Source organism: Ictidomys tridecemlineatus, chromosome 6 (genome assembly GCF_052094955.1).
Source record: "Ictidomys tridecemlineatus isolate mIctTri1 chromosome 6, mIctTri1.hap1, whole genome shotgun sequence".
Taxonomy (NCBI): Eukaryota; Metazoa; Chordata; class Mammalia; order Rodentia; family Sciuridae; genus Ictidomys; species Ictidomys tridecemlineatus.
Window position 1 is genome coordinate 194,601,014 of NC_135482.1, and position 72,089 is coordinate 194,673,102.

Genomic DNA, 72,089 nt, shown 5'->3' on the forward strand with positions numbered 1-72,089 from the left:
GAGTTTTGCCATATACCATCTTCTTACTAGTGTAAAAGGAGGTTTACAGAAATTGGACCCCTGAGAGAAATGATTTCTTACCAACCGTAAAGCCAGGTGCATAGCAGCGTTCATTAACAATAAGCATTAAACTGGTATTTTCCAGATGAGTCTGCAAGTTATCTGAATTTCCTCCAATAGGAAAAAGAAATAAACACCAATCATCTGAGTTACCCAACTCTGGTAAATTCAATGAAGAATAATAATGAAGGTCAAAAACTTTGTTGTTGGAATATAGATATAGATGTATATTCTGATATGCATCCATATACGGTAAAGATGGATAGGGGCAGTCAGTCTGTAATAATAAAATGCCATAATAACCAAAAAGCTGTGAGTCCTAGGTAAAGTCCTCTGCATGGACCAACACAGTGCCCTTGAAATCCACGTGCAAGCTTACATTAGTGAGGGCGTCACCCTCTAAGAGTTTATTTTTGTCTTCTGTTACCCATAACTCCTCACTGCCAAATCCACTTGTATTTTAGGAAAATCTAAGAAGACAGAAACAATAAAGAAATTGGTTTTTGGTTTTCACCTAATTCAGACCTCAGGGAATCATAAACTGACCTCGTTGAGAAAAGATAGCAGTCTTCAAGTTACGCATGTATTCGCTGTCACAGAATGCAAGGGCAGGGGTTTTAAATAATTGCATCCACTGTTTTCCCTCAACTAAAAGGAAATATCACTGTTTTTGAAACCAGACGACCATGTGCTCTTCTCTGTGGTCTTCAGGTCAGGGAAGATGGCACACTTCCCGCTGTTGGAATGTCTGCCCTTGCAACTGAAAAGTCCTCTTGAATCCTCCTCAAACCCATTTATCTCATGAGGCTCGTCCCTGTGTCCTATCAGTAATGCCTCACCCTTCGCAGGATGTTGTTGGAAGGAAGGTCAGGTGAAGGCAGAGGAGGGCTGACCGTGTCCCTCTGAGGTCTGCTAACACCGGTGAGGGTGATTCTTTCCACTTAGCTTCTCTGCGTGTTTTTATTTGCGCCATATTCCACCAGCCGACAACTCTGTTCATTGAAGGAGACAAAACCAGACAGTTGTCCTCTGGTCACATATGATTAAATCTAAGCCTTCAAAATTGCTTCTTAACATAGCACATCATTTCCCTCAAAGAATAAGTAGACCCTGTATTTCACAGCATCAGGGGTAATATGTCTATAATTTAGGAAACACTTTTTTCCCCTTTTAGAGGATAAAACTTACACACTTAGGAAAATAAAAGCCCATGTCCATTTGTCCTTTACAGAGTATATTAATTCTTTCTGTTCTCTCAATATTAGTAAAGCCAGTGGCTTTAGCCAGCTTTCCAGAATTGATCACTTTGGGATGAAAGCTATTAGAAAGAGAACAAAGTCACAAGCATGCTTAGGGTCTTCAAGGTGAGCCAGTCTGCAGCAGACTGTGAGAAATCAAATCTTCTGCAGGAAGATCGTGCCTGTCAGCTCAGGCGGCCAACAGCAGATTTACAAAGAAACCACCAAGCAAGACTGCAGAAACCAGGGACATTTTCCCCTCTGTTTGTGATTCACCAGGAAATGAACCTTGAAAGGCCCCACCCAGAGAGAACAGAGGATCCTGAGTTCTGATTGGAATTCTAAGTAGGCCCACCCCCAAATGATTGCTAGTGATTTCAGTCTAATTACTCTAGTAATCATAGAAGAGGGGCTTCGTAGATTGCATCGAGGACACTTTCTCACTTCAGTGGCTGCTGACTGTCGAGGTCACCAGGGGCGGAAGTTCCACCCCTCTGCCCAGCAATTCATTTAAGGTCTCATGGCTCCTGCTGCTATGATAAGAGAGGCCAGGAAAGAGCGCGGATTTCTATATCAAAAGGGATTACAATGTAGATCGCTACTGACAGCTAAAAATCACTTGCTCTGTCCTTTGAGGAAAGACGGAGCCATAAAATATTTTCAAATGGCAAGACAATTTGAAAACATGTGATACTCACTTTTCAAACTCAAGACGTCATGCACACACCAAGCAAGGTAGAATACGAGCTCTCTATTTAACCTAGACGGGAAAATGACCACAGAATTCCCCCTCACTTAAAATAAGGGAAAAAATAGGGAGGGAGGAGAGAAAGAAGGAGGGAAGGAAGAAGAAAGAGGGAAGGGGGAGGGAGGATGGAAGGGGGTTTGTGAAATATCATACCAAAAATTCACCTTGGAAACCTGGTGTCTGGCCAGCTCATGCACTTCACCCCATCCTGGTGCGTTAAGACTCCAATGCACACCGTCAGCAGCAGGAGCAGCAGACCTTCTCCTTTCTGGACTCCTAATGGAAGGCATCGGCAGCAGGAGCAGAGCCGTGCTGTCCACCAATTCCACAGTCTCAGACATCAAGCACACTGCCAAACGACTCCCACGTCACTGGGTCAGACAATTAGAACAGCCAATACAGTTATCGAGTTTCCGTACTTCCATACTCATACTCCAGCAAGGAGAAGAATTTAAGATACTTGTATTTTTCTCCCTCAGAATAACAATAATTTCTACTAACTTTAAGGGACTGAAAATCCTGTTTCCTTCCTAAGTGGCTGCTCAGCTACTCTTACCAACAATTACTGTCATTCGCAACTTAAAAAAAATCTTGAACCAAACTTCTTCCCTGTCTGTGTTTATGCTTTCAGCTTAAATTACACTCATTTGCACACATAAATATGCAATAGGATCATGTTGTTGAGTCATTTGATGTTTTAATAATCATATCCTAAAAATATAGACTCTACCAGGTCAGGATTTCCTCATATCAGATTTCTACACTGCTATGCATTCAATTGAAGGTTAATAAGCAATTGGAATTGTGTTTATTTACTTATTTGTATTTGGTAATGGAAATTTAACCCAGGGCATTTAACAACTGCACCACTTCCCCAGTCCTCTCTATGTTTTAGTTTGAGACAAGGGCTCACTAAATTGCCAGGGGCCTCGATAAGTTGCTGAGGCTGGCTTTGAATTTGCAATCCTCCTTTCTCAGCCTCCTCAGTCACTGAGATTACAGGTGTATACCACCACACCCAGTTTTGGAATTTTTTAATTGAATGGTTATTTGTTGACACCAGAAAAAAAAATAATAAAACACATCAAATAAATGGGAGAGACCAGGCTGGAAGCCAAGAAAGGTCTGAGGTCACTAACAAGAACAAGAAGAGATGAGGGCCTCTCAGAAGAGCAAGCAGAAGAGTTGGCGCTCTCACTCACCCCTGCCTTCCTCCATCCTTGACATCCAGAGGAAATGCAAGCCTGGCCACTCACCAAAATTGCATCCTTAGGAATTGCTGGAACATTGGGTAACCATTTTATTTTATTTTTTTACATTTTATGTAGATGTTTCCATTAACATAGAAGCAAGTGACATGTGAGTGGATGGAGTGATATTGGAATAAACAGTCGGTGCCTAGCTATTGGGGAAGCCATATTTTGTGCAGAGAATGCAGAAGGAAAGGAGCCCGGCTTCAAGTCATGGAGAGAAGGGGCGGAAGTTCATTATCTCACAGGTTGTCCCAGATCAAGCAGACGAAGGATTGGCTCTGGGCATATAGACGACATCTTTCTTAAACAACAGCATATTTTAAAAGGAAAAAAGATAATTTTAGCAGCACACATAGCCTCACAGCTTCCTGATCAACAGCAGCCGCAGCAGCTGGCGTGACACTGGCCAAGTTTCCCAGCCTCGCATCTCACATAGTAAACTGAGCATTCGGGTTTGCTGTGAAATACTCTCGCCTACTAAAAATGGAGAATTTGACAGATTTTTAGAAATGTTCCACAGATCCTAATTTATGAGCAACAGTTGGTAAGTGAGCATGCCAATTAAACCAAATAGTGAGCATTAATTCATTGACATGGTATTTCCACATGGAGAAGAGACCGGTTTGCAATGAAGTGATGGGAAAGTACTCGGGGGTGAATGCTGTGTCCTCTGGGCATCTACACTTCTTGACCATGCACCAGTAACTGCTCACTGACAATGCTCTATGCGGTCGCTGACACCCCAGTTGGGGTCTGCTCATCATTTGCTTTGACACTTATTTCATTTAGAATAACGATCAATGAAACAGAGGCATTTCCCAAGGGAGCCCCTTCATGCAAGAAGCATGCAAAATTGTCAAATAAATGAAAATAGCCATCAGGAATTGTTGAGCTCCGCAGTGTCATTTTAAATTAATCTCCGTAAGCCGTTTTAAACCTCTCAACAATGGCTATCGTACTCAGCTTTCTTCCCTTCTGCTCACTGTAGGAACTGAAGACGTTGGCATGGCAAGAACCTGAATGCCTTCAGAGACTACAGAAACAAGCTGTGGCAGAGAGAGAATGTGGTCCCCATGGTTGCTGCAAGAATTGGGGTAGGGACACGGTGCCGCCTAACGTGCAGGCCCACAACTCTGTGTGGTAAGAAGACCCTGTCCGGCAGGTAAGGAAAGCAAGACTGCCCGGTGCCCAGCAGTTAAGAAGCTGAGATTGCAGTCTGCACATTTGCTGAGCTTGTGTGGGGCACTGTGCGTCTCTGACATTGTATAAATAACAGCAATCTTTGTATCTACTGAAAAATAACCCTCTTTGTCTTTTGCTTTAATTAGCACAGAGACTAGAGTGGTTTTTTTTTTAATGGAAAACTCATACTGGAAAGTTTCTCCTCAGTGATTTATGTGTCATGTTATTAACAGAGAGTTCTGCTCCAGAAAGGATGCACAGAAGGTGACAGGCAAACTCTGCAAGCACGGGAAAGCCGGTTCTCAGGTTTATTGCTTCTTAAATAAATTCCTTAGTTGTGAATCGTCAACAAGTACGTAGACCCGGCAGCAGAATTATAGAAGTAACACTTGCAAAACTGAGCCCTCTCTAGGAGAATAAACTTTCGCTGGTACTTGGCCCACATCTACTGGGCGGGTCACTGAGTCTGCCTAAACGAGCAGAAAGTGACTAGAGTTTCAAGGTTTAATAATGATTCCAGGAGGGGAAAGTAGCCTGCAGTGTTAAAGGAGGAATAATCATATTTTTATAAAAGCAACAATCGATACTGAAGGATGAATAAAACTCAAAAAGCATGCATGGTTTGCTTGATCCTTGGTTAAGTACGTAAATGCTGTGACATTCAGGAGAAAAGTCTTGAGACTATACTAAAAACTTAATTCTAAAAACACTTTCTAAAATCCCAAGAAAGTCCAGTTCTCACTTTCCTCCCTCAGCCCCACCCCTGCCCAATCCTGTTAACCATCCACTTGTGCAAGGAGCTAGAATATCCTGGGCCTGGAAATTGACCGACAATCACATCACCTTCAGCCACCAAATAAGTCAAAGCAACCCAGTACTGATCCTACGGAGGCCAAACAGCAAAGGAGGTTTAGGAAAAGCCACGTGCACTTCCCTTGGACTGCAAAGAATTCCATGCACACTCACTGTCACCATTTCTACCTACTGTGTGGGAACACGTTTTCAGGAAAGAAAATTAAATCTGGGTTAGAGTTGCTGAATGAGATATCTCTGGTTTTTTGTTTTTTTTTTAAGACAGTCTTCTGGGGAATGGTATAGAATTTTGAAAGTTGGGAAATAGATGAACAAGTAGAAGGCATGCAGACATATGCCAGGCATATGGGAGTGTTCTGTCCACAATCTCTGGATTTTTGTATTTTGTATCTGTAGGCAAATGATGATATGACACTCTAAATTGGCCTTGTCCAAACTTTTCACCTAATCCTCCCCAGACAAAAATTTACAGACAAGGAGAAATCCCTTTTAAGATGCCCTTTCCCCCTTTCAAATCATTACAGCAACCTACAAGTCCAGGCCCTGCCTCCACAGTTCTGAATGCATTCAGGTGCAACCTAGACTTGTGGTCGTGATTCCAAAATTCAAACCCACACGGCCTATGCTATGTGACAAAGAAATGTTATGTCTTTGAAAGGAGAAATAGCTCCCGACAATGAAAATTGAATCCCGGAAATAACCAGGTGATTTAAAGCTTTCTAGATAATCACCAGCAACTAGAATGATAATACTTTAATGACATATTATATTTAAATAGCACCTTTCAAACTCCATCATGCTAATCTACACAACATGTTCACAAAGTAAGAAGGAATGGGTATTACTCCCACTTCAGATGAGAAAATTGAGGGGTAATAGAGGCTGGCTTAGCGAGGTCTCTCGCGGCCCTGCTGGTGGATCCAGGCTTAGACCCTCAGGTGTGCTTCCCATGTCCCTGCAGGGCCTCCTGCCTCAGCGCTGGCGAGCTGGCCTCCGGTCTGTGTTTCAACACCCCTCTGGAGATGCGAGAATGTCTCCGCTTTGACCAAAGCTGGGGCTTTGTCCACTTCCTGCGTCCTCGTGGGAACAGCGTGATGGTGTGCTGGGACCACTTCTTAGTCCTCAGGCTTTGCACATGCAGAATGCAGAAGATCACGCAGGCCCCGGGCTGTGGTTGGCAGGATACACATCCTCTGCTTCCAAAGCTCTGGCTGTACCTACAAGTCACTTGAACCTGGCCTCTGCTCGGCTTTGTCACTTAAGGGACTTCTAGCTTTCCTCTACTGTATTTCTGCCCTCAGTCTGAGCCTATCTCCTTGTGGGGACCTGGTCCCCATGTGTACAAAGCTCGGACCCCTTTCTCTGGAATAGAAGAATGCCAGCTTCTCTTTCCCATTCTGTGGGCCTCGTGGCTAAACTAGCGTGGATTCCCGTCTTTTCTAACTTGACATCAGTTTTGCAGGAACACAAACAAGAGGGACACAAGTGCCCACTCACGCGTCAGACCCAGGCAGTCTGCAGGCACAGACAGCTCCACCAGCTGCCGCCTCCACACCTGGCAGAGTCCAGCACCAAGGTGCACCATGAGGGAAGCTTCCAGGAAGCAGCTCACAGGGTCGCTGTCGAAGCAGGAAGAGGGCTGAGAGCCCACGGCGCCACATGGCATGGTCCTCCCAAGTCTCCACGCACCTCCTCCTCAGTCAGGCCTGGTTCTGTGCTCAGAACAGCAAGGTCTGACCTCGTTTTCCACTTGTCACTCAGCAGGATCTGAATGTCCTTTAGACACGAGAGTCCTTCCTTCTGCTCATTGCAAAGAACTCTGTGGAGTGTACTGTGGACATCGAACCGCCCGCAGGTGACATGCTGTCTACCGCAACAGCACATTTTAGTATGAATAAGCAGTGGTTTTAGGGAGATGCTCATACCTTTGCCCAGGGCTTTGCCATCCATAAAACACTTTCCCACATATCATTGCACTTATAGGTAAATTATTTAGCCTCTCGGAGATTCATTCTCCTACATGTATAAATATCATCAATGTTACACAACACGTTAACATATTCAGCAGTTTATAATTCAGTTCTAGAACTGGTCTGAGAATTTAAACACCAGTTAGCATAGTATTAATTCCTTTGGGGATGTGTTTTCAAAAATGTGAACGTGTGAGTTCTATTTTTAATCATCTGCCACTCCTTGTGGATGGTAAGGAGTCAAAGTAAGAGTCACTGTGAACATTAGCCACTTTCAGGATATTCATAAACATTTAGCAAACCATTTAATGTTCTCTAAGATCCTTACATATTTACAATGAGAATCACAAATTTTGAAGTTAGTGACTATGATATTTCCTTAAGAAGAGGTATTGTTTTAAACCAAAGGACTTAACACTAAGTGACTTGTCCAACCTGGCTCACAGGCTCTTTTTTCCCAGTGCTGAAGGTCAAACTCAAGGCCTCACACATCTGAGGCGGGCACTCTGAGCACCACTGAGCTACACAGCCCTCTTGTTAGTCCTCACGCACTGATTTTATAGACGACCCTGTCTGTTCTCTGATCCATTCGCATACTCAGAACCATTCAAATATTGCTACGGGTTGGATCTGGAGTGTCTCCCAAAGCCTCATGTGTAGAAGCTTGGTCCCCAGTGCAGCGAGGTTCAGATATGGAACTTTTGGGAAGTGATTGGAATGTGAGGACTTTGAAAGCATCAATGGACTCATTCATGGAGGGGTTCACAGCTCAATGGACTATTGGGAGGTAGTGGAAACTGTAGGAGGCAGCCCCTTTGGAGGAAGGAGGTAACTGTGGCATGAAAGAGGATCCCTGCACCCCCCCCCACACACATCTATCTCTTTGCTTCCTACTTACCAGTAGATTAGCAGCTTTACTCTGCCACATCTCTCCAGCCACAATGTTCTGCCTCACCACAGGCCCATAGCAATGGGGCCAAGGGACTATGGACTGAAACCTCTGAAACCCTGAGCCCAAATAAACCTTCCTCCTTTAAGCTGATTTTCTCAGGTGTTTTGTTACAGTGATGAAAAGCTGACTAACACGAATACCAATGACAACAAACGTCATATTTCTACACAACTTCTCTGAATTTCTGGTTCATGTATCCAACAACATTTTCGACAAGCATTTATCAGAGTCATTTCAAAATTGACTTATAGGAAATGGATCTCCTGATTTGTTATCATGCAAATAAAATCAAGCTAATATTATCTTCTGGTGTTTTAATTTAGAGGATTTTATCATAGTCAAAGATTATTTCTATTGTAAGTTGCATTATGAGATCTTTTTTCTCAGTGGCCTTTATGTGACATACATGAGACACATGCACTTAAACATATAAATATGTATTCCCAGGGAGAATTTAACTAAAGAGAAATTTTGTTGATTTAATGATTAGAAGCCGGATTTTTAAGAATTTTAGAAAGTAAGGCTTCTTTTTATCAGTACAAGGCTATTTTGAATCTTGGAGGCAAAGATATTCATTGTGACATTCCAGACATCAGTATGAGGTTTTGTAGGTCAATGAGACAGAGCAGGACCCTCCATCAGGGGAGATCAGAGTCCTTGCATGTGTTAGTTTACAGCCTTGAATTTAAGCAGGTGCATTTTTATTAGTGAAACACGAGAGAGTGTCCATTATACTGTCTAACAGTACCTCTTAACCGCATAGTCACCTTCATATAGCTGTTCATATATCCGGCCATGGCCCTGTCAATCACACCCTACTACGCTGTACACCGTAAATTCCCTGAGATTACCAAAGTCGGAGTGAGGGACCATTTTTCACAGAGCGGAGTTGGCTTTGAAAGTCCAGTTGACAGCATCCCCCTTGGTGGACCTCTTCTGTCTCCGGTCAGGGCTCCATCGCTCCTCATCCTCTACCTGCCTGGCCACCACTCTCTTCTGCGGACCCTCAGAACAGCTTCCCCTCGAGTTCCCAAAAGTCACTTATTTCTTCCTACGGAGACTAAGCCAACCAGGGTAAAGAAAGTGTGATCAAATATGTTTACAAATATAAGTTCTAAATGTTTAGTCTAGAATCTCAACCTTGCCCCCAAATGACCTCTTTTTGGTCTCAGTTACCACTGTGTGCACCATGATTCGTACTGAGCCTTATGCTTTGCCCCGGTACAGCGTTTGCCTCTAATTCCAAGATCTGTGGCTTTGCTCACCTGATTGTCTAGGCCTGGAGTCTGTTCCTGCCAACACTGGCTCTTGTCAAAATTCAACCCATCTCTTATAGCTCATTCCAAAGAGCACTCTGTGCACCAGAGGCTTCCACCCACAATGCTCCCTCCCACCTGCGACTCCTTCAGTGACCTGTGTGGGTGTTCTGACTATTCATGACTCTCCCTCAGTGAAGTTCAGTTGCTGATGCATTTATCAATTTCCCTCATTTCTTACTCATTTTCTTACCTATCATGTATGTCCTCAAAGACTATGTTGAATGGACGCAGCATGAAGTTATGATCACAAAACCCATATTGTGTAGCCAGAGCAACTAGATTCAGACCTTTGCTCCTCCACCCACTAGATGTGTGAACTTGGGCAAGTTGTTAATGCCTTCATGCCTCAATGTCTTTGTCTATGAAACAGTCAAAATTATACTACCTACTTCATAGGCTTATTCTAAATATCAAATGAGCTCACAGTTGTAAACTTTTTAGTAAATACTTGAGTGAATTGGAAGTTTAGCAGATTATTAGTTGAGTGCTAGAATACACATTTTCACAGAGGTACACCTAAATTCCCAGGAATTCAAGTTTCCAGGACGTAAAAGCTAAGAAGGCTAAATTTGGCAGTGAAGCCTATGGGCCCCTGGGCACCCTGGGAAGGGGCAGGTGAGGTACTCGCAGGGCAGCCTCTGAGAGGTGTGCTGTGCTGCTTGGCTCACACACCACTCTCTCTATCATCACCTGAAATGGGGTTCCCGAGTCCAGATAATCTCCCCTGCTCCTGATGTCTTACCAAGTGATGAAGTATAAGGAATCAGGGTGGAAGTTAGAGACTGGAACAGAGTTGACAGAGGGTAGATGGCATCAACAGCACTGTCATCACAGTGACCACAGACCACCTGGCCTACAAAATGACAGACATAAAAGAAAGTCCATTTTATATGCATATATATCCAAAATCTAATGTCATGACAATCACGAGTCTCTCAAAAATCCTTTTCAAGTTATTTGGAGTCCATGTTTTTAAAGGTAACACACACGTGCGCGCACACACACACACACACACAGCACACATACAAATGGCTTTGTTTGAGCTATCTCAACTAACGCAGCGTTATTATAGAACATGTCATCTCATTCTAAAATCTCATGTCATTTGCATATGACATCTTATATTTTTCAGATTTGCATTTAATTGCTACTGGGAAGATGTACTTATTAAGCATATCAATGGCTCAGAGTTTCCAAGTAGTAATAGAGGAAGAAAGATAAACTCTGTAATTAAAAACTAATGTCATAAGCATAAAAGGTGATGGATTCCTGTGGGAATATAAGATAAAAATCTAAAATATAAAAAATAATATAAAATATAGTTTATAATATAAAAAAGTGAATATCTGGGTGAGGTATTATAAATGTGGCCAAAACCAAAGTTGGACTCTTGGAATGGATATTTAGGTGAAATTATCTATTTGACCCACTACTTGGTATGTTGTCTATAGACATTTCAGACAAAGACACAAAATCATTCAAATATTACTTGTTATTTTCTTTTTTAATTTTTTTTAAAAGAGAGAGTGAGAGAGGAGAGAGAGAGAATTTTTTTAATATTTATTTTTTAGTTCTCGGCGGACACAACATCTTTGTTGGTATGTGGTGCTGAGGATCGAACCTGGGCCGTACGCATGCCAGGCGAGCGCGCTACCGCTTGAGCCACATCCCCAGCCCATTACTTGTTATTTTCAAAAGGGGAAAAAAATCAGAGTGACAACTTGAGAAAGCCAACCAAAGAATTACAGAATCAATATAAACTGATGTTCTTCTGAATAAAACTAATTTGCTAAAAGCAGAAAAGAGACCAAAATTACCAACATCTTCAAATATGCACTTTTATCAAAAATCAGGGGGAAAAAAATCATGCAACTAAGAAGAAACATGAAGAGTCAGTAACAAAATTAAAGAATAACTGCTTGGAGAGGAAGTAGAGGGAAACGGTGCCTATTTCCTCAGTTAGCGAACATTACTGAAAGTCACAGGATGCCCACAGCATTTAAAGCAAAGAGAAGGTGCTTTGCCGTGACAGCCAGAGGACATTACGCCTCACAACTGGTGACTACAATGAGGTGTGGGATAAAATCACCTGGACCCGCGTGTAGCAATATGTGAGGGATTATACCTCACACTTTTACTTTTTATGACATGCTAATGAAGAAATATTTCATTTAGCTAATAACGACTGTGGTCCATGTAATACGCTGAGAAAAACATGCTGTGATTACTACAAATGAGCCCCAAAATGCCAATCTAAAGTGTGTTTACTATTCACAAAGAACTGACGATGGTCCCAAAGTCAGCCTTGGTACTGGAGAAAACAATAAAAATCCAAACACAATCTAACCACTCAATGCAGAGCTCTTCTTTAACTTCCACTAGAGGAATAAATACTGTGATGTAAATGGTACCACATCACCCATAAATATGTAAACTCTGCTTTTAAGACAGTTTTCTATCCACATTCAAGGGTTCGTGTCTATCTTTTTAGGGAAGGATGAAGCCAAATCATTCTTTGGTGATCTTCTCTATGATATCACATATTGACTCCTGCAGCACATTACTGTAATGTATTCAGGATCCTAAGTGGCCTGAACCCATTCTCCAAAGTTAAAACAACCAATATCAATGTCAAGTCTTAATGTGAAGACTCCTGAAGAATGCTAAACAGTGCTACCGACATCTCAATAGCCAGTCAAGCTCTTTTATAAGACTCACTGAATTTCATGATTTGTTAAAGAAATAAATGTATTCCATATCTTTACAATTATTTTTTAAATTATGAGAACAAACATTAAGCAGCATTTTAAATGGTCAGATTCAGAGCTGATTCACACACTATGAGCCATCATGATCTGCAGCAAAACACTGACCATCTTGTGTGTGTTGTGTGTGTGTGTGTGTGTGTGTGTGTGTGACCTGCTCCCCTGCTTAACTTCTTCAAGTGTGAAAAGTGGCATCAGTGAAAAAAATAGCTCCATTATTTCAAGGTTTACTTTCAATCCAAATATCCAGAACCGTATGGAAAAATCAATAAATACTTGTTCCCATTCCTGAATAGCTTCTATATGAGTCAGAAAGAAGTAGTTCCAGAGACAGAAAGAGGGCAACTCAAAGAGAAGCAGAACTTCTTTAGAAATCATGTTGTTTGCAAGATAAACACAGTATCCAAGTGAAAGAGCTCCTACAATATGACCAATATTATAATATTGTGAAGAGTTCCTACAGTAAGACCAATATTATAATAACAATATTGTTTATGATTTTAAAATATGCAACACTTAATATGCAAACATTTTCCTAAACATTTATTGCACCCCAATAATTAGCCTGTGAGATGTGGGAGATTTTACCAACTTAGAGGGAAAATAAAGAATTCTGCATTTTTTATACTAAGAGACCAATTTTTAAAGCATATAATCTCTTTAAGGCACTAAGACATGAATGTTTATTTCTAACAAAATTGTGATTTAGGTAGCTGAAAAGGAACAAACACCCATGGTTTTTGAAGGTCAAGAGCATAGGAAGTGCTATAAGCAATCTATCACCTTTGTCAGCACCAAATCACCCTGCGAAGGAGGCCTCCTATAATAGTCAGCATGATCCTCTCCAGATTATCCTTTGCACATAAAGTTAGCCTTCCTCGTGATTTGCTTTTTCCATTTACTATATTATGGGAAAACGTATACAGTCCACATGCACTTTCTTTTGTTCTTGGGAAACACCTCAAAGCATAGCTGTGTATAAACATATTAACCAACACCTTCCTCATCATTTTCAAGAAATTTAGAGTATTTTGTACAAACAACCTGGCAACTAGAGCACTTTACACATACCTTTGCATATTTGTACAGGAGCACTTTAAGAATAATTTCCTAGAGTGTGAACTGTGGGTCCAAAAGTAATATTTATAAATGGTACCACATCATCCATCAATGGCACTTTTCCAGCCATGAGCTCTTCTATCCTCAACTCCACCTGAAATTTTAAACCCACGAGTGGAATATCACCTAGCTTCTTGGTTTAATTTGATTATTTGTGGGGTTGAATGTATTTTCAAATGACTATCATTTTATTTTTTTTTTCTGAATCACTCTTAACTCTCGCTCAGTAGATTGTTTGTAATTTTTTCATTGTTGCTAATTTATGAAACAGAAAATGCTAATGACAACAGTAAGAGAAAGAAGAACTGATTATTGTGCTGTATGCTCTCAGAGGAGGAACACATTCATCTTCAAACCAAACAAGAAGTAGGAGGTGTTACTGTTGGGCTCCGTGTTGTGCCATTTTGGCAAGAAAGGAAGACACAGACCTATAAAATCAAGTTTGATCTAGTCTAGGTCCTTAATCACTGCTCTTCTGCCTTCCTATTTGTATGAATCAATTACCTTTTAGATTTTTAAATCATATTCTGGTTAAGAATTCTATCACATATTACTGAAATGTTTAAAAGTTTCATTACCTAACGTGATAAGCTTCCATTGTCTGGAAAAACACTGATGGGAAGCACCTCATTTTTCAACACTCCTGGACAAATGTTGCTGCATATCTTTGACACCATTTGATCTGTCAATTCAAGGTATCTGGAGTGATATAGAAAATTAGAAGATAAAGAAAGGTAACTCCTCAGCCACCGAAAGAATTGCCACCAAGCCCATGTGGAAGGCTCATTTATCTTCATCTGTGGGAGAAAGCAAGGGCCTCACACACTTCAGCACCCTGGCCCTCTGCCACGCCAAGGATGGAGACCACCAGGCCAGATGGAGGGTGTCCCTCCTAGGGATGGTGCAAGCTGGCTGACAGCACAGGGCCCAGTGAAACCTCCTGGAACAGAAGCAGGTGAGTCCCCAGAGTAGAGGCGGATATTGAAGGAAATGTGGCTCACTGAAGTCCCCGCGATGAGGCTGGGAGTGTTTAGTCACCTGCATTCCAGGGGTCCAGAAAAACTGTCAGTTCACAGGAAATAAACTCCCTTCCAGAAGCTGCACAGATGAGTCACAGTGCACTGGCGTGTGGAGTCTCACAGACGTGGAAGGAGACTGGGGAGGGATGAAAGTCAGGAGCTCTGCAGAGTGCCAGGAAACCACCCCTGGGCCTCCCCACCTTCAAGAAAGGATACTTGTAAAGTGCTCCGCCCACCGTGTGTGTGCAGGAGGTAAACATGCGGGGCAAGATGGCAAGCCCAGATAGGAGAATAGAAGTGTTGAGCACGTTAAGGAGACACTATGGAGTGGGGGGTTAATAGAAATTATAGGAAAAGCCCAAGTTTACAACAATATGAAAGAGTGAAACCAAATCCCCAAGAATCAGGGAGATTGCAATGGCATTCCAATTGTTAAAACTCCAACATGGGCTGCTAGGAGCCACTGCAAAGTATTACATTCATATGGAAATTGGGCTCCTACTGTTCACTTAGGCCCATTTGGGGACTCAAGTTACAAGACTCCTGGAGAGTTCCCATTGGTTGGGGAAGGATGGTAGGAGGGTGTTCCGGGGGAAGTGGAGCCCCCCGGGTCCGGTAGGGACACACGTGTGTGGGTGTGTGGACCGGCTTGTTAGGGGGACGCACACGGCCTCTCACAAAATAAAACTTTGTTTCAGTTCCATCTGGCTTGTGTTTTTGTGCTCAGCCGGATTGCAGCATCGCAAGCCGGCGTGCACTGACAGCGACCCGCGAAAGCGCCCAGCAGGAAGGCAGCAGGGGAAAAACAGCAGCGGGCAGAAGCGGAGCCAAGGCTCACGCGGGCCCCGCCGTCCAGCCTGCAGCATTTTGGTGGCCCTTGTACGGGGAACGCCCAAAATTTATAGGTGAGTGATATCGCTCGCCCCTAAGGAAAGGCGACAGAATGGGTATTTTTGTTTTGATTTATTCTGCTTTTATTTCAGGCTCTCTAGCCTTACAATTTTTTCAGGCGAATTGGGAAAAATGGTTGGCTCAAGGTTTTAAGTTATTCGGCCCTGAGAAAGAAAAAATTGATATAATCATTTTTCTCCTCTCCGTTTCTGTTTCATTCTGTTTTGGCTTTCTTCTATCCTACCTTATTGGGTTACGTTACCTTTATAGTAGATTAGAATCTAGTAAAAAACAAACCGAAAGACTGTTAAGTAAATTGTTAGAGGTCCAGGCTATGGCAGAAAACTTATTAGGTCAAGCAAAACAAAAGGTCCCTCAAGCTAGTCAGACAGAAGAAAAATTGAAGAAGGCAAGCTTAGGGAAAAAACGACCCTCAGATAGGGAGGCTAGTACTAACTCCGTTCCATCACCAGAGGGCGTAATTCAACCAACAGCTTCACCTGTAGCTGAGCAGCCCTCAGTTTCCATAGGTGATGAACAGAATCCTGAGGCAGGACCCCAAAAGTTAGCATGCCCTGTAGTTGAGCGGGGAGAAGAAAGGGAACGAGTTTACCGTGCCTTAGATTTCAAAATAGTAAAGCAATTAAAGGAAGCTGTACAAACCTACGGGCCTGCGGCTCCCTTTACTGTCAGAATGGTCGAATCTATTACCAGCTGGGACTTAACACCAGAAGATTGGGCTAGCGTGTGTCACTCTGTGCTAAATGGAGGACAATATTTATTATGGAAAATTGCCAATGAGGAATTTTGCAGGGAGACAGCTAGGCGAAATGCAGCAGCAGGTTATCCTGAAAGAGATTCTCAAATGCTATTGGGGAAAGGACCTTATGAGGGTCAGAGGCAACAGATTAGATATGATCCTGGCGTATACGCTCAGATCACTATGAATGCAATTAAGGCATGGAAAACTTTGAAGGGACAAGGGGATTTACAAGGTCAACTATCTAAGATAACACAAGGAGTTAATGAGCCCTACGCTGACTTTGTAGCTAGACTTATTGAAACAGCCTCTAAGACATTTGAAAATACAGAACAGGCAATGCCATTTATAAAACAACTGGCTTATGACCAAGCAAATCGTTGCTGCAAAGAGGTCATTAGACCGTGGAAACATGGAGATTTAAACACATATATTAAATTATGTAGCGACATTGATGAACAAGGACAAGTCATGGCAGCTGAAGTAAAACAGGCTTTAGATACCAAACCAAAAACATGCTATAATTGCAATCAGAAAGGACATTTTAAAAGAAATTGCCCCATAGGAGGAGGGTTTAACAAAGCTAGGTATCAAAGGAGTAGAATCCCGGGTATTTGCCCACGATGCCATAGAGGGAGACATTGGGCTAATGAATGCCGTTCTCAAACCACCATAGAGGGTATTCCGTTATCAAAAAATGGACAAAGACCAAGTGTCTACCCACAATATCGTGGAGAAAGGTATCAGGCCCCGTTGTCAAAAAACGAATTGGAGGGCCCAATGCCCCGGGGCCCAAAGCCACAAATATACGGGGCAATGGAGGAACCCAGCAGCACCATCAAGGTAGTGCCCAGGACGCACTATCCATCAGATCCCTCATCAGACAAACTAGAGGGAGCGCAGGGTTGGACATCTGTGCCTCTGCCAGAGCAGTATTAACTCCAGAGATGGGAGTTCAAATCATTCCCACAGGAATAAAAGGACCTCTTCCCCAAGGAACAGTAGGCTTATTATTAGGACGCAGTTCTTCTACACTAAAAGGACTTATGATAAGTCCTGGGGTAATTGATCCCGATTATGAGGGTGAAATAAAAATTATAGCCAGTTCTCCAAGAGGTATATCCGTAACTTCATCAGGAGATAGAATAGCACAGTTATTAATAATACCCAGCCTACATGATGAATTTTCCAGTTGTAATGTAGAAAGAGGTTCCAAGGGATTAGGCTCCACAGGTGTAGATTGGGCTATGCTTTCTTTAAATTTAGATTCTCGCCCAATGCTAAAATTAAATATTCAAGGACATGATTTTAATGGGCTGCTGGACACAGGTGCTGACCTCAGCATCATATCTCGTCAGGAATGGCCAAAGCACTGGCCATTGCAACAAGCCACTCAAACGCTTCGAGGCCTAGGAGTGGCAACTAACCCCCATAGAAGTGCTATGGTATTAGATTGGAGGGATCCTGAAGGATGTGAAGGAACTATACAGCCTTATGTATTGGACCATCTTCCCATAAATTTATGGGGACGGGATGTCCTAGATCAATTAGGATTGACATTAACAAATAACGTCAATTCTAACGCGCCCACTAGTAGGGCTAAACAAGGCTTTAGAAAAGAAAAAGGATTAAGGAAACAAGATCAAGATATGATAGCACCAATTCAAATAGATCAAGAAATAAATAAACATGGATTGGGTTTTCAAAAAGGGCCACTGAGACAATCAAAATTACATGGAAATCAGAAAGACCAGTGTGGGTTCCTCAGTGGCCCCTGACTAAAGAAAAGATACAAGTAGCCCACGATCTGGTCAAACAACAATTAGCGGAAGGACATTTACAACCTTCCGTATCTCCCCATAATACTCCCATTTTTGTCATTAAAAAGAAATCTGGTAAATGGAGATTATTACAAGATTTAAGAGCCATTAATAATGAGATGGTTATTATGGGACCTGCTCAATCAGGGATTCCCCAATTGTCTGCTTTACCAAAAACCTGGCATGTGTTAACTATAGATATTAAGGATTGTTTCTTTTCAATTCCAATTCATCCCGAGGATAGTCCACATTTTGCATTTACTATCCCTGCACTAAATCATGAAGGTCCTGATCAGAGATATGAGTGGAAAGTTTTACCCCAGGGGATGGCGAACAGCCCGACTATGTGTCAAATTTATGTTAATAAAGCAATCCAGCCACTTAGAAATCAAAATCCTGAACTACAAATATTTCACTATATGGATGATGTGTTATTAGCACATAAAGATAAGAACACATTGCTAGAATGTTATGCCACACTTACAAACTTACTAAAAAATTATAATCTAGACATAGCAATAGATAAAGTACAATTAAATTTTCCAATTAATTATTTAGGAGTTTTATTATCCTCAACCATGGTCCGTCCACCAAAAATTCAAATACGAGTAGATCAACTCAAATCACTTAATGACTTTCAAAAATTATTGGGAGACATAAACTGGATAAGGCCTTACCTAGGCATACCAACAGGAGAATTAGGACCCTTATTTGATATCCTAAAAGGTCCATCAGATCCAAATTCACCCCGCATGTTAACGCCTGAAGCAAGAAAGGCATTAAAAATCATTGAAACATATATGGAAAATATGCATTTGGATAGAATTGATATAAGTTTGCCTTTATTATTTATTGTACTACCAACAAAAAATATTCCTACAGGAGTATTTTGGCAAGAAGGTCCATTATTGTGGATACATTTATCGTATTCCCCTAATACTATTCTTACTAGATATCCTGAGGCTGTAGGACAATTAATACTCAAAGGGATAAAAGCAGCGAAGGGAGTGTTTGGGATTTCTCCCAATAAAATTATTACTCCATATACTATGGATCAAATTGATGAGTTAGCTAATGAGTTAAATACTTGGGCAATAATCATGTGTAAATCTAGTGTCTCATTTGATAATCACTTGCCATCTAATCCCTTGTTGTCCTTTTGGTCTAAGCATCCTGTAGTTTTTCCTAAAATGACAAAAAAAAACCCTATCATGAATGCTCCAAATATATTCACTGATGGGTCAAACAATGGTACAGCAGCGGTAGTTACCCCTGATCAAACTTTTACATTTTTAGTACCCAAACAATCAGCTCAAAAGGTAGAGCTCAATGCAGTATTACAAGCTTTTATGATGTTCAAAGATTCTGTATTTAATTTATTCTCTGATAGCCAGTATGTAGTTAATGCTATAGCATCCCTTGAAGATGCTGGTAGGATTTCTCCTTCCTCTACTGTTTTCTCTTTGTTTTCTGCTATACAAACTCTAATCTGGGACAGAAAAGATCCATTCTTTATTGGACATATCAGGGCACATACAGGGTTGCCTGGAGCCCTTAGTTTGGGTAATGAACTAGCAGATAAATCTACACATGACATACATATTTTCTCCACAATAGAAGAAGCTATAAATTTTCATAAAAGGTTCCATGTCAATGCTAATACCTTACAAAAACGTTTTAAAATAACAAAGGAACAAGCCAGACATATAATAAAACAATGTCAAAATTGTGTGACATTTTTACCACAAGTTAATCTTGGAGTCAATCCTAGAGGACTGATACCTAACCATATTTGGCAGATGGACGTTACACACTTGCCAGAATTTGGAAAATTAAAATATTTACATGTTACAGTTGATACTTCTTCTGGATTTTTAATGGGCTCCCTTCATGCCGGAGAAAAAACTAAAGATGTTATAGCTCATTGCTTACAAAATTTTGCCACTGTGGGTGTTCCTAAACAGTTAAAAACTGATAACGCTCCTGGTTATACGTCTAACTCTTTTAAACAATTTTGCTCATCATTTGGCATTACTCATATAACAGGAATCCCATACAATCCACAGGGTCAAGGCATAGTTGAAAGAGCTCATCAAACTATTAAAATGTACTTATTAAAACAAAAGGAAGGAATTGGAAAAGGGTATATATCCCCCAAAGATAAACTTAAAATAACCCTTTTTACTCTAAACTTTCTAAATTTGGATTCATCAGGACTTAGTGCTGCGGAAAGACATATGTATCCGAAAAATGTACATAAGCCTAAGGTACTTTGGAAAGATATTCTAACAGGACAATGGAAAGGTCCGGACCCAGTAATAGTCTGGAGTCGGGGCTCCGTCTGTGTTTTTCCACAGGAGGAACAGCAACCAATTTGGATTCCAGAGAGATTAACTAAAACAATTTCTACAGAAAAAGAAGATGATTTGACTCAAATCCATAACAGCTGATATCCAGAGCTCCAGCTTGGCTATTCTTACATCTACAACAGTGATTTACCACGGTGCCTTTTTCAATATCTATTTTATTATTACATTTTTCCCACATCATAAGGTTCTATTTTATTTATTTATTTATTTTCTCTTTCTTTTTGAGCTCATACAAACCTAGGTTAATGTTTTTCTGATCAGTTTTATTTTTTGACTGTGTTTTATTTTTTTTTTAACTGTAAAGTTTTTAAACATTGCAATGGAGATTTCACCTAGGTATAGCTACAAGGCCTTTATTTACTATTGTCCTATATGTTCTATGTTATGTATGCACTGTTTTGTGTTGTATGTCTGTATGTGTGTATGTCCATATTTCATTTATAAGGAGCGCTCATGTATAAATAGATATAAATGGATCCAAAAAAAAAAAAAAAAAAAAAATCACGTGACTTATATGGTTTAATTTAAATTAGGTAAACAGCTGTTATAAATTTTGCTTTTAAAGGTGGTTAACAGATCTGTTTGTTTACTTTCACCTTTCCTTTTCATTATATTTAACAATTCTGTTCAAGATAATGTCTCTTTAGCACCATGGCCAGAATTCCCATCTCCATCCCAATGCCGGTGAAGACTAAGATAAAACCAAACTACAACTTCTATGATAGCTATCACAGTAAACTATATAAACTGATACATCAATCAATATAACTCAATAAGTATCCTCAATCAAGGACTTAATTTACTTTGGGAGAAAATGGACATATTGACAGACTCCTCCACTTTGAACTGCTCAATCAAGGACTTAATTTACTTTGGGAGGAAATGGACATATTGATAGACTCCTCCACTTTGAACTGCTTACACAACTTGCCTGGACTATGTATCACCTGTATGCATTGTGCTCTATTTGTTGATACAGTGAATTATGGTAGTGCTGAAATATCTTAGCTGCTGTGTCACCAGTGTTACTGTTCTTCCTAAGGAGCCGTCAATTGGCTTGGTGTCGTGGCATTTCTGTATCTTCCTCCCTTCTACTAGTGATGGTCTAAAACTTGGGGGCCAACAGAGGTGAGGCAAGAACCTCACCCCCCCACTGGCACCAAAGTTAAATTTGGGGGCCAACAGAGGTGAGGCAAGAACCTCACCCCCCCACTGGTGCTTAGGCCTATCCACAAGCATGGCTATGCTAGACCGGTAGTCAGTGACGGGTTGATCTGATTACAGTGGATTCAACCTAAGACAGGAAACTGACGTGTAAAAGTCAGTTCTCCCATGACGGGTAAGAACCACATGTTAAATTGGACAACCTACCAGGCACGGTCCCTAGCCACATTGCCATTGCTTAATTAAACAGAAGGGGGCAGATGCTAGGAGCCACTGCAAAGTATTACATTCATATGGAAATTGGGCTCCTACTGTTCACTTAGGCCCATTTGGGGACTCAAGTTACAAGACTCCTGGAGAGTTCCCATTGGTTGGGGAAGGATGGTAGGAGGGTGTTCCGGGGGAAGTGGAGCCCCCCGGGTCCGGTAGGGACACACGTGTGTGGGTGTGTGGACCGGCTTGTTAGGGGGACGCACACGGCCTCTCACAAAATAAAACTTTGTTTCAGTTCCATCTGGCTTGTGTTTTTGTGCTCAGCCGGATTGCAGCATCGCAAGCCGGCGTGCACTGACAGCGACCCGCGAAAGCGCCCAGCAGGAAGGCAGCAGGGGAAAAACAGCAGCGGGCAGAAGCGGAGCCAAGGCTCACGCGGGCCCCGCCGTCCAGCCTGCAGCAATGGGCCATGGTTCCACTTGCTACATGTCAGACCCGGCTGAGCATCCCACGTGTACCATGTAATTCCCACAACTTCCCCAGGAGACAAGTATTATTACCCACATATTGCAGGCAAGAATACTGAGCTCAGAAGGGATAGATATTGTGCCTTCCATCAGGAAGCCAGTGACTGGTACAGCTACAACTTGAACCCAGCTCTACCTCCAGATACAGTTCCATTAACATCTACATGGGGTTCTAATAACAATCCCCAAGTTATCAAAAAGCAGATGAAGGCTGGGCACAGTGGCACCACCTGTAATCCCAGTGGCTCAGGAGACTGAGGCAGGAGGATCTGGAGTTCAAAGCCAACCTCAGCAAAAGCGAGACGCTAAGCAATTCAGTGAGACCCTGTCTCTAAATAAAAACAAAAGAGGGCTGGGGATATGGTTCAGTGGTCAAACGCCCCTGACTTCAACCCCAGGTACCCTCTCTCCAAAAAAATATAAGCAGACAAAGTGTTGTTACTTGATGATCCTAGAAAGAAGGCAGATGATAATGCTTCAAATGTATTTTCACCAATTTTGACAATTTAAAACTACAGCCTATTAGTTTAAATTCAGAAAAATAGTACATACATTGATGGGTGGTCAAGAGAAAAGGGTTTCCTGTGCAAATACCCAAGCAGGTCCTTGTCCTTTGAAGAAGGGGTGAGTGGGTGGTGCCAGGCCCCTTCTTGCTCCAGCTGTCTGTGATGAGCCAGGAAGCACGTTCCATTCCTGAGGTGGGGAAGGTGTCACGTGACCACACCCTCCTCTTTGTGGGCACAGGACAGGTATTCACACTTAGGAGGGAGCCCTGGGAACACACAGATTCTGGGGCTGTGCGGACTGTCTTAGCTTCACCAGGTGATGCCTTCCTTCCAGTTGTTTGGAGAGACGAGGGAGCAATGACAGCTGAAAGGATCCCTACAATTTCTTAAATTCTTCGTTGCACAGAAGAGAACATTGAGACCTGGCCAGCCAGGGCTGTAGCTCAGGGCTGCACAGCAGAGGAACATCCCTCAGCTGAGGGTCTGCTTCCCTAAGAGTCACTGCAAGGGATCAGGAGAAGAGGGAGGATCAGGACGCACCCAACCGCTCCCTGTGAGGCCAACAGGTGACAGGCAGCTGATCTACTGGGCAAGAGCTTTGGCTGTTTCCATCAAGGAGAAGTCTGGTTCCATGTGGTTTCCCTGAGCTGGGAAGATGGCATCTTGTGATGATTGTGGCCACACTGGGAGGTGGTCTTCTACACATGAAAAGATTATGACTCACAAAATGGCCTTATAATGGGAAGAAATAACTTCTGCATGAAGTCAGGAAGTCAGGAAAGATCCCGGTTCTACCTCTCCTCCCAGCTCCTAGAGCAGCACCCACCACAGAACAGGCCAACACAAACTTGTACTGAGGGAAACAGGTCACAGACGTGTCCAACAGGCAGTGTCCCAATGCATGCAGTGTGAAAACCAGGCCTCTGGGCACGTTTGTTTTAAGAACAACTCATAAACTGAGAACATAGCTCAAAAGTAGGGTGCTTGACTAGCATGTACTAGGCCCAGAGCTCAATTCCCACTACTGGGGAGAAAAAAATAGATTCCTCATGGACATATTCCTATTCTTTCATAGACTCTGAATTCCTAATATACATACATATGTATAAACTCTGTAATCAAGCTAGCTCATGTTTGCTTACAGATTGCTTGGGATTATTGTCCCCTCATTTTAGTTTTAAACTTTTTATTTTGTCCTACCAAAAATAAAGCATTCTTAATTTTAAAAGAAAAATGAATTTTGCAATTTTTTGATGTGTCCTCAACATGAAACTGTATTACTAGCAGGGTTGACTATAATGAGATTGTATTAATTCATGCATTTTATTTTGTTTCTTTAGGGATACATTGTTTAAAATTTAATAGACCAATTCATTCCTTGTACTTCAAAGAGTGCCTGCCAGTCGCTTAGTAGGCATTCAAAAAATGAATGTATGTATGATTACCCAAAAGTATTTGCAAGTTGGCACCACTCTTCATGGAAAACTTTCTAGTAAACTTTCTGTCTTCACATGAAGGTCACTTTCTGCAGGAACAGTATAGTGAAAGTCATAACCATGTTATGGCAAACTTGCAGCAACTGTGCATTGAATCACTCTCCTTTACACATTCATAAAATTTATATTTCAAAATGCTTATGAATAACTCACTGGGGTCATTTCCTGAGAAGGAGAAGATTGGGGGAGGGCAGGTTTCAGGGGCAATCAGGCATTCTATTTTAGACATTTTAAATTTGTAGTGCAAGAACTGTTAGGAGGCATTTGGGTATATAGACTTTATGCAGCAATTGGCGTACAATTTTTAAAATAGTTTGCTGAAGAAAACTCTATATGCAGTGTAGTCCAATTGGAGACAGGCTTTTTAAATTAGTTATAAGAATGCAAAATTTTCATATAAAAGCTATTATTAAAATTGTTCTGGTAAATGGTGTCAGAAGGAATCATCTTTTCTTTCTCTTGCACACTCACATGCACACACACAGAAACATGAGTGCACACAAACCCACAGGCACACATTTAAGCACACACAAAAATATGCATACGCACAAAACAACCATCCAGAGGCTGAAGCAATTGGTGCACGCTATGTATACACTACCCAAAGCACTTCATTCATAATTCCAGCAGCCCAGCTTTATGACTCTTTCCCTTTCAAGTGAAAGTGGGTTTAAGCATCATTAGAGAAAGAGAAAATATGAATTTGCTTATTGCAGAAAACCTTAGCAGCATCTAATAATAGCACATGGGACTACTGCCACCAGAAACAGCAAAAGCAGGGACTTAGAAAGACAAGACCGGGTACCTTTCACAAAGTTAGACCACATCCAAGAACCTCTCTCTACATTTTATAGCATATTTTTTTTTCAGAGTACTAACATGCACTATGAGGAATATAATTTGTGTATATTATGTGTAAAGCACAGAGCTACACACATACTCAATGCACAAAAAAACTCCCAAGTCTTCATATTGGATCAGAACACTGGTCCTTCTTTCATGCACCTTCTTTTTTGATTGTCAAGGACGGACTCCTTTTTTGACTATAATAAAGATTTTTATTTATTCAATAATCACCTGAGGAAACAGGAAACACATAGGACCGATGTGATAAATACATATATTCTTATGGAGTTGAAATATTTTACAAGTCAACTACAATTAAGTTTTGCTCTAATTTCTGAATTTGTATCTCTACTTTGACCAAAGTGCTGATATAAAAGCAAGCCAAATACTTCAAGAGAGTACATCCAGGATACTCAGCTCTCTACTGTTCTCCCATGACAGACATCCCTGGGGTGACACTGACAGTATTTCATGAGTGCATATTTGAATATCCTGGGTCATCTGCTGGAGGTTTTCTCCTCGGTGCTGAAATACCCTCTTCCCAATGGTAGCTCTCTCCCTGAGACTTCAGTCTCGAGTTCCAGGCCCTTCACCTCCATGCCAACAGCGCTGCCATGAAAACATTTCCTCCAGCGTGGAGACAAGAATTGGCTTCTCCACTTGGCAACAGATCCCGTGTTGATGATTTTTAAAAGAATAACTATTCAGTTCGAGGGCCCTAGAGAGGCTGACGACTATAGCTCCGGTCATTTGAGGGAAAAAGGAAAGAGATTATTAAAAGCCAAGGGCAGGACATGGAATATAAAACATTTATTTTAATTAAAATAAATCAAGTAAAAACAAGTTTTGAGCAATAACATATGGAGCTCCTTACAATTAGATTAAAAACCCATAGATACATAGATTCGTGTCTTTGATGTGTCTGGACTTCAGATCAATTATACACATGCTAATGTCCAATTTCCATAAGAATACAGTAAATGACAATTATATGTTGGCTTAATTTTGTTTGACAAAGGCACTCTCCAGACTTCTTAGCAAGAAACTTGGTTCTGTTCCATGTAGGTTCACTCCTGGAATCTACAAATTTGGGGGAAGAAGAAACAGACTAATTTGTATAATAAACAGACCCAATATTCATCCCCTCACCGCTGTGGAGTAAAAAGAGGCTGAAGAATGCTTGGAGGTTCTTAATCTCCCTTCTGAATGAAGGCCTCTGGGGCGGAGGCTGCGCGGAGGACTGGGAAGATGGAGGCGCTTGTGTCTGGGGTCCCCTGGAAAGAGTTTCAGGAAGGACGGGCGAGCCCACCTCTCTTGGGCACCTTTACCCTTGGCCCCTTTTGTCTCTTCTAAGTATAGGAATGCACGGTTATTTTTCAGAAGAGAAAATATTACTCAATATGACATTACCACTTAAAAATAATTTTAGTCACCTGACTGGAAAAGATTAATTGAAATGAGAAAGGGCAGGGTCCCAGAAAGAAAAATTAAATAGTAATAAAACTTGATGTCGTCATGAGAAAAATCTGGCTTCTCCTTCCATTTCTACCATGAACTAGCTACGTGGCTTGGATTAGCTCACCAAGTCTCTGATGGTGGAGTTTCTTTCTTTGGTGAAGGGCTTCGACCAAACTCTCGAGCTTCTCCCTCCCCACGACTCCACATTACTGTGCATAAGGATGGTTGGCCGCCATGGCCCAGCAGGACGGTGGGTGGCCTCTCCTCCAACACACATGGAAGGCGAAGAGCAGTCAGTCTCCACTTCTGATCTCTGCATGGAGGTGAGGGGCACCCTAGGCCCCAGATGGGGAGATGGCATCCCCATCCCCAATCCTCCCTGTCATCATCCCCAACAGATAGAATCACAACAAGTGGAAGGGACAAAGGGGGCTGCGGGGTCAGTGTGCATCTGCACTGTGTGGTGTCCAGTCGCCATGCAAATTAGCACAGAGACCGAAACATTTCCCTTGCTAAAAGTCCAGTTCTAAAAAGATCTTTGGAAGTAATTAAAGCCTAAGATGAAATGGTTGGAGAGAAAAGGACAGGAGATTTCAAGAGTGCACATGTTGCTCAGAAACCCGCCCATAATCCCCACTCAAGGTCCCTTCCAAAACTGAAAGGCCTTCATTAATGTAAAGCCACACATTTCATCTTCATGTTACCAAATGCAAATGCACGTGTCCATGCTCAGAACGCAAGGCAGCTGACATAAAGGCCTCCTTCCTCCTTCCCAATGCTGCGCTAAGTGCCACAGATCTCCTGAAGGTGGTATTAATTTCCTCTCCTAATAATGTCTGGGTCGTGAGGTTCGTTGCATTCTACTTTGCACCCTCCTTATCAGGCCTGTGGAGCCCTGTGCCGTGTCCCCCACGAGTCCAGCTGCCACGTCAGAAAGGCTCACACTTTCAAAGGATTAATCACACCTCTCCGGTGCTTTGAAAGACCTCGTGCTAATCTGCACCCTTTCTGTGAGGTTGACCCTGCTCGCCTTCTTGGTAGTGACAGAGAGGACAGTGGCGTGCTGGGGACGGGGAGCATTCCAGATCACACCAACAGGAGCGATCCTGCCAGTGCAAAATGCATCTAGCCCACTGGTATTTCTCTTTTCTTCTTCCTTTAGAGGGAAGAGTGAAAGTAAAGGTCACCTCAATATGCATAAATTGGCCTTTTGATGAAAGACACTTGAAGGAATTGGGCTCCTTGTAATAGGAATCCTAATTCAATTGAATGACGCGACCTAATCTGACCCCATTCACAGGGGGTCTTCAGCCTAGGAACTGGCCCAATGTGTAAACGCAGAATTTGTCACTCTTTCAGATGTCCTTCTGATGCTACACTGAACGATTACTTACACTAAGTTGTAATCAGGAGTGCCATTCGCATACCAGAGCTGAGGGCCCGGGCACTGATACTCTTTGTTGCTATTAAAACTCTCTCAAACACATATTCTTCCCTCACACACTGGTTATTTAATTATTTCCTCATCTCATGTGTTAGAGTGTTTTAAGAAGACATTGGAAATCAATGCGTTTTCTTTTCTTTTTCTTGGGAATTATGGCTGGTGCATCTTAACTGAACTAATGGAAATTTGTCACCTTATGAGTCATGGGGAGTACAGGGTAGTGAAGAGAAGAACTGGAAAGAACAGAGAGGTCAGGGATGTGGCCCACGGTTGCTGAGGGCTCCTGCAGACAGGGCGGGGTTGGAAAGCTGCACACACAGCGGTACCACGTCAGGACTGCTCTGGCGCTACATCTTACCTGATATTTTAACACATGTATTAATTTCTAGAAATGCAGAAAATGCAGACGTAAAAATAATCACATACAGTCGACGCATCATTATTCCCCATGAATTCAGCACAGCTAAGTCATGTGCGAATCACGTTTTCTTCAGAAACCATAGAAAAGTAACGAGCCTCCAAACTCTGCTCTTTGATCCTTCTACAAAACCTGCAAAATGAACCCACAATTCTCTGGATTAACTTACAGGATTAATGTATTTTCAAGGTTTAAAACAAAGTCCTTCACCGGACTTTCTAATTTCAGAAGAGGACACATATGAGGTGATGCCAGTGTATTTCATTTACACAAATGTGCAAAGAAGATGGGGTTTGTGATGGTCTGTGGTTGGCCTCGTCTTCTTGGCTTCTTTGCTTCCATTTTCCTTCATCCCTCGATGCACTGGGGAGCAGGAGGAAAAAAATGGACCTATTAACCACGTCTCCCTGTTTCTGTTCCATGCAGTAGTTTACAACAGTCTCTTTTACAGAGAAGGTCGATTTCTTACAGTGTCATCTCTCCGCTGATCTCAACAATGGCAGCACCTGCTGTGGCACCGTGGAAGGTGTGCTCACCGCCTTCCCTGGGTCCTCACTTGTCTTTCCAGCAAAAATGTCCCCAGTGTCCCAGCCATGGCTCCACCTGCTGCACGCACTGGTGACGTTAGCAGTTTGTGGCTTCTGGATTATCCTTTATGGACAAGATCAGAACCAAGTGGAGCACTCACTGGCTCAGCCCACAGAGACTCTGTCTATTGCATGGTCCCAGGGCTGTCTGAGAACCCCACTCCATCCCTGCCTGGCCAGCCTGTGGCCCTCATCCTCTTGTCTGTCCTTCCTGCCTCCCATTGGTCTCTCTGATGGAACCCTATTTCCCATTCCAGACCCAGCCAGCAGATACCTGAGAGTGTGGTTCCAGACCCAGCGAGCAGATACCTGAGAGTGTGGTTCCTCATGTCCTCTGTGTCTCAGGCTCTTCTCGCCTTCTTTCTGCTCAGAGGAACCTGCCTACTCACCCGGCCACGCCTAGCCTGGATTCTGAGTTCCCAGCTCGTGTCCACAGCACGGATCCAAGGAGCTTGTGAAAGACAGGGCGCTGTGGCAGCCACAGTGAGGTGACCTGGAGAAAGGACAGGCTGCAGATGAGTCAAGAAAGAACGAGAAGCAAACTCCAGCCAGATGCTTATTTTTTTCCTTAAAGCCAAGCTCTTCCCATCTTTAAATGGACTTATTTATGCTTTTCAGAAATGATTCGAAGTGTCAAAACTTAAGTGAAATTCAGGCTTTATTTCTCACACTTCATTGATAAATGAGACACTTTTTTGTTTCCTGGACTCTGGAACGTAAAAGGCCCCTTTCACCTGGGTAACTGGGTGATAAAATAGCTGACGGAATAAAAGTCTGTACCATTTACTCAAATGCCGGCACCTTTTCAGAAGTTAAGTATTTCCCCAGATAAGAACGTTTCTGGGTGATGCTCCTTCCTTCTCAAAGATATTATACAATATCTTTGTATACAATATACAATTGTATAGAATTAGGGAAAATGATAACTGATCATAGTTCATCAATTAACATTTACAGAGTACCTTCTCTAGATCATCAAATGCTAGATCTTTTAAAAACAAAAAGACAAAGGAGAGTAACACAGATGATGATCTTTTTTTTTTTTGCACAAGGCTTACATCTATCAGTCCTCTATTCGAAAATAAATTTGGAATAATAGGATCTGATCTGCTACCAACTCAGATAGCACCTGTGAGATCCTTGTGGATCACTGTGTTTCTCTAAGGCTTGACTGATTCATTAATACAACGGGGTAATAGCACCTGTCCATGGGTCTTAAGAAGTTTTTAGCAAGCCCGTGAAACCACAATGTGAAGTCACTTGAGGAACTGTAGAGTTCTCTGCCAAGACAAGGGAATGAAAGGAAGGGAGATGGGTTGAAGAAATCTCACTTTGCTTCTCCATAATTATTATGTGCACGGCTCTAGAAAGAGATTTCTTGTTTGGACAAATAATTTTCTTACTGTAGTACATTTGAGCTTTCCAAATAACCCTGCATACACATCAAAGAAGATTCATTTTGCTTTCAGCTAAAGGGTATCTCTTCAAAAGAGATATAAAAACCAAAATTGCAAATCAAATAATAATTAAACAAGAAACTTCTGTGTAGTGTTTAAAAGTTCATAAATCGCTTTTACTTCCCCTTCACCTCATTTATCTGGTTTTGACCTTGAATGTGTTTATCTGGCTTAGGCCATTTTGTTATTATGTAATATCCTTGCAAGACACATTTAAAAAGTAAAATGCAAAAAAAGCTTCCCCAACACCTTTAGATCCAGTCTCCAAGGTAAGAATTGTGGTGAGGTTGTCAGGAAGCGCCACTTCTAGATGCACCTCTGAAAAGCAGTACGTCCCTAGCCCGGCAGTCATTGCTTCCTGGGACTTGCCAGCCCTCCCTGGGCTGAACTGCACCGCTGAGGACCACATCAATGTGCCCCCAGGTACAACACACATGATGCCCTGGGGGGTCCTCTGGAAGTCAGGCTTTCTGCAGCTCTCACTCACTGACACTGCCAGGTGACTGGGGCCCAGGTGCAGGCTCTTGTTTGAAACATGAGCTGCAGCAGAGGCTCACTATTTACTCCAAACCAAAGGGGGAGAAATCAACTCTCAGGAAGTATTGACCTCTATACCTATAGAGACCTGGTATAAAAAGAGTAAAAACAACAAAAATTATTTTGTATTATACTTTGAGATTTTTACTTAAAATAACAATTTAAATGCATAATTTTTGTTCCGACATGTATCTGTAGCAGTTTGTTTTGCTTCTACAAGCTGTGTGATTTAACTATGCATTGAAAGTGTTTTTGGTAAGAAACGGATGTGTGTGTGTGTGTGTGTGTGTGTGTGTGTGTGTGTGTGTGTGGAGAGAGAGAGAGAGAGAGAGAGAGAATTTATTTCAGAATTGCAATGTTTTATTATCCCAGGTAACCAAGAACTCTGAAAACATTTTCTTAGTTTCTGTATGATAAACCAAGACACTTCAGAGGAGAAGGTGGGTTGGTGGTACAGCTCAGTAGTACAGGACTCAGTTAGCATGGACCAGGCCCTGAGTTCAATCCCTAGGGTCACAAAAGAAAAGAAAAGAAAGAGTAGAAACTAACGGCTTACTTTTACAAACCTACAACACGTATTGTGGTTCCTCCGCAAAAGGAATATTCAATAATTACTTGTTAAGCAGAATACCAATTGTCAAAAACAACTTTAAATGCTTTCCAAAAATGTTAGCTTAATTTTGGTTTGCTTTTATAAAAAAAATCAACATGAGGATAATTGTTTTGAGGATGACAAAATCTTTTGAAAGTCCTTTAGGTTATTTGAGATACCATAAGCTATCATAAGATTATGAAAGACTGGAGTTCCAAGGAGTGACATGAGGATAATAAATAAGTATAAATTATAAGTTGAGTTGCTGAGCACCAAGTCCATCTATCAACAGAAAAAGGAGGCTTAGAAGTCAGAGCTGATCAGCAACCAGCCATTCAACTTAGAACCTTCCTTGACAGTGTGAAAGGGACATTTGCAAACCCAACAGCCTCATCTGAGGGCAGAAACCCAAGAGAGCCATGTTAGGCCATCGCCAATGCTGCAGAGATAGATGGGAAGCGTTGAGAAGGAAAAAGGGTTAACCATGTAATGTCTCCTCACTGAAAACTTAACTCCTACATTGGAAATGTAAACAATTTAATGTCCCCCTAAGTATGCCCTAGGCCACTAAGTCAATGTTCTGATTGACAATGTTTTGATTGACAATGATTTGATTGACAGAGCTTGACATCTTCTGCTTTTTCCAATGACTATTTCTTAATAGTAGTATCTTCCAACTATAGAGTTTCCCAATACATTTTCTTATCCTCAGCTATCCCGTTTGTAAAATGAGCACAGGGACACCTGCTCTGCTGTCACAGTCACTCCATTGCACAGGAGTGTCCCGCCTGTCCCTCTCGGGATGGGTGGTAGGTTAAGTGTATTCCCCTTCCCCTGAAATGGGCAGTCGCCACTTTATGAATTGACAGCGTCGTCGGCTGAGAGAACGAGTCATGGTTCACTTCAAAGCAGAAGCCATGTGGAGCCAGGGTGCAATTTTCTGGTTCTCTTTCTACTGCCCTGGGCAATGTCACTGTGACCAGCAAGTTCTGGGGAGTGGAGCCTTCATCAGTCTGCATCCCTGCCTGGAAACGAAGTGGAGGGGAACCCACGTCAACTCCAAATGGACATGCAGAGTGAACAAAGAAGAAGCCCAATCACTCTTTGTTAAGCTACTCGGCATTGGAGGTTATTGGCCACTATGGTTTACCCTGGTCTGCCCTGAGCGATCTCCTTTACAGATTCCTCTAACATTAAAACCAGTGTGTGCCATGTGGTCACCACTCTACTTCAGTACAACTCAGTCCTACAGCTTAAGCCAGCTGGACAGCCAGGGAAGGAACTTTTCACTTTTAAACTGGAAGTTATATAGTCTGAAACAAATAGTGTATTTAAAGTTTGAAAAACATAAAAAACAGAGATGACTGGCCTAAGTAATGTTCCCGACTAAGAATGATTTTGTTTTATATTCAAATTGCCCCTAAAAGTGACAAAACAGACTTTTTCATATCTGAGTTCCATCGGAACTTGGTGCTCAGCAACTCAACTTATAATTTATACTTATTTATTATCCTCAGTTGGTCAGTTAAGTAGCAACATTGCATAGTTGGTACACATAGTGGCATTCACTAAGCATAGCAGAACTCACACACACAATAAAAAGATTATGTTTTTGCACCAGTAACACATACACCTCTGCATAAACTACACACACGTACACAGCACTGTCTGTGTGCTAAAACTCTATGTGCATCAAAATCTTTATCTTGTCCAAGCATTTTGAACTCTATTGCTTCCTGAGATCACAAATTATTGTGAAGCACAAAATGCTTTTGCAGGATGCTCTTAAGCCATTGCAGAGCAACAAAAAGTCATCAAAGCAAGGGATATTCTCTCAAAAAAAAAATTACACACAATCACAAACGCACACTTTGCATATAGTCGTGGGAGATGTGCTAATTTGTTGCAGCCCATGTTAGATCCTGGGTTAAGAATTGTGGCATAACCACCCTAGTATATTCCCACTGTTACTAGGGTCTGTAGCATATTGGAATGTTTTGCATCACCCTCAACATACTTATTGGTATTGCACAGTTCATTGACTGCCTCTGAATAGGAAAGGCACCCTTGCATGGAACTGTCCCATGCATTCCATCTCCGGTATTTGTGTAGGAGGAATTTGTGTAGGAGAAGCATTAGTCATCCTTCCATCTTTTATCTTTGGCTCTGGAACAAATGAGGCTTTCTTCCCAATCCCCAGTATTTGAAGATTCCATATGAATAATAATTTCAGAGTTGTCATAGAAAAAAGGATCCTACATTTGGGGGGAGGAGAAAGAGACACAGAGTAGAGCTCAGTGATGTCATGGGCAGCGGGGAGAAGGTCCTGGGCACTCCAAGTCCCCATGGAGCCAATGTGTCATTCAAAGGCAGAAGATCCCTAAACTACTTGGCCATGTTTTGACATTTTTTGCTTCCTCAGCCTACACCTAAATTCGTAAGGAATTTGTACTCGTCCTGTGAAAGCACCAGAACCCTGGTGATTAAATACAAGAATGTCATGTGGCCTGTTAGCTTTTGATCTAAAGGAACTTAGCTCTCTGAGACACTGCCTAACCACCTGGGAACACCAACGGTGAGGTGAGGAGGGACTGCAAGTCCCTCAGCAGCAAGGCTGTCCTCATTGACCCCTCCGTAGTTTGTGATAGAGACTCACAGAAAGGGACATACCTTCTTGTTATTGGATTTTATAACCTGGATTGTTCAGGAATCTGTTCGAAGCCTGAATTCATTTTTCAAACCCAAAGCAGACAGCAGAATTGCTTTAAGACAGAAGCTTACATTCCCAGTAATGGAGATAAGAGGCTTATCATTCCTGTAGCAAGTGCCCAAGTGCATCTGTGAATCACATCCCCTTCTAAATGAGCTGAGGCTGAGGCCAAGCCGGCGCTGGGCTGTTATCAGCCCATGATGCACGTACAACAGCACACGGCACAAAGATCAAGGGTCATTGATCTCTCGCCACAAACTGGTCTGGAACTACAGCTGCAGCATGAATGCAGGCCGTAAAGACCCCACGCCTACGTGGCGACTCTTCCCACCTTTCTTACAGCCACCGCCTGTCAGTATGCACACATTTACAATGCATTGCACAGCCATGCTGTTCACACAAACACACATGTAAGTACACAAACTGGGTGCCAGGATCCATATCTTGACGAATCAATAATTTCATACATGCTGTTCCATATTTTGCTATTTTTTTAGATTTGTAATTGATTTTACAGATGTTTTCAGATCAGCACATAAGACTAAGATTTTTTTAAAAAAAAATGAACAATATGAAACATTATACACTTTCTAAAAAAATCGAACATCCTAAAATGGAATTAAGTGAAAACAGTGTCTTTCTCTCCCAACATCTTTGCTCGGTCAGAGGCGGTTACTGGTAAAGTTTTTAAGTAGAAAAAAAAAAAATTCAAAGAAACAAAAGAGAGAAACAGAAAACTAGGTGGCTGTCAATCACTTGCTACCTTCCAGTGAATCTATTTCTCCATCCCTCGGAGCTGGGCTGGCCTGTGACTGCTTTAACCCAGAGAATTCGGCAGGACACAATAGTCAGCACTTGTGGCTGAGAACTTCAGAGAGACCAGACGCCAAGTAAGAAAGAAGGGCATGCTAAGGAGGAATGATGACATCACGCCCCGGGCTTCATAGGGTGCTCAGGATGACTGGACTCCACACCCTCACAGGTAAAAGCTTACCCAGTTGGATGCACTTTTTCTTTTTTTAACTGTGATGAGCTTTCAAGCTTCCTTTTGCAGCTTTGACAGTTGTGTGTACGGGCACATGTGTTTTTCTCTCTGAACAATCTGTTAACATTTTTTACCTTCATAACGATACTCTTTCCACTAATTACAATGCTTTTATATACTAAGAAAATTAATTCATTTTATGCCATGAATTTTTTAGTATTCCCAGAATCAAACATCCATCTCCTCATCGTGGTCATAGGTATCAGCAGACTTCCACTCTGATCTCTCCTTGTTTTGTTTTTCCAGTGATTCTGTGTTTTAGTTTTTTCATTTAATATTTGAAGGAACTCCAACTTGCGTTACCACAGTAAGTGAGGCACGAATCTGGCTGCATTCTTTTCTAGGTGGCTACTGTTTCCTAAGTGTTTAAGAGCAAACCTTATATGCTGAGAGTTCCAGGCCTGGGAACATAGCTCAGTGGTGGAGCACTTGTCTCATACGCTTGAGGCCCTGGGTTTCATCTCCAGCAAAATAAGATAAAATATTCATTTCTATCTGAATTTTTCTTCTATCCCCTGATTCATGCACAAGTTCTTGTTTTTAAATTTATTCTCAATTGAAAATTTTAAAATAAAGAATAAAATAATTTGATACATGTAGATGCCATTAATAGATTTGAGTCTAAAATTTCAAAGAAAAGATTCTAGTAAGGTTCATATGAATGCCAATGGTCGTCAGATGGTTACATTATAAAATTATTCTTCAGAAACTATAGAGAACTTTTCTAAAAACAAACTCGCATTTTCTAAAGAACCAAAAAAAAAAGAAAAATGGCCTTTTTCACTAATGCTCTTTAGAAAGGGAATACAATAGTGTTCTATAATTTTTTTGCAACATTTTTAATTAGCAAAATTTACTCTAAATTCTTTCCGTGTAAGTCAAGCAGAACAAAAGATTAATTCTATTTGAGCAGACATGGCCCAATTTGCTCTGGAAAAAAATGAAAGTAGCCAGAGAAGAAACAGTTCCTTAAAATCCTAAGGAAAACCCCGTCCAGGGACGACATTGTCCCTCCCACCATGAGTGGTGATCTAGGAAAACTGCTTCAGTATCTCCAAACCTCTGTGCATCCCAGAGCACTGAATAAAATGTCAGGTCAAAGAGAGGAATGCTTGGTCCCAAGGCCACATGTTTCTAGCTGAAACTTCCTCAAGCTCCAAAGCATATCAAGGACAAACAAACGTTTAAGTAAAGGTTGTAAATTTTTCTTCTTGTTGTTCTGGGCATTGGAATGTTGTGAATTTTGTTTTTAAATATTTATCATCTGGAATCCTTCCAGGCAGAGTTAGAACATTATAACAGCAAAAGGTGAGAATGTATGATCCACCTCTCTGAAGACATGATCATGAAGTACTTCCATACATGTTTGCATGGTGCTGACCTCTGGAGATCACTGGGTGAAGAGCAATCCATCCCAGAGGTGGGCAGGGGGGACTCTGAAGGAGACCTACAGCAAGAGGCCACATACCCAAGTACACAGGAGGCTGGAGAAGCCCAGGAGGTGCCGGAGGAGCCCAAGGTTGACGAGAGCAGAGCTCATCCTTGAGTAGGAAGAAGCACAGTTGGGTGGAAGGAGCCCAGCTGCTCAGCACTGTGGATCAGCTGCATGAGGGCAAAGAGAAATCCACTGCTGGCTGGGGGATCTGTCCCCAGGACTTGGGATTAATAACCACGGGCTTCGTCTTCCACTGATAAAGCTGGACACATGTTTTCTCTGGTCACTTTTGGGCTGGTAGGATGAATTCAGAGACCTTAATCATAATCTGGTACCACCCTGCGTGGTCAAGCGTAGGAGAAGGGAAACTCGGCTTCCCTATTCAGGCCTGAGAGACGTGGGTTCTTACCGCAAAGAGAAGGAAAAGACGTCTTTAAGAGGCAGAGCACTTTATTTTACAAGGTAAAAAATAACCACACTGCAGCATTGTGAGCGCATGATTCCTCACAATGTGAGCGCTGTGTAACCATGGAGTCATTATCTAGTTCTCCCCTTCTTTAAAACAAAGACGGAGCTGAAAATCCAGGAGCTTCAAGGTGCAGGATGATTATTCCGTTCATTACTTGGTAACTGGAAGTATAATTATCAAGTAATCTGCATGAACATAATTACGTATTTACATAGTCTTTGCCATGTAATTACAGAGGAGTTCGGTGATTATACAGTACACTCCTGGAAAAAGAAAGTGATACCAAAAAACAATCAAAAAAAAAATTCTGTGTGATGTAGTCATTTCAGAGAGAATCCAGTGTGAGGATGACTTATTCCAGGAAAAGCCTCAACCTTAACATCAAGTGAAAACAATAAAAATCAGATCAATTTCCAATCACAAAAACCAATCAGAGACCATTTGTGAATTATAGAGCTGGCTGAGACCAACAAACCATTTCAACCACTCAGTGTTCAAGGAAAGGGAACAACTTGCTTTTGTGTTTCAAAATGAAGAGTGTTTTTTAAAATATATTTATTAGTCTAATCATCTGTAACTCAGCCTTCTTTCACCCATTATTAAATCACAAGTGTCTCTTTTATATTCTAAGATGTTTAATAAGTGGGTAAAGAAAAATGAGAAGGAATGAAGTTGAACTATACTGATCACTTAACAAAGTTCTGAAGCTTCCCTCTACGCAAAGAGGAACATTAAGTACTTTATTTTTTAAAATTTCTAATATGAATGGTCTATAAAATGCTGTCCTGAAATTTTTAAGCATTTTTTAACTGAGTTCTGATTTTTAAAGTCTCCCTGTTGACTGAAAATTGATTCTTGTTTTCTGTTTCTAACAGCTTAGGTCACAGTGATTTCAATGATATACTCTGCAGAGTGGATTGTATTCCTTAAGAAAGTCTATCTCAAATGGTTTGCATCAAACAACAATTCATCTAGAAATGAATGAAAATAGACTACTGCATACATACCAGAGATGAGTAAAACCTAAACTGCAACTCACACACACACACACACACACACACACACACACACACACACACAGAACAAGCACAAATCAATACTTGAGATCCTTTCCTGTGAGTCACTGTCGTCTCCAAAACATTTCCAGCACTTCATCTGGCTCTAGTTGTTTCTGTCCAACTAGTTAGGCAAACTAACTCTCTTGGTTCCCTGAACACTGTTCAATATGTCCATGAGATAATTTACTGCCCTTTTTCATCGTTAAAGTGATAGAAGAACGTAACTTAAGCATGAGACAAGCAGAATGTCAGGCTTTTGAGAACTTTCACTGCAGAACGGCAGAGAAGTCATTTATCTATGCTTGACAAAGATGTTACAGACCAGTTCAATAGCTCTGGTGGAAAAAAAAAAAAAAAACAGCAACATGGCATCTTTAAAAGACTCCTGCCCCTAAATTTTAAAAGGTAGCAAATGTTCAATATCTAATCGTCTTTCTTTCAAAAGCTTGATTTTCTGTAGAGATTTAGTCACATTCCCTGGCCACCTGAGAACAGTCACAGCACATAAAACCTCCAAAAATTCAGTCAGATGCATCGCAACCCCTCTGTGATCTGCTCCCTGATCTGGAGACCCAACTTCTAAAGCAACCAGAAGAAAAGGAGAAAAGATGGACCCTAGCCTGGGCCCCATGTTTCACAAACTCACCCACCAAACCTCTTCATAAAGCACACACACGGGCGGCTTATTGAGTCCGCCCCATGAATCATGCTGCCGCAGCCCTCTACTCCCTTCTCGGAGCTGCCTCCTCCACGGTGAACAGAAGTCCACTCTGTATGAGTCATGCTGATCTGTGGGATGCGCCTCTGCTCTCATCTGAGATGAGCAAGGTTTGGAGGAATGAGCGGAGACCAGGCTGCAGAAGCAATCGGGAGATCCAAACCAGAATTGGTGACAGGTGAATGCTTCCTCCACCACGGCGCAGGGTGCACCGATTCCTGAATAGGGAGGCGCAGTGCTGGGATGGGGACAGGTGTCCACTTTCTCACTTTAGACATCTGCACAGAAGAGCTGAGGAACCTCACGCAGTAAGAAACAACTTCAATTATTCAGGAATGTGTGCCGACGTAGGTCTAGATTTTTAAAAGATTCAATGTGAGTTTTCAAAAAATTAAATTTTATAATTTCTGTCTTATTTAAGTACTTGCACTTAAAGTTTTTATTTTCATCACTTATGACTTATATTTTGTGTTTAGTGGGTGAGTTTGAGTTTTTAGAAGAAATAACTCTCACAAACCTAAAGAATCAAAACTTCTCATTTTGTAATTGTTTTTACTTTACATTTTAAGCACACTATATTCAGATTGTGAACATTCGAGCACAATTACATTTGTAGTCCTTTACAACATTACTCTCAATAGAAAAAAAATGTTTTTAAAAAAATCGTTGTTATAAAAGTACTTAGTGATTTTGGTTACTTTAAGTCACAAAGAAATTGTGGGTACACAGTACACTCACATAGCACGCGTGCTATCTCTGAACTTACCAGGAATCACTGGCCTTGTAAAGGGGGTACCCAGCCTGCAAGGGTCATGAAGAGGGTCACATTTCTTCAGCATTAATCACAGGAAAACCTCAACTTAGGATGTATTTTTCAATTTTGACATTCTAAGGATCTGTTTGGCAAGAAAAGATGATAAAACATCTTTTATTTAGCATTTTGTTAAGTCTGCCTCACAACTTCCAAAAATTCAGACATATGGTATGCAGACTTCCACTCATGCCTTGCCCTGAGCCCCCAAAATATTGAGAGCTGTGCAACTCGCTCTCCTGTCAATACAGGATGTTTGTTAAAGTGGCCCAAATGCTGCTCCCTTTCTTAAGAACCATCAGTACCAGGATCATATCATCTACACCAAGCTTCCAGCACCAACAAACATTCTCTTTACATTCCTCCCAAGAAAGGACTTTGAAAAACAGCGTACATTGGAAGCAATAAATGCACGTTGTTATTTACCACTGGCATATTGGGGTTGTTTGTTACGTAGCATCATCATGGCAGAAGATAACTGACGTAGTGAATAGAGTTGAAAAATACAGACAAGGTCTATGAAAAGCACTAGTAAGTAAAGAAAAGAAAATATCATGGTTCAAACTCCAAAATGGAGGCTTTGGGCAATGATGACCCAGAAGTTTCTGGAAAACATTGAACATTCTGGTGATGCACAATGAAGATGGGCCTGTAGAATACGGGGCAGAATATGCAATGAAGAGCTGCAACAGAGGGAAAGAAAAGAAAGGTATTCGGAGAAAATTGTGAGCAAAGTAAGAACAGCATCAGATTAAAAATCCACAGAGGAGACAGTGAAGAGCAGAACCCACACTGAGGAAAGAGACAAGTGAGCTGCTCCGGAACCAAGAGGAGAATGGGAAGGAGACGAAAGGCGGAAGAGGCAGTGGCCACTGAAGAGCGAGGCCTGGGACGCAGCCTGCAGATGATCCATTCTGGATTTTGGAAAATGTAAAGGAAAGCACCTCTTGAGCCCAGAGAGGATCTGCAACTACAGGTTGAGAGGCCCCCAACATTCCAAGAAGAAACCAAAAATCCCCAGCGACACGAGCACCCGGCCAGAGGAGTGAGGACAAAGCACCCTCAGAAGCCTCAGGCGGAGCTGCGGGGTGCAGACTCAGAGAAACGAGGTGGAAGACGTCCTGGCTTTGGCAACAGGTGCTTGAGGTCACGCTGCGTCCTCTGGGAAGGGGCTGCAACCCGCCCACCCTCTATCTCATCGTTCACGTATGAAGCCAATAGAGAACCCCGAGAAGACGGCCTCTGCGCCCTTTTATAAAACTCAGTTCTCTGCAGAAAGCACAACACTGAAGTCCACCCAGGAGGTTACTGAGGCAAAAGAGGGCCCGGCGCCTCCTGTGCATGGCGGTAAGAGCTCAGCCTCACAGCGGTGGGCAGCCCTGCTCCGTTCTCCATGCTCAGGCTAGCTCAGGCTAGCTGCACCCTCCAACGTCAACCCAGCCTGCTTTCCTGCCCATGAAATGGGCACACTAGTACCTACATCAAATCATGGCAAAGCTTTGAAGTATACCCAATATTCACTGTAAAGTTTACCGTATACCAGTGCAAGTTTGGTTATGATGGTTGGTGCCACAGATATATAATACCTAAGGTGATAAATTGAAGTAGGATCTTTAGAAGGAGCTATGTGAATGTATGCCAAAGTTTTCTGTGCTCTGTGCCTGTATGGTCACATTGAGCATTGTCCTTTTGCATCTGATAAAACACCTGAATATTACCTGAATGCTATGTACATTATAAAGAAGATGTATGTGTTTTATGTATTAAGCATCATGTCAGTATAGGGAGGAAATGGGTGTCACAGGCTCTTTACTCACTAATCAGAGTATAGATCAGCTGGCGGCACACCACCCCCTGAGTTAGGGGTGAATCTCTGTGGAATGGGCCCAGGGCCATCCCAGTGCCCACTTTGGTAACAAGTTTGTGTGAGCTGTGACTGGTGACCCACAAGAGTCATTGGCAGAGAAAGGCAACATGAGGCTGGAATTAAGTTCCCACGTTTGTCTGCATTGGTGGCTGAGACTCAAGAGAAAAGGGGAATGGTTATCATTGGAGCCACCTTGAGGGGTGCTGGCTGGCCAGGGCCAGAAGCTGGAAGGCCTCCCTGCAGTAATAGACAGGAGTCACCTGGGGAACAGGCCAGTCCTTCAAATGACACTGTCTGAGATAAGTCCCAGTAGCCCCTGACATCTAGAGACCAGGGTCTTTCCTTTGGGAGCCTCAGCAGCGGGGAGATTGGAGCTCCAGAGAGTAGTAGGGAAAGGACCACGCCATCACAGGCAACAGACTTGACAAGTCAGGGCGCACTGGCCCAAAGGGTCATGTGAATGAATAAAAGGCAAAACAGTATCAGTATTCCCCCCATCCCCAGCTTTCCCACAGAAGGGCCATGGCTAGTTTTCCTAATCTAATAAAATCATGCCTCAAAATTATGTTGTCCCCACAGTTTAATTAAACCTGACTTCTTGCCAAGACTTGCCTGCCTTTTTCCAGGATGTCACTCTTTTAAAAATGTTATAGAATCCATCTATAAAGCAGTGGTTACACACTTTCCTAACATACATTTAAATGCAATGTATTCATATCCCAACACTCCTGATTCACATACACTTTACTGACATTCAGAGTTCATGGAGGAAATTATTCCTTCTGCAATGAATCATGCATATTTTGAGTCCTTCCTAATCTCCTGTTACAACTCAATTACATGCATTTCCATCCCAGAAAAGCCTGTACCAGGTTCTTCCTAACCCACTAAACATCTAGTGGGAAGACCTTGCAGATGCATTAAAAAACAGCATGAGATTTATATAAAATTGGAGATATATTTTTCTTCAAATTCAGAAACAGAATTGTTCGAAAACTCAGTGACTAGAATTCTGTTCTTTGATGCCACATGTATATCTGAAGCCAATCCTGAGAGAAATCGTTAAATAGACCAAGGGTTCTCTAGACTTCCTTTTCATTTCCAGGCTTAATATTTTCACATTATCTGGTCTCCCTATCACAAACAGAAGGAGCTAGCAAATTGATTCATACCAAGGTTTCGTGAACTGGTGTTTGTGTAATCTCAGAACTGAAGTATGTCAGAGACCACCACACCCAGCCTTCTACTCAGCCAACATCTACTCTTTAATCCTCTTGGAAGTATTAAAGTCTCCATCGTCCCCAGTGATCAGCTCCCTCAGTGTCCTATGGCTGGGCAAGCTCCTCAGAATGCTCTGGCTTCTTTGGGATCTAAGTTACCACGCTGACTTTCACCCTTTGGCTCCATGGAGACTGCCCACCCATGTACAAGACAGTTTTCCAAGTATTTCAAGAAAGCTATTGTATTCGTCTTCTGTGGCTCTTTCGCTGACTTAATGAGCTTCAGTGATTCCAGCTTTGCCCCTTTCACTGGCTTCCAAGTGGCCACCTGTTTCACTCTTGCTTGGATGTGCCCTATGGGTAAACATGCTTCTCCAAGCCTACCACCCAGAAAAAGCTTCATTCTGGTAACAGTTGCTGGGAGCTTTCATAGTAGTTGGAGAAGGGGTCAAACATGGAAACCATCTAGACTCCTGGTTCTGAATCCTAGCTCTTGAGTTTCGAGCTCTGTGACCTTGAGCCGGTTGCATAACTTCCCCTGTTTTTTCATCTGTGGAAGAGGAACTGTACCACTTAATCAAATAATGGCAAGATTACAGAAAACTAAAGTGCATCAAAGCCCTCAGCAGACTGCGACACCCTCAATCAATGATGTGTATTATTTTTATACATCCTATTGCCAGCTAAGAAATGGTGACATCAAAAGTGATTGAGATGCCTTATATATCTAGTGAGTATGTGAATACTCTAGAAGCAAGAAAGTGAATGTACACAGTCCCCAAGGGTGACTTCTCTGTTTTCAATATTCTTTCTCCTGGCTCTATTTCAAGGGTACAAATTAATCCATTGTTTCTTTGTGAAATGACACTTTCTATATTTCAAATATTTCAACATTGGGAATTGAACAGTAAAGTTTTCCAAAATCCCAAAGTAGTGCCTGGGCTTTCTAATTTTATTTGCAATAAATGGCCTCCCAGGTCGTAAATTCTCTATATCATCAACTCGTTCAACTCGCGGGTGCTGTGGGAGAGATTTGGGTTATTGCTGACATTAAATCTACTCCAAACACCTCTTCCTCTTGCTGTAGAAAATACTATGGATGTGGCACCTTTTGGAGTCCACTTGTCAGTGGTCCATGACAGAGTAATGTCCAGAGAAGGCAGCCACAGGGAGACAAAGGCCCAACCACACTTGATCTGCTCATGCACTGAGAGGACCTCACCCTGCTCTGCTCCCGCTGCTGCTGCCGCTGCTGCTGCACAGGGCCCTCGGGAGGGCATGACCAAGATGACACTAAAAGTGAGACAAACATTTGCGACTGAAAATAGACCTCATCTCACACCGTGTGGGTGAGATTATGACCTTAAAAACTTCTTTCTTCCTTCCTTGTCTAATCACCACCTTGAGATCTGCTGGCTTAGAGCTCAGAGGCAAAATGGCAGAGATGCAGATGCACATTCAGAGACAGACCCAGGAACAGACACACATGCAGATAGAAATGCAGATGCAGATATGTCTTTTAGGTAATGATGAATTAGAGGCATCACCTGGATTCTCATGGCAGGGTACAGCTTCTCTTCACTAGGGAACTGGTCGCTAAACCTGCTCCCTGTGGCTAAATGCAGCATTTCAGCAATGCGTGTGGCTTTGTCTTGGCACTCCTTGAGCCACTCACGCTGTTTACTTAGGTCAATGCCATACTTCTCAGGATGTCAGCTTCTGCATTCAGGGCTTTGTCCTTCTCAGTAGCTGCTTGTGTATTTGCTGAAAGTACAGTCTATACAAACCGAGTCTTTATCAGTTCATTGCTATAGAAAATTTTGTTCTTCTCAAACAAAATGTGCAGGACACTGGCTGTGACTCTGCTGTGTCATTCTGCTTGTCTAAATTCAGATGTCTGCATTGTCTAGCCATCAATACCTCTGTGCTGGCCCCCCTTAGAGAAACATGGTTGTTACAGCATCTCTCTCCACTCCCATACCACCCGCAGGCCGGCCACACGAGAGGCATTCCCGAGCTCACACTTGGGGTGCACTATGGGTTGAATCATGCCCTCCAGAGAGAGATGTTCAAGTCTGTGAACTTGAGCTTACTTGGAAAGAGGGTTTTTACAGATGTAATTAGGATGTGAGATAAAATGAGATCATACCAGAGTGGACCCTGACCCCAATAACCAGTGTCCTCCTAAGACAGAACTGCACAGAGGGCCCCCGGTGAGGACAGACACAGAGGGAAGACAGGGTGTGCGGCCACAAGCGAAGAACAAGACGGCCTCCATCAGAAGCTGGAAGAGAGAAGGTGGTCCTGCACACACCGGATCTCAGACTTCTGGTCTCCAGAAATTGACAGAACACACTGTGTCGTTTGAAGCCACCATTCCATGGCCATTTGGTACAATAGCAGTAGGAAGTTAATTCAGTGCCACATATTTAATTTGCAATGTCCTGCTTCCCCTGCAGAAGCCAGTTTTCTGCTCTACACCAGAGACCTAGAGGGACCATCCAGAGACTGACACCCAGATCTTTGCCTAGGGGCGGGCACACGTTGCCAGTGGTTGTGTCCAGAACACCTGTTTTGATGCTCACTCTACATGGGTCCACATGAATCCAGTCCCTGCTGAGCCCTCTCATGGCTTGCCTGCTATGCCCAGCCTTCCTGACCAGACCTCCTTTTATTGCCTACACCATGATGCCCAGGCAACCCCTGCACCCTGGACTCATTCTCTCACCCTGCCTTTCCAAATGCCCACCAGGCTCGGTTCTCCCATCCTGTCCCCTCTCTGCCAGTCCTCCTAAATATTGAATGTTTGGAGGCATAAGAAAAATCGCATTTCACTATGCTTACAAATCAATGCAGAGCACAGGGTGACACAGGACCAGCACTCCTTCACACTGGGAGCCCACCTCTCCTACCTGCACAAGGAGACCTCAGCTCAGCATTTGTAGGAGCTGCTGAGCAGGGTTCACATGCCTCTTAACACAGATGAGAATGCACTGTTGTTTTAGAAATCACTTTTGCCCTTCATGCATTCATTTCAAACAGATCTGAACAGATATTTTACCTATTTCTTTCTAAAAGACTCATTAAATATTTTGTGAAAATATGCCAAAAAGGATAAATGTTGATAGACTGAGTCGATTACTTATTGATGCCTTCCCAGTGGCCCTAAGCTGCAACTTATGATTAGTTTTTCTTTATCAATAAAAATATTTGGGAATGTATTCACCATATCACTCATTTCCTAAATATTTCTAGGTATTATCTGAAAATACCCCTTTTTAATTTCTGGGAGAGGAATTATTAGGTCAAATGATTTGTGTATGTTTAATTTTATCACATACTGACAGGTTTTTCTCAAAAATCTAATTTATAATCTCACTAATAGTGGTTAAGAATACAATATCACCACACTTTTGTGGCCATGGATGTTCTGACTATTTTTCATTTTTATCAACACATGGGTAAATATTCATTATTTCAAATATTTTGTTTTTATTTTTTGTGTATGTGTTTCTTTCTTTTATATTTGTTTACATCACTCTGAACACTAATGGAATAAATGTCTTAAAAAAACATAGTGGCCATTTACATTTTCTTTTTTTAGTAACAAATCTGAACATCTTTTGGCCTATCTGTATGTGATTCATTTGCTTATTTTACAAGTCCTTCAAAAATGAAAGCACTGGCTTCTGAGCTTCTTGACTGCATTTGCCCATGGCAGCAGAGCTGGCAATTATCCCAGCGCAGAAGTGACCCAACGCTCCATCAACAGGGTTTGTGTCTGAATGAGGGTTCCTACTTCCAGCAAGTGTTCAAAGATCAAGGCATATACACAATACTCGGGAGGATCCATGATAATGTTGTTCAGGGAAGAACAGTAGATTTTAGGGTCCCAGATACAACATGATCTGTTTTATGAAACAAACAGCAAAACCAAGTCCTGAGACATGTCCATGTGTAGTCTAATACACAAGAGATGGAAGAGTACCTGACAATTGTTCATGGTATTGCTAGAAAAGGAGAGAGTTTGTTTTATTTTATACCTACATGTTGTGAAGCCAGAATGAACAAATATTATTATAATTCAAAAGACTAAAATAAATTTTAAATTATAATAATTAGAACATAAGATTTTAAAATTTCTAGAATGTTTTGTCTAATTGTTTAATACTTTTAGGCCAAAGAAAAATATTAAGTCTATAGATAGATAATAGAATAATTTCAAATGTATTGAAATTTTTTCCATCAGACAAGGAAGACTCTTTCCATTAACCATGGACCATTTATAGAGAAATCTAGAAAGTTAGTCACATAAGATTAGCAGGCTTAAAACACCTGTTTTTTTTTTTTTAATTCTGAAGTCATTGTTGTCTCCTTATACATATATGAAACTTAGCACCAACAAATTACAATGCCGTGGGCACTGAAAAATAAATAAAGATTTGCCAGGATCATGAACCTCATGTGAAAGTCAAATTTTATTAGCTAATGATACTCAGTGGAGCTAATTTTTTTAAGAGATTCAAATAACATCAAAGTTTGCCTGACATGGTTTCAATCTCAAAAATGTGTGCTTTGATCCCCTAACTCTTTTATATGATGGAGTTTTGTATGAAATTTTCTGTATTAAGCATCAATTATCCCTCAGTTTTCACCCATTATAGTCCAGGATAGGCTTCTCACCCCTCTCCTCTCTGCCCCTGGAATTCTGGGCCCAGATCTGAGACCCACCAGAGCCTGCCATGTTCCTTCCTGGCACCTCTCCACTGCAGAACCCCCATTCCCGCCCAGTCCACTCTCCTTCCTGTCCTGCTCCCTAGCCACTTTCTTCCTGTGGTCCCCTATTAGGACTGACTCATAGTATTTACTTATTTATTTATTTTTAGTTGTCAATGCATCTTTATTTTTACTTATTTATATGCAGTGCTGAGAATCGAACCCAGTGCCTCATACTTGCTAGGCAAGCCCTCTACCACTGAGCCACAAACCCAGCCCTTATAGTATTTTTCCTTTCATCTTAAAGACCCAGGTTGGGTAGCATATTATGTCAACCTGTATACCTATATAAGAAAAATAAATTAATCTCCCGTAAAACAGAAAAACAAAATGAAATACAAAACAATGAGTACATACTAAAGGACGCACCCAGATTCTTGGGTATGGCTGTGCCCAGCTGCACAAACCAAGACTGGCACATCTCCTCGAACCCCTCCCTTACTCTAAGCCCCTGTACCTGCCATTCACCAGGACTTTCAATGTCGCCTCCTAAATACCTCTCTATTCTGCCTACTGATATTCACTTCTGTTGTCACACAAAAACACTCTATCAGCTTTTAAACAGAGCTGACCAGACATCTGGTTTCCTCCGTCCCAAAGGGGCAATTTCTTTGACCTCCATCCTCACTCCTCAAGCCTGGCTGTTTGCCCCAAGGTTTCCTGGTCCTTCTACACCACAATGTTTAGCTTATGCAGTGTTCTTGAATGTGCCCAGGAACTTCTTGTTTCTTCCAATAAGCAAGGCTCCGGAAAGACTAGGGCTCAGTCTCACTCACTCTTGGATTCCCAGAGATAGCTCTCTCTAGAGACATAGCAGAGGGTCCAGAAACATTGGTTGGATTGAAAATTGACCAAGTAATTGAGGCTATTTGAATGTTGTTACTTACACATGGGGGTGATGCTATGTCATATTGATGTCTAGACTCATCTTCGCAATGAAGCATTTTTTAGGTTAGGATTTCATTCAGATTTGAGTTCTCTGAACATAACAAATACTTCACGGTGACGTCAGCTAATACCTGTTCTCTGTTAGCATATGAAAAACCATAGCAACCTCTAATACTCCTATGCTGCTTTACAAGGCCTTTCAAATTCACCATCCTCATTAATCTCATTAATTTCATGTTGTTCTAATCACTCATTATCCTTCACACACTCCAGACCACTGCTCTTGTTCTAAGTTCTCCTCGGTCAGAAACCTGGACACAGTCGATGTGCCCAGGCTTGACCAGCCAATCCAAACCGTGACGGGGTTAAAGATTTAACAGGGCCTCTTCAGGTTTGTTTTGCCCAAGGGTGGGTCCACTCCAGAGAGAGGAAGGAGCTGCTCCACGGTCTTCCAAAGGGTCTCAGACACTTCAGGCTCTGACCTCTCCTGACGCCTGGTGGTTCTTCCCACCGTCCACTTCATGGATAGTGTGGGGCACCACCGTGGTGGGCTGGAGAGGTGGCTGTGATGGATCCTTCCTCTTGAGTCATTTCTGTTCCCTCTCATGCCACCTCCTGCTCTAGGCTGAGCCCCTCTCCTCCTCTCCCCTGTTTTGATGCTCAAGTGATCTCAGAAACTCCATACTAGTGTGTCACTATTTGTTTTTATGCCCTTCAGTTCTTCCAAAATGCCCAGCAGCCTAGCCCAGTGAGCATGCTTCTGAAGCTTGGTCTCAGTTCTCTCTCTGGCTTGTCCCCCACTGACCACCTCCATGCTCCCTGACCCCTGCACCCACTCCAGCCAGCAGGCCAAGCACATGAATGCCCATCAGACCACTCCACGCTTTTACACCTTTTTATGCCTTTCTCTGCTTGGAATAGACCTTCCGGTCCAGTCAGCACAGGAAATCCCTATTAACCCTCCAAAGCTTCCCACTCTGTAAAGGCCTCCCTCCCCTCCAGGACGAGCTGGTACCCCACCTGAGCCACTGCCGTGCTTCTTCTGTTCCAGCTCCATCGTGGGGTGGCCACCTCTGTTGGCCTCTGCTCACCTCTGTTGCTCCTGAGCTGCAGGATGCTGGAGGACGATTAAGAGCTCCATTTTCATGGTTGCCCCATGCCTGGGACATTGCAGTTAGAGTTATGAAATGAGTAGATAAACTAATTAATCAATCACTGGAAGAAGCTGAGACTCAGATCTGCGTTAGAATTTTTTTGGCCACATTAGAGAGGCACACCCTAGACTTGGGCTCATTGTGTTCACTTGGTTTTATTAGGGCCAGAGGCACAGTGCAGAACAATCCATAGGAAAATCCTAATGGTCATTAATCTCCCTGAGAAATCCTGATTTTCCTGCCAATTGTTTTACTCAGTCTTAAGTCTGTCCACCCGTCTAACCCACTAAGAATCACGAAGACTCCTCGAACCGGAAGACGGCTCCAATTTGCCCTAAAGCGCTGACATTACCAAATAAAAGCCCGTGAAAAGTCCACCATTAATAAAGTAATTCACAAACAAGGAAAATTATAAAGTCTGGCCAAGGCTTGATCTGGGGAAAGTACACATTTGTCTAAGATTCAAGATGCTGCTTTAGAGAAACGAAGAAGAATAGGAATCGTACTCAGGCAGTCCTAGCAGTATCTCTTTGCTGATGCGTTTGTTTTTGCCATTGTTGGTGCCAAGTGCAAAATTAGTGCATATTGAGGAATTCAGCAGCAGGAGTAGGTGGGGGAACACACCGAAGTGGCATGCTCCACTGGCACAGTCCCAGAAGCTTCTGTGATAGGGTGGGAGATGGCTGATCCCTCCTGCACACCACGAACCGTCCATTATTCCAACACATCACGTCCACGGGAGGAAGAAAAGCCCACACCTGGAGACTCACTGCCTTCGCCAGTTTGTTTAACAAACCACAGGGACTTATTCAAACTTCCAAGAAGCTGCCAAGGGAGATGAGATGCTTTGCCTGTAATCACAGGTCCTGGCTGCTGTGCAATTTAAGAGAGCTGCTGTTATCCCACCTTTGACTGTACACAAAGCACTGTACACAGTGACCGTGGTATTTATGTGACATTTGCTCTTTCAAAGTCCAATTCTATTTAAGGGAATCGCAAGCAGTCAAAATATTAGTTCATTTGATTAGTTTATGATGGAGGTCATTTCTACCTCTGTAAATTATAAAATATTAATTATTATCAGTATGTTTTATTATATACAGAGAACTATGTGTACTCATGTTGGATATTTTCTGTGAATTTGTTACAAAGTTTTGTTCTTAGCCTCAAATTATGCTTATTCTGTTCTTATTGCTACCTGTGGGAAGGGGAGCAGGATGGGAAGAGTTAGAATATTAAGATTTATCAGTTATTTCTACACTTCAATAAAGGAAGTAGTTCTACTGGATTGAATGTTTGCTTGTTTTTTTGTCTTTTGTTTTCTGTTATTATTGTTTAAAAATGGACTCTAAAAGAATAGCATATTGGGTTAAAATCTAAGAATAAAAACATGTTGTCATTTTTAAAAGTCATCAAGCACAGTCTTGAAGCATGGCCGTACCTTTGCTGGTCAGTGGCCCACCAAGATGCTCCTTCACAAGCCTCATAGCACTGCCCAGAACGTCAGGGGCACATGGGCCTGCGTGAGTTCTGAGCCGCCATGTTCCCAGGTCCAGGAGCGGTCTCCAGTCACAAGACAAGGTCCTGCGGTATGTTCACAGAGGGACACACGAGCAGGACCACCTCTCTTAACTCTTGTACAAGTGGAAACCACCAATGAGGATTATTTAGGGGAAAAAATTGTCTATCAGTCCTTTTTGAAGCCCACAAGTTAGATTATTAGAAGTGAAAAGTTGAAATGTACTTCCCTTTTTTCTTTACTTTTCTAATGTACATTGATTTTAAAATTTTTCATGTCTAATCAGCCACTAATGACTGTTATGAGCAAAATTTGCCACTGTGAAGGACTACATGGTAACAGATTTGAAGTTGGAAACATCAGATTCTTTCTCTATGAACAATGTGCTAGAATATTCTATAATACCACCTCAGGCAGGAGTATTCTGACATTATCCATGTGCTTTTGATTACTTTTATAAAGAATCCAATCAATATTTAAACCTCAGATAAGAATTATATTTTAACTAAATGCTTATCATAGAACTAAAATGTGAAATATTTTAGCTCAAATCTATTGTTTTTTTTCTGCCTGGAAATTTATGATAAATATGAAAGTGTAAATTAACTTGCAAACTAAGACTTCATTATGTTAATTAAAATCCTCATGTTTCATGAAGGAGAGATTTTTTTAATCTATAAACCAAAAAAATAAGCTTAGACCTCAACATTTCCCATACAGGCACACTTAGCTTATACTAGGGATTTTAAACCTGTTAAGCATGAATTCTTATTTGCCCAATTCATTTGCAGGAAACATGCACCAAAGAGAAGCTCTATTGATTTGAGCAGGTTGCTAATGTTATTCCCTGTTATTAGATAAGTTCATGTAGAAATAAAACAAAGGAGAAAAATCGATATTCCATCATGGTGGAATTTCAGGTAAGAGACACCAGCTGAAATTAGAATTCTATCAGGACAAACTTTTCATGGGAAATTTAGCACACAATCTTTAAATAGGCCTGAGTAATAAGACACCAAGTCAATTTTTTTCCTTTGTTTTCTTTCTTTCTTTTACTGATTTTTTTAACCAAGATAAGGTAAAAAGCAACCACTACCTGAGAGTAAGAGAAGATGAGACTTAATAGTGTTAAGAAAGTAAAATAGCAAAAAACACAGTTGCAAGTTTGGGTACAGAATGAACTTACCAGAATTCATTTTCACACCTGTAGCTTGCAAATCAACACCAGGTTCTTCTTCCTATATTACCATAAAACAAGAAACATTTAGATTTAGATACAACATAATAAGAAAAGACTAGTTCTGGTCAAAGAAGAATTCAGCAAGTATTTTAAGCAATAAGTATGTGAGATACTCCCTATGAAAAGAAAAAGAGAGACTGTTTTTGTTCAATAAAAAAATAGAAAATATACCTGCTTTTTAGCAAGTTGTCTACATTGTGAGGAAAGTTGCCTGAAGATGGGATAATAACTGAGAAAAGGGCCCAGACTGTATTCATCAGCCAGGAAGGAAATACAATGTGAAGTCCTCTGGCCAGTTGGTCCCCAGGGCATGGAATGAACCTTAGAAGAAAGGGCAGCCATCAACTGACCCAAAGCTCCAGGGCCGTATCCACAGGAAGACGGGAGCAGGGCCTCATGGAATAGCCACCCTCACCCACCACAGTCATTCACAAGGCGAGACGGGAAAGGACGCTCGCAGGTGCTGGGGCCATGGCACAGAAGTGTCACCCAGGTTTGACTCTCTGAATGTCAGCATCTGGAAACGAAAGCAGGGCACATGGGAGGATGAAAAGAAGGGACTCTCAGGTGAGGACCTGTGACTGGGAAGAGGAGGTCTCTCAACTCCACAATAGCACTTCCGTTTCCCTCCTGGGACTTAAGATTTGCCTCCTCTGCGAACACACTGCAGGACTCCTGGCCTGAGACAGACTCCTTCTCAGCCTCCCACAACGTGGCGGCTCAGAACTCCCATCATGTGCATTACTAGCTTCAACAACTCAAAAAGAGAGAGCCAAACCAGAGTCTCCATACTAAGAGGAAGAATTTGTAGCATCCTCTGTGGGATAGCCAGGCAGCAGGCACGTATAATTTTACTCAATTATGTTCATGGTCTTATATCCCCTAATAAAAATAAAAATATTCAAGAAAATAAATCTCAATCAGCAGACAGGACAATGGGACATCATAGGTACTGTCTGGATCCTTTTTCATTTCTTACAGTTTTTTCTTTCATAAAGAAAACTAGGCTTTTTTTCATCCATGTTATATGCCATGAACTCAAATATAAATCTATTACAACAGGAAACACACAGTCTGCATTCTTATCACCAACACATTAGTTGCAAATTTAAAACTATATGCTGCTGTAATATGGTACATGAAATGATTTTGTATGCTTACCAAGGACTTTTTAAGTCCGTACAGTAAAAAAAAAAAAAATCCTTTTCTTTAGCAAAGAAAATTTGCTGTGGAGTCTACATAATTATAATTACTCATGCAAAAGACTTTGTACATCTTCTCCCAAACTTACAGTAATTAAAAGTATGACATTGTGGTGGAAAATTTTTTTAAAACTACGTTTGTAAGTCTATTCTTTTTTTTAAGAATCATAATGTGTAAATTTCACACCTAAAATGAAAATACCATTGTGACTTAGTGAAGTCAAAGCTCTGAATTGCATCAAACAATTATCCTTAAAATTTAAACCTGTTTTCTCTACAGAGCAATATGAGAAAATCACCACTACCACCTCTACCCCACTCCCACACTCCCACGCTCGGATGCTCCTGAAGGCAACCTTGAGGGGCTTGACTGGCTCGGCACAGAGCTGCATGCAGAGAACATTCCAGAAAGTCACACATCAGCATCCTTCCTCCAGGCCTGTCCTTCAAGCCTTCTCCACAGCAAGGGTTTCCACTCTAAGTCAGCAGCAGCAGCAGCCCCTGGGAACTTGAGAAGATCGCAAATTCTCAGCCCAAACCCGTTAGTCAAAGATTCCCAAGAAAGGGCTGTGTGTTTTAACCCACTTTCCATGTCATTCCAACGCGCCAACCTTGGAGAGCCACGTCTCCAGGACAGGTGAGCCTCCCACAGGTTCAAGGACCACGTGAGCATGCAGGGCCTTGGGCCAGAGGAGGCACTTCCAATTAATGTGAAAACTCCAACAGCCACTTGGAAAACTATGGCAGTTCCACAAAATACTCAATCCCACTTCTGTGTACACCGTGAAGGGTTTGAACTCAGCCTGTGACAGGGAAATCTTGACGCCCACACTCATTCGGGATTGTGCACCACAGCCCAGTCATGGAGTCAAACCCAGCCAACAATGGATGAAGAAAAGGTGGGAGGTACCCGGGGAATACTTGTCGGCCTTTAAGCAAGAAAGGTCCATCCCTGTGGCCTGAGGAACTGGAGGACACGATGCTAAGGGCAGGAAGCCAGCTCAGGACGAGGACAGTCTCCTGTCCCACTCACACCTGTGCTCCAAGGCAGCCACTCAGCTTGTCCGCCAGCTGTCACAGCTCCAGTCCCCAGGTCTGTGTGCTCTGGGTCAAGACCCTTTTCCCTCTGGGCCTCAGCTGGTCTTCTGTAGAGTGGGGGGCCGTGCTAGTTCTGCCTCTGCGTGAGGAGAACTCAGCTACTGGGGGCTTGGCTCGAGAAGGCCGGGTTCTCTCCTGCTCCTGAGTCAGAGTGCATGCACAGCCCAGCACGCCAGGAATCACTGACACCACGAAGCACCACAGCAGAGCCACTGCAGGCCCCACCAGCAAGCCATCTGCAAACAGGTGCTGTCAAAGGAAATGCTAGACACACTCCAGTGTTTTACAGATACATCTCCTCGTATCGGTGGAAATACTGTCATCTTGACAAAACAGCGGCACTTGTTTGGGTATGTGTCAGCGTCTGTGAATAAGGAAGAGAAAGGGCTTTCTATACATGGACACATGATGGGATCAGATGTTGCCAACCTGGCCACTCGTTCTCTGAACTCCATCACACAAGGATGCTGTCAGTCACATCTTGAGGGACCCTCCTCTCGGCTAGCCCCTCCTTTGGACAGACTTGGGTGCCCACGGCCAAAACCATCTGTGAAAACTGTTCCAAACAGATCCAGAGACAAACTTAACAGGCCTGTCTCTTGAGCTGCTCCGACCAGAGAGAGGACAGTGCCCAGGGAGACAGGGAGGGAGGAGAAGGAAGCCTGTGGTCAGAGAGGAGGTAAGAGTGGCCTTCACACCAGGCAGGGAGCGTCTTCAAGAGGCCAGGAGGCCCAGGAGCTGCCTGTCCTGCTCCCATCTGAGGAGACCCACTGCCCACCAAGGGCAGCCCCGTGTGGGACAACGTGCAAAGAGCCATGGGGACTCCCGCCAGCAACCCCCTCTCCACACATGCACCACACCCAAGCGTTCCCAGTGACCATCTGCCACTGGACACTGGCAAGCCTGGGAAGTGAGAATGGACTCTCTAGGATCAACACATGTCCAACAAGAACAATCTGTGACTCTCAGTATGCATCAGTGACAGATCCATCAGGACACATCCGCAGCCACCGCCTTATCTCAGATACTCAGAAAGAAAAGGCGTGGTAGAGCTCTCAGGCTGCGCAAAACCTCAAGATGCTCCAGCTGGTGCACACCCCGCACGGTCCAGAGCTCCAGCAGCCAACAGGGAGGTCTACTGCGGATCGCAGTTTTAAAGCCGTCCAAAACCCAGACAGCGAAGCAGAATCAACAGGACGTGGCGCACTCACGTTGTCTGTTTGCCCCCTCAGTTACCCAGTCTGTCCATCGTTCGGTGTCTCGTGACTTTTCACTCACGTGAGTCCACTGGCTTCCTCCTGGCCAGTTCCTCCCCCACTTATTAGGATCAAAACACAGACAGGCTCCCACTCCGCAGCTCCTGCCCAGCCACCCGAGCCTCGCCCTGGAATGCAGCTCCAATTCCTTCTTTCTCAGCCGCTGGGACTTTTCCCCTCTAGATTTTGAAATTCTTCACAACAATTTCAAACAATTTTATGGTCAAAGAGAGGAAATGCGATTTGTCTTTAAGATTCCAGAACCCTCCATTATTATCATTAATGTAGACTCACCCACATTAGTGCATCCCACGTTGATGTACAAGGACCCAGTGAGCTGCCACATTCAGAAGGAGCAGGACTTTCTCACAGAGCTGTTAGAATCTGACAGAATAATAAGGGCTCAAAATGAAGAGCATTAAAAGAAAAGACTGTGAATCTATTTTTGAAAAATAACCAAAATACCCAGCTTTGAAGCCACGTCACAGAAAATGCTCTAGTATTTAATGTCAGAGAGGAGCAATGTTTTTAAATATTCCAGTGTGTGGCCAGAGGACATTCGTGTCAACCCACGAAAGCCATCAGAAACCAAAGATGCTGCATCCAGCTGACCAGGTCATGCTCCATTGCAGACCCCGCTCCTGGGGCTGCCCTGTGGAGCTCCCAGCGGCCATCTGTTAGGGACTGCTCAGCTCTTGACCACTAGCATCTTGATATCTTCTGCTCAATATGAATGTTTGGCTCATACTCACCCACAGCTTCTCTAGAACATGCCTTTGCCCTCAACCTGGCTGATATTCAACCATGATTGAATTTGGGTGGCAGAGTCCTGGGGAAAACCAGACTTATTTTATGTCTTTTATGTTGGTCACATGAAAACATAATGTTAGCATTGGTGACACTCTCATGAGTCTCAGACCTAGTGAAAAAAGTGGAACTTAACAAAGCAACTCCTTAAGGAGGATGAAGCTGTGTGGCTAAACGTTATCTCCACGTCATTTCCTTTTCTTTGAGGTTCTCCAGAGGTAGCCTGCAACACAAGTGTGGCTTTAGAAGGCAGCAAGGTTATCGCGCTACATAGCAAAATAGTGTGGCTTTTTCCACCTACAGCTTCTGTGGTATGTTGCACATTTCCAATTCTCTCCAATGAGCAGAAATTCATTGAATTTTCCCCCATCGAATTTCTAATTGTCTCCAAGCCTGGGAGAGGGTAGGTTTTTGGTTTACCAATGCCACTCATCAATGCACAGATTTTATCTGGAGTAAAATTCCACTCTGCCTTACCCTCAAAGTTTTAAACTTATGTGTGAGATTCATCCATGAGTCTCCAGCTAAAGCATAAGCCCTAATGATCATTCTAGGCCGCCCACGGACAAAGCTCCTCCGCTGTTTGTTTGCATTGTGCTGATCCCCCTTTAAATAGGATTGGATATGTCAGCCTTTTCCTGTCTCCTCACCCAGAATGCCGAGCAGCAGTTTCTGCTTCAGTCAAAACTGTTCAGTGTTAACCACCAGTGGTCATCCAACAATCTCAGTTGTTAAGTGATCCCACAAATATGCAGAACGAGGGCCCCAGTTAACATACTTTACTGTTTACCAGAGGACCAGCTGCCCTGATAAAATCTCAAGCTCATCAGCAGCTCAAGCTCTCCGTGTTGGACGCAGCCTTGGTAGGGGGGCTCAGAGCTGGAGGCTGTAATTACTCCACCCACTTGCCCCAATCTCACCAAGACCCATGTTATGGTTAAAATATAGATTCTGCTTGTGCAACTAAATATATCCCACATGTGTCTGGGGCCTTGTATGGTATTATTGTGAGTGATCACAACTATTGGCAAGCAAAGAATTTCATCTTCTGAACATTGATATCCATTTTTTGGCCAGTGAAAGAGACTTTTCTAGTAATTACTGTCTTAAAATGTATTCAAAAAGGAGCTGCTGGAGGAAGGAACTATTGCTACCCAGTCATTCTTTTTTTTTTTTTTTGCATGTGACAACATTAAAACAATTTTGATTATGCCTTGAAAGCTATAATAAGTAATAAAGTCACTACTTTTTCAAATTTAGCTGGAACTCTTATGTTTTCTCCAAAACAATTTTGCTTCGAATATCTCAAATTTAAAAAAAAATTCTTCCAGACATAGAAAACAACTCAGATGCTTTTATTTAAAATGAGCCTTTCCATTAGGGAACTGTTACTTTATAGTGAGCCATTGTGGGATGGAAATTCTAATCATCTCGCTACCCGTTTCACGAGGGTTCAGAATAGTCAGATACACATGACCTTCTAAAGTTAGTTTATTTTGGATTATAGGTTGATTCCCCAAAGATTTGGATATTTAACAAGGAATTACTACTGACTTAAATAAGTTCACAAAAGATACTAAGTATGCTGCGTCTGCTGTTCACGCAAACACAAAGCAGCCAGCATACCTATAAATGTGCAATTCATTTTAGCCTGATTAGCGACGGTTTTCAAAATGGCTCCGTTAATCCTCACACAACCACCCCCATTTCAACCCAGAACCAACCAAATCTTCAGCTTATTTAAGCTTGAAACTTGAGAAAATAATCTTATACTCTACTGGGACCCCAAATGCAGCTGCAGGTATCCCTCCGAGACCCTCATGGGGTTGGTAGACACCTCAGTAAAAGAGTTTTATTAGCATTTAATTTATTTAATTTTGAAGGGATTAGATGAAATGTTAGCATAACTGCCTGCCATCCGCATTCCACAATCAACAACCCAGTACGGTTACTTCTTCCAAGAAAACGACCGTGTATTTGGAGATGGCTTTACACAGTCGGCATGCGTTTCGGTTTGAGGTTTTCTGGAGGGGAAGAAAAGATGAAAAATTTGAGGTTTCTCATCTAACTAGCTACTCAATAAAGGAGCCGTAACACATCAAAACCCTGTGAATCATGTCAACCTGTTTAAGGACACATCCATGCCTTTAATTCTGATTCCTATCTGGAAAGAAGTTCCATTCTCCATTTATTACACAAAGTTTATGTACATTGCTGCACATCACAGGGCCCAGGCACTATATGAGAACGCATGGTGAAGAAACTCTCAGGTCATCATTGAATATTTAAACAGCTTTCCTTCTTTCAGAGCATAGGAAGGCAAGCACCAACCCTGCAATGAGGCCTCTCAATGTTTTGGGAGACAAATCAGCCCAAACCCACGTAGATATATGTCACGCACACAGATGATTCCAATGAGATTCACTTTTTACCGACTTCCTCCTCACATGTGATCTCCTGCACCAGTGTGGAATGGACACAGTGTTTCCAGAGATTATTTTCCAGCCAGAAGATTAATTGTGAATCATGAAAGGGGGAAAAAAATCACTACCCCAAACAAAGAACATTACCTGCTGGTTTCATACAAATCAGAGCGGCCATTTGAGGCACAGGATTCCGGCTTTTCTGCACATCATCCTTTTAAGCTGGCATCTGACAACAGAGAGCACGTTGCCAGGACGAGCCGCATGCCAACCCTATCACTAGCCGGGCTGGCAGCCCAAAATAAAACAAAGACCAGATTACTGGCCTTGGAAATATCAAGAGGGAGGAACTGCTGCTTATGAGGCGTTTAAATAATCTTCCTACATTTCTTAACAAGATTACCCTTAAAAGCCCCTGAGAAACCAACACCCTCCTCCCCCGTGTTTTGTGTTCCCCACTCAAGATGGTTTCTGTACGACTCTTATTGGTGTTCCCGCCACCACACGGGAAAGTCGGGCTCGGCCTGCTGCTCACAATGAGGACATTGTCCAAGGGCCCAAATCCTCGCGAGAGACAGATTTAGTCCACCTCCCCTCCAGGGTCCCCAGGAGGAACCCAGCTGGGCTTGTGCATCCAGGGCCAAGTGCTTGTCCAGTTAACGAAGGAGCATTTGACTTTCACAAGTTGCGACTATGAGGCAATTGGGGGTCATTTTCCCTACTTAAGACCTGCAGGGAAAGCAGGACTCCAAGAAGTCAGAGATGCAGCAGCAGGATTCCCCATCCATCATCCTCACGGTCTTGTACCCCACAAGCACCTCTTCAGGCCTCTGCAGTCGCAAAGGGAATCAGTGTGCACAATGTCTCACTGGCAAGGAACTGAGACCCTCAGTCAATTCCAGGTGCAGTTGCCACCCAGACCAGGACACTGACCCCCCAGGTTACAAATGTCCACTGGAGGAGCTGCTGGAGTTTGCCTCTGGGTGGTAGATGACTCCTTCCCAGCTACCATCTTTATACGTCCAACGTTGGCAAGAACAGGAGACCTCTTCCCAGGCCTGGCAACGGTTTTCATTGGGTGGGATGCAAAATTCATTCCCTTTTCAGTGCCTGTCGTTCTACTCAATAGCTTCCCACAAGGAATTTTAAGAGCAGAGAGCTCAGACTGTGGGTGGGAATAGCCATAGCACCTCGAAGTCTCGCCTCCTGAATTAGAAAGTAAGTTTCCCAACACGTTCTGCAGAGCACCATAAAAAACGGCTCGAGGCATGGCAACCTGAAGCTGGAACAGCAGGAATGGAGAAGTTCAGATCATTTGCTACCAAGTGTCCATGGCCTATAAAATCTGCTAATTGAAAAGAGTCCCCAGAAGAGATAGGACATGGGTTCTAAAGAGGCAGGAACAAAGACCCATTCTGCTGTGGGATATTGAATTTCCCAATGTAATGCTAATTCTAAATAGCTCAGAAACATTGTTTGTCTTTAATTATTATAATATTCCCATTCAATTAAAAGAATTAGGTGTTGTAATTCAGAACTTTTAATTAAGTGAATTAGCTTTTGACATTTTCTTGGAAAAAGATGTTCCCAGTGTGACTTTCCCCCACTTTTAATTGCAATTAAACTTTCCTTTGCACTTTTGAATGCATTGGTAAGAAATATGCCATTTATAGCAACATGCCAACTTTTCTCAGACACTGGTGAGGGGGCTGCTCACCTCAGGCATCATGCATTTCAGCAATAGGCAGAAATTCCCATCAAGTCTGAACGATAGTTTTTCTAGTGCAGGATGCTAACACCACAATGGATATGCGGCAAAACCACGTTTTGATTCTTGGAACAACCCCAGCTGGTCCTCCTATGATCTTCTCTTGGGTTTATTGAAACAGAACGGACCCTCGTCATGCCCACGTGTGTCTCCACATGCCTTTCACCCTTCCACTGTAAATTTTCTGCCACTATGTTCCTGCAGCTTCTGGGCACTCGAAGTTGTCAGAGGACCATGTTAATTTCCTCACTCATCAAAGTGCAGCTGGAGGAGCCCTGTGTCCTGAGCATCAGTCATAGGAGAAGTAGCAGCTCGGCTCTGCACCCGACGTCTCACGCAGCCACTCCTACTGGTTCCTGAGTCTGCATCAACCCCAGACAGACCCATAACAGTGTCTCCTCCCTGCCACTGTCACTCGGGGATTGCTTTGATGGTGGAGTTAATGAGTCTCATCCTTGAAGTAAATCAAATATAACTCTTTATATTCAAGCAAAGGAAAATAATAAAGCCTAATTTCACAGGTAGTAAGTACCCACTCTGACATCCTTCTAATTAAGTAAGATGTTAGAATCTTAAAACATGTTCTGTTTGTTGCTGAGGTACAAAAGCTTCAACAGAATGAGGACAGGTAGTGAAGGAAGGCCTAGAAATTAACATCTCTGCTCCTTGCATGAACCCTTCCTGCGACTCCCCACCCATTTGGGTGACTTGATCCAGTTCGGGAGCACAGAGAATTGATCTTTTGTGACTCATAAAATATTTGCTTTTTCAAAAGGAATGAAGGAAATAAGCGACTGTGTATATATGTATTTGTGCCTATTTAAAATCAGGTTCTTTGATATGCAATACTGATCCTATCATCAGAGGAAAGAAAAAAAAAAGAACATTTTAAAGAACTCTTAAAAAAAAAAAACAACTTTCCACTTCACAAAACCTGAAAATCTGAAGAAGTATATCTTGTTATTCATCTTTGAAGTCACCTGCCCAGTCAAACATTCTTAGCTGTGTATCTGTGGTTTCAAATGTTTGCTTTTATAATAAAACAATTCTAACCTCTGAGACTGTCAACTCCACAGAATAAGATCAGCTAGCTAAAAGCCTTTGCTTTGGTTTTTCAACAATGCCATGGAAAAGAAAAGAAAAGAAAGACAAGGACGGGAATCACAGGGACAGGTATTCAGGCAACCTCATCGAACACGGGGAAGAAAACGGCACCATGGAGGCCTGGCATCGTGGCCTGCGATCTTATCAATTTTCATAAATTAAGTGGGTTGAAGCTGGTCCGTGTTTAGCCAGCAAACCTGAGGGACTAGAAGGAGACAGATGAAAATCAAATACTGTCAACTTGATTTTATCTGTGGGCAAATTCACAGACTTGTAGGTTAGCACTGCCATCTGATCTCTGGCCCACCAACAGCCTGTGTGCTGCTCTGAAATCCCAGGCTCCCAGGGGCCACTAGAAATTCCTGTCCCCATCCCTACTAGACAACCCCAGCTTCTTACCCCATCTGGAAGACATATCCTATGGCCAGTCACCAGAGTGAAGACACTCAGGAAGCTCCTGTCCCCCGTCACCATCAACACACAATCCCCCGAGTTTTAACATAAGATTCCTCCTAAAAACGTCATCAAGAGCATTGTTTGTGTCGGGCTCGGTGCTGAGGACATAAGTCTGTCTTAGCTTATTGAACCTCTACAACCATGATCTAAGGAGAAGATATCACACTGTTCAATGAAAGGGGAGAAAGTCATTTCAAATAGATTATAGTCATGCAGATAGCAAATGGGAGAAGTGTTGAGCCATGTTTGTCCTCCCCGATGCTCTTTGGAAGAAGACAGCTCTCATTTCTGTCTCTACAACTTCTTTGTCTTCTGATATTCCCGTTTTCCTCTGTGAAACTGTCTCTTCCACCTTCCCTTTGGCAGATCCAGTGGTCTCAGAGGTGACTCATGAACCACGCTGGCCAGACAGATGTCACTGAGCACTGGAATCACAGCACCAGCAGACTGCAAGAGTCCTGCAGTGAGGTCCCCAAACTGCTCCAGCTGTGTGGTTCCCAAGTCCTGGTGGGTGGGCTCTTTCTGAGATTCCAGGAATGCTCCATCAGGCCCGTTCCCTGAGTTACGGGAGTGGTTCCACCTCCTAGAGGCTTTAGTCTGCTGCTACCTCCTGGTGACTTGGTACCCAGGGATAAAGAAGGCCTGCTCCCGCTCCCCTAGGAGGGACCCAGGAGACGCACTTGCACGCATTTGGCCAAGCTCTCTCAGGACTAGAAATACATCATCCTCGTGCAAATGAGTGAACAACAAATTCTGCTTAGGAAATTTCAGAGGAAGGTCAAAGGCAGCTGGTGGTTCACAGAATGCACCGACTTTGTTTTCTAATTCGCAAAGAACCCCGAGCTGCAGGACCAGCCCTCTTTGGAGGAGCAACAGAATTTGTTCATGGACTTATTTATATTTTCATTCTCTCAATATTTACATAATGATCAACTATTTTATTTAAGTACCCTATAAAACACGAAATGGAAAAAATGAACACATTAGTAAAGAAACAAACCAACAAACCTGCTCACTGGTCTCAGAGGAAGACACATGGTTACCAAATACTCCAAGAGTGTCTACTAAACTTGATCGACGAAGAAGGGCCGTGAGGCAGAGACAGGGGACAGACCGTGCCTCTTGGGTAACAAGGACATCACCGCCCTATCCACTGTGGAAGATTCAGTAAGAAGCTGTGCCTGCAGGTTGGATGTCTGACAAGGACGGGTCTCGTTGGCTGAGATCCAGGGAGGGCGTGTTTGGCCGCCTTCCCACTTCAGGGCTCCCCTTCCATCGTCAGGCCCAGAAGCAGCCTGACCTTCCCAGGGCACTATCTGACCCCTCTTTCTCTACACTGACCCTGTGGACCACGTGTGGCCAGGATAATCTCCCCTCCAGGCCACCTGATGGGCAATCTAGAATCTAGTTTTCCCTTGCCGACAAGAGGAACGACCTGACACGTCCGCACGTTCCAGGAGCATGGCATGACCATCTCGGGGGGCCATACCTGCCTGCCACAGCAAGGAGACATGGAAGGTGCCGGAGAGCTAGTTCCATGGAAAGAGCCACATTCACCAAATCACACAGTCATGAGCTATCACTGTTTGTGAAAGACCTCAGTCCTTGGGAAGTCCATCACATCTGGGCTTTGGGTTCTTCTCATGCCTGCCTGCTTGTGTACGTGTGTGTGCTCTCTCCCTCTCTCTCTTTCCCTCCCCCGCCCCCACACACACAGACACACACACAACATGCTGGTCACTGCGCTCTGAATCAACATTGAACGAGGATACTACTGGCGCCTAGGTTTCCTGACATGACTTAATTTGTGTTACTTTCCTATTTTGAACATGGGCCCTTTCTGGGTGCGCCCATTGGTATCATATGACTTGTCTTTTCTTCCTTTCACCTACCCCACTCTGTTGCCTTTAAGAAATCTACCAGAAAGAGTTATCATGTTTCTCCATTCCCTAAAATACACTTTAAAATCAATGAAGTGACTAATAAATAGCAACAGCTGAAACAAAAATGCTGTCTTTAAAATGAGCTTGACGGTTTGCCTGTGTCGTGATAAGAAGCGCTCGGGAAATTAATTAACAGGATATTTTCTTAATTAAGTCCCGAGTTGCAGGTTGTAATAGAAAGCACAGTGAGTTGCACGTGATCTTTAGAATAATTTGCTGGGTAGGAGCACGATGAATGAGAGAGACTCGTACGGGAAACAGAAGCTGTCAGAACACCTCTCCTTCATCTTTTCAAATTTGCACTTAAAGAATCATAATGTAACCATGTCAAATTTATAACAGGCCTTTACCAGAAAAATAAAACTGCTCCACCCAAATTATATCAAGTCTATGTTTAATTTGCCCTTGAAAGGAAACTTACTTCTCTGCATTAAAAAAAAAAAAGAGAGAGAGAGAGAGAGAGAGAGAGAGAATAAAGTAGCAAACTTCAGCATCAACTGCAATGGTCTAGTTCTTTCTTCCACAATAATGCTGAATCTGGTGTGAATGTATCAATGGATTAGCAAAGTAAAGTTACTGAAACACACTTGTCTCAGGGGGAACCTTCAGGGTTTTTCTCAACCATTTTTATTATCATCCCTAGCTCAAGAGCCATTCCAGATCTTTTTGTTTTTAACCCTGCTTGACCAGAAATGTTAATGGTGCAGATAAGCTGCATGTCTGTTTGCTGACTGTTGGCACATAGGTGCTTTGCTCTGGGAAGGAACCCCTGCCCGAGCTGACATGGCCTAGCTGTGGCATCTGAGACCAGAGATGGTTCTGCTGTCATTGGTGTCATTGAAAACCCATTAACTGAGACATCCAAGCTGTCCCTGGACAAGATGTGATTCACTCAGCCAGATCCTTCAAGTGTCCCCACTTCTGAGTGAATCCCATCTCACTCCATGACTTGAGCAATACAGTGTGTTCCCCCTTTCTCTTCTGTGATGCAAACTCCATCTTTCTTAAGGTTAACTGGCATTTTTTGACATAGCTCGATACTTCCAGTGTGACCATCCTTCCTGACTCAGAGCCTAACCAGCCAGCGAGGCTCACTGCTGGACCAGGCAAGAGGAATGGAAAGGCTCGGAAATGGGGTGCCTTGGCTTGTGCCCAGGCCATGGAGCAAAGAGTTCTGAAGGTCAGCCAGGGAGCACCAGAGGGGCTCTGCTGCAGGGGAGCTGAAAGGGGCACAGAGTGAAGAGTGGAGTGGGGAGAGGGTAGTGCAGGGGTCCCTCAGCCTAGACTCTGGCTCCAACCCTGGAATGAGTACGACTTCTCCAACCTACTGTCCGCATGAATCTGGGCATTTACCTGACTTTCAGGTGCCTCTGAATCCTCTTTTCTAATATGTACATAATAAGAGCACTTAGGTCATGGTGTTGTTAAGTAGTAAATACTTAATTAATCATTAGTAAAATACTTGGGGAAATGCCTAGCACATAATAAGAACTATGCATAAGTGTTATTAAGTAAAGCCAGTGAATAAATCAGATGAGGAAAGAGTCTGAAAGAATAATCTCCAGGGCAATAGAGCACCAAGGGACAGCCTCTTAAGTCACCCCTGACTAGACCACATGTTTGAGAGGAAAACAGCTTTTCAAGGTAACTGACCAGGTCAGACAGGAGTGGACGTTGAAAAACAAAACGGAACCGAAACAGAAATATGTACATATAACGGAGAACTTTTTTTTTTTTAAAGAGAGAGTGAGAGAGGGGAGAGAGAGAGAGAGAATTTTTAATATTTATTTTTTAGTTCTCGGTGGACACAACATCTTTGTTGGTATGTGGTGCTGAGGATCGAACCCGGGCCGCATGCATGCCAGGCGAGCGCGCTACCACTTGAGCCACGTCCCCAGCCCCTAACAGAGAACTTTTTAAGAGACCATTGGCTCCTTGTGATGTCCAGGGTAAAGCGGAGCCAATTTAACATTAAGTCAGTGCATTTAATCCAATTCCCAAGCACGACCGGAATGCTGCCGTTTGACCCAAGCTGAGAAGAGCTGGCCTGCAAACCAGCTGCCCCCACCATGAGTGAGATCAATAGTTTTTATTAATAAACAAAAATGGTAACTGGGACAAGAAAACGCTCCATCAGGGACTGCTGTGCACACACAGGGAAACGCCCATTTCTCTCTGTCTTGACACCAATACTTGTCCTATATCTACCCTGAAAATGAGTGGCTCCCACTCACCAGGGACCTGTGGAGAATTGAGGGACCTTCCTTTGCCCCCCGAGTCTCCATGAGTTTACAAGGATATGTGTCTTTCTCTCCTCGCAGCTGTTCTCTGTCCCTGCTGCATGCTTCCGGCGTTACTGCATCTCTGCATGAGGCAGCAGGCCAGGCCTTGCTCTGAGTCGCGGGGGTTTACTATAGTCCTGGTACTTTTCATTGCAACAATAGCGGGCAAGGCAGACATGCTCTGGGCCCATGTGGGACATCCAGTCTCCCGGCTCAGGAGCTGTATCAGTCGGGGCTCCCCCAGAGAACCAGAGCAGCAGGAAGAGAGAGACGGATACCAACTGGTTTTAAGGAATCGACTCATATTAATTTGGTGTCTGGCACATCCTAAATCTGTAGGGTAAAGACCCAAAAGGAGTTGATGCTACAGTTGGAGCCTGAAGGCACTCTGGAGGCAGGAGCCCGTCTTCCTTAGGAGAACTGCATCTGTTTTCTCTTAAGGTTTTCAGCCATTGGATGGGACACTCAGCTTGGAGCATCACCTGCTGTATTCAAAGTTTACCGATTTTCAGGTAAAGCTAACCTGAAAAATACTTTGCCACCACATCCAGCCCGGTGTGGTGGCTAAGAGTCCTTGACACATAAAACATCCATCACAAATGGCAACGGGCATTTTCTGTTCATCAAAGAAGTCGAGAGAAGAAGCACAGCTGGGCAAGCACAGGCGCGAGCGGACCCCAGGTCCACAGGCTTCCCAGGGGCAGGTGTGCCCCTCTGAGACTCTGCTCTGGGGACCAAGATCAAACAGAAGGAATAACGTGGGCCAAAGCCCAGAGCAAGAGTTCCCTGTATCTGGGACAGCAAGGCGTGCAATTCTACTCGCCCAGGAGCAAGACAAGGCGAGCTCACAAGAGGGCCCTGGCACCATGCTTAGGTAACTGGATGGTAACTGGTAGGTCATCCCAAAGGCAAGGGGTGTCTTAGGGCGAAGGAGAGCTGAGTGAGGAGAACTAATGGTACCTCATGTCTCTGTACTGTGGGAATTAGACTTGGGCTGGAGAGTCGTGAATCCCTCAGGAGGAAGTACATTAGAATCACCAGGATGAGTCGCCACGGTGACCTGTGTGGGCGCGCGCATCCCCCAAGTCAAGTTCGGCAGGTGTGGTCTTCCCTGGAAGGCAAGGTGGTCACTATGTGAGCCTCCTGGGCCATAGATCCTCTGCCACTCAGCTCAGTGCTCATGAGAAGCAAACAGCCATAGACCTGGTCATGTCCCCACCAAACCTTATTCACAAAAACAGGTGGTGGAGCAGACCTAATCTGTAGGTCCCCGTTTGCCAACAGTTGGTCTAGAGCAATGGAAAGCCACGGACTGAAGCAAGAGTTGCTTCTGAGAAAGAATCAACATGAAGTGGGGATGATAATGTGTAGGAGAAGGGAAAGTGAGAGAGTATCGAGAATGACACGTTTACAGACACGTCCAAGCAAAGGTGTCCAGTCAGCCTGGAACCTGAGAGCCTGGGGCTCAGAAGGGAAGTCGGGGCTGCAGGCTCAGGGCTGGGAGTGTCCCTGCAGCTCTGCTCTCTGCAGCAAAGGAGCGAGCGGCACCAGGTAAAGGGAAAGTCAGGGAACGGAAAGAGCCTCAGAAAAGAAATCTGCCGTCTCCGAGGCACTGGACCGAGTGCCATGGAACAGGAGTAAAGGTGAAGGTAAGTGTCCAGAGAGGGAAAGCAAGAGCTTATGTGCAACCCACAGAAGAGAAGGGTGCAGAAGGAGAGGGGGAAGGAGAGGGAGAAGAGAAAGAGGGAGAAAACCAGGCTTTGGTGCTGCTGAAAAAAAAAGAAGCCAGTCTGGGCCAGGAAAGGTGAGGACTTGGTCACAGGAAGGCATTTGGGGGCCATGGCCTGGGGGGGGGGGTGAGGCTGGACTCCTCTCTGACTCCTCTGAAGACTTCCCAACCACTTCTTCTGCTGGAGGCCCATCCCAGCTCACCGGCTGCTGGGCACATCCAGAAGCCCCTGTGCACTCTCTCGCTTTGCTCCCACTCCATGAGGAGGAGCCGCTGTGAAGAGAGATGTGGGGAACCAAAACCAGGCGCACCTGTGCTCCACGCATCAAATGGCCAAATGGCTACATGAAAGCTGGGAGAGAACTGCTTCTTACAGAGACGTTCAGTTCCTTCAGTCCTTGGCATTATACATCTTAATTACATATGGTTCATCAGAGATAGCCCCTGGGAAACGAGGTTCAGTTAAAAAGCAACATACTGTCATTATTACAATTATTAAAATAGATTACGTTGTATCACCAGATGAGTGCCTATCTCAGACGCAGAAGGTGTGCATGCACACACATGCTATGCTTTATTAGCATGGAATAAATACGAAGAATCGTTTTTTCCACTTTAATTAACAGGTGTAAGATCTTAAGAATCTGATGAGAAAATTTTATTTTAAAATATCTTTCATTAAGAGAAACCTGTCACAGTTATGTAAGTTGCATTCCCAACTTCCCCTGCTGGCTCTGAAGTATCTGGTACAAACAATGCCCTTGATCTTCACACCTTTCCTCAGGCGGGCGAGGGTGGAGGGGTGCTTTCCCAGCCTGCCTGGAGGAGGGAGCCCTGCTTCCAAGTGACTCCAACAAGACCAGGAACCACACACCGCCTTACAACCAATTCTACTGACATCAAGGGAAAGGTGACAGTAATTCTAACTTTTGCCTATGTTATATTTATTATAAGTTAGAAACAACTTTAGAGGTTTTCCAACCTTCAAGCCATGTTAAAACTATCCATTTTATTTTCTCATCAGTTATTTTCAGGAGGAAATACATATTTCCCATTAAACTCACAGCAGCTCACTGACTATAATTTGAAATAGCAGATTAAAATTAAATTAAACAAAAACCTTCAGAAACATCTTCCCATTGATGAAGAAATCTTCAGAATTAGACATATGTGAACTTTAGACCCTTATGTCTAATTTCTCTGGAAAATAAAATGGTGCTTGGGACCATTATATGCTCCATTGCATATAATGCCTTGAAGAATGTACAATTTTACCACTGTAGCTTGCCTATTAATTTACTTTAGAATACATTACAATAAGGGAGGTTTTGCAACATTATGTGTAAATTAGAAACTTTTCCACTGGTCTCAAAATAAGAGTTTACAACCACTTTAATAATAAAAATTAGATGAGAAATGAAAAGAAGAGCTTGAATTTTATTATTATAAATCAATTTCATTCTTTATTAGAATTCCTCCACAAAAGGTATTAGGTAATTACCCTGTTATATTATAATACATGCACATAAAATATCTCAGCAACCAAGGTTAATTGAAGCTCCCTCCTCCTCACTGTAAATGTCTCTAAACTGCTTTGTATGGGGCAAATTAAAACAAAAGGTATTCTTTAAGAAATGCTCAAAGAAAATGGATAACACAGCAATACTCGCCTCATAAATGATGTTCTCAGATACATTTAAAGTTTCGTTTTAAATATTCCTCATTTATTTCCAGACTTGTTTTATATGAAACATAATGCACACAGAGCAAATAAATTTATGGACCACATTTTACTTTCTTAATATAAAAATCCAAGGAGAAATAAAAAGTACTGCCTATATTTCTAACAGTTTGATTTTGCCATATACTATTTTTCTCTTTGTGATTTTATTTTACAATCAAGCAAATAATCCATCATATAGAAATAGCTTTTTCTAGTACGTTAGCAGTTTGCTATATCTCTCTGAATCCTGGTTATTTATTAATGGGAACATCTATTTATTTTTTTAACTGTTGACCTGCTTTTAGGTAATATTTTAAAAATAATTTATGCAAAAATATGCACTCAAATTCTTTTAGTAAAGAAAAAAATGCATTATTTGCATGTACATCATATGGTCACACAGCACAGGGGCACCTACCAGGGAAAACTCTAGCGTGTTGCCTAGAAGCAGGAGGAGAGGTCAACTAATACTGCATTTTTGGAATAGTTTTATCAACTTATCTCTTCTTTGCTTATTGTAAAGCAGGTAGATATGATTCCAGGAAAAGAAAGCCAAATACGAAAAGAAAATCATGAAGTCATAACTGTGAGTTATCCCGAAAGACAAGATTAATTTAAAACTTAAAGCCAGACATCTGAGAAAGTAGAAGATACCTTCGAAGTTTTAATCCAACCATCAAAGAAATTGACAGAAATAACCAAGACAGTTAAGAATCTGGGAGAATGTGGGGCTAGGGAGACCCCAGATTGTCATATGAACAATTAAAATAAATATATGTGTGGGATAACATTATTAATAAAGTGACGGTGTGCCATCCCTTTGATCTGAAACCCCTTCTTATTTCAAACCCCAAGGAGGCAAGAAACATCTAAATTTAACAAGCAAATAAAAAGGTGTTCCCCTGAGCAAAGGAGGCCAGCTTTCAGGCAGGACACTGCTGCACAAAGGGAGGCCTTTCACCCTTGATTCACACTTGTTAAATTTGAAGAGCATAGATGTGCAAGCACCTTTATTGTCAGGGTTTATTTATGAAGATGGGACTCGCTCCCCAGTGGAACTTGAAGCACTTTAAAAAAAAAAAAAAAAAAACAACAACTTAATCCACCAGAGCCAAGAAGCGGAATCATGATTGGAAAGTTCTGTCAAAGCCGGTTTGAGTGATGGTTGCTCTTTTCATCAGCGTAATCCATAATCCCCCTTCTGTTGGCCACCGTGATTCACTGTCACCGCCACACACACCCTCTCAAAGAATAGACGCTTTTGCATCCAACACTGGAGCCGTTCGGAGCTCACCATTGATATATAGGCTGATGTTCACAAATTATCTAGTCAGGGGCCTCCTAAGAAGCACCTGGACCCCGTAACTCACCCCCGGATTTACAGTTTGTCAGGCAGCGCGAGCCCTCGCCGTGCCACGTCAATCACAGCCTGAGACCTCTTACTCACAACCGCCCGGCTATTTCTCACACACCAGAGGAAGCTTGACATCTCATAAAATTCAAAACGGAGTTTGTGTCACAGAGAAAAAAGGAATCCTGAATCGATGAAGATAGGGTGCGTCGTATTTCAGTGCGAGGTCCGTTCACTTATTTGGAATGCTAGCATCACCCAAACCTCCTGATCAGGGGTCCCTTTTCAAGTTTATTTTTTACCATTTTTTAACCTTTTAATAGTGAGAGAAGAGTCCTAAGGAAACATATTGGACACAAGTCACAATTTTATCGGCTGTGCTGGGTGCCAGTTATCAATCATGACGAAATGAGCGGCTTTGTGCACGACAGTGTGAGGTGCGCACGCATGTGCACACTGGAATTGAAGGCTGACGCGTCTTGACATCGCCTTATCTCGGGACAGTGAACAGGGT

The 72,089-nt window shown here is 42.8% G+C and overlaps 1 long non-coding RNA gene across 1 annotated transcript; it reads right to left on the minus strand.

Moving 5' to 3' along the window:
• Positions 1-28,368: 28,368 nt before the first annotated feature.
• LOC120888524 (uncharacterized) lies at positions 28,369-39,298 on the minus strand. Its single transcript, XR_013423515.1, has 3 exons — positions 38,887-39,298; positions 28,820-29,430; positions 28,369-28,713 (listed from the first exon to the last, which is right to left on the minus strand). It is a non-coding gene; the product is annotated as an uncharacterized LOC120888524 (long non-coding RNA).
• Between the last annotated feature and the right edge of the window lie 32,791 nt (positions 39,299-72,089).